The 72,089-nt window shown below is 35.1% G+C and overlaps 1 protein-coding gene across 1 annotated transcript; it reads right to left on the bottom strand.

Annotated features, from left to right (window-relative positions):
• Positions 1 to 32,267: 32,267 nt before the first annotated feature.
• LOC149549524 ((S)-canadine synthase CYP719A21-like) lies at positions 32,268 to 58,473 on the bottom strand. The gene is made up of 3 exons (XM_089794331.1): positions 58,159 to 58,473; positions 33,611 to 33,670; positions 32,268 to 33,464 (listed from the first exon to the last, which is right to left on the bottom strand). The coding sequence occupies exons 1-3, from the start codon at positions 58,471 to 58,473 to the stop codon at positions 32,268 to 32,270; spliced, it is 1,572 nt and encodes a 523-aa protein (XP_089650457.1).
• Between the last annotated feature and the right edge of the window lie 13,616 nt (positions 58,474 to 72,089).

Genomic DNA, 72,089 nt, shown 5'->3' with positions numbered 1-72,089 from the left:
ATATGGCAATAACTGAAGAGCAGTAATAGGAATAGAGCGTGCAAGACACACAACTACCACCACCTAGCCCTCCACATGCAACACCTACATCTATAGAGATAATTATTGTGAAGGAAGTTCCTGACACCTCTGGTCAGAAAATTAATGCATTGATTAGAGAGGAACTCAAAAGGATCCTTCACCAGACCACTTTACATGCACAATTGTGCATTAATCCAGCCCTGGTGAGTGTAGAAGAACTTTAGAAGGTAGTAGCTAAGATAACCGAGGAGAAGGTGAATCCACAAGAATAACATTCACAAACTCTAATAGCTACAAGTGGACAAGCACAACAGCAACAAGCACAAGATGCATTTGCTAAGGTTGACTCCACAATTATAGTAACTTCAATTACCGAGGAGCAAGAAAAGGAGAAAATAGGATAGAAGGATATCTCTACTCCTACAACACAAAGTCAAGGTGTACCTCCTTTGATCACTATCATTGATCAAGGAAAAATTCAAGAAGACAATGAGGAGAGCCCTAAGGAGAAGGAACAAGAGGCAATCCAAACATTAGTCAATTTGGCTACTATAGGGACTCCTAGTGGAACAACATAGCAGGTGAGCACTAATGTAGTACCACTACAAATATCAATACTAGACTAAAGCTCTACCATGGTAGGAAGGGTACTTCACTATGAAAATCTTGCACTTGATGAGGAGATAGTCATACCGAGCTATGACTATAAAACAATGAACATAGAACAGATCAATGAAGTGCAAGAGGCACTCGAGAAGAAGAAAAGGCAAGAGATACTTAGGAATGAGTATAGGAAAAGGCAAGCATTGATAGAAATCAAAGATATCTTTCTAGATTCTTTTAGCTTGCAAGTACCTGATGTGACAAGGCCCATCATGGAGCAACTATCCAATGTAGTGGACAAGGTACAAAATGAAGACCTAGATACTAATGCTAAATTACTTGAATGGTCTAAGAAGAAGTTCCAAATGAAAGTTAATAAGAAAATATCTGGTGAGATAGCACTCTCACAAGTAGAACTAGCTAAAAAGGTTGAGAAGGTGAAAGTAGTACTTGAGAATATATTCTCAATGTACTTCGAATTGTGTGATTCTTCATACTTCACACAAGAAACACGTTGAAGGATATTGAGCTTGGAGAGGAACCTCAAGGTATCTAGCATGCAACTATCAAAGGATCTAGCTCAAAGTGAGAAGCATTTTGCTACAATGCTTCACACTCAAAAGGAATTATTTGTACTCACATTAGATGAGGCTAACACTAAGGCCAAGTTGATATAGATCTAGTTTCCCATTTAACCCCACACGTGGAAGTTTTGCATAAAGAGATGGCCTATGCAAAAAAAAATTAAAGAAAGATCCTAATCTTTATACATTAGAAGGCCTGATACACCTTGCAACGGAGACAACCATCCAACTTAAAGCACTGGAAATCACATTAGATAATTGGGATGCTGCTCTGAAGATCATTATGGAGGTAAATAAATTTTTTATGGCTAAATATTTAATTCATTCATAGAACCCTTTGACATAAGTGTCAGAAAGGTGGAGATATAAAATAAATTGAGAGGAGATTTAATAAACTAAGGGAGAAATATTGTGAGCTAGATAATAAAGGGGGAGATACCCAAAGGGGGAGACAATAAAATTTTGAATTTTGAGGAATGATAAGGAAAAGCCAAAAGGATACAAAAATTGCAAGGGGAGCTATATGAAAGGGGGAGCAGACATAGATTTTGGATACGAAAATGACACATCAGCTCAGGGGGAGTTACAAATTTTTGAGGTATATAGTCTTCTACAAAATTTTGAATAGGTTTTTTTGAAGTTTTGTACATATTCCAAACAAGTTGTGTATTATACTCATAGAGATTAGATTCATAAAATTTAGTTAAGTGTTTTTGTCACTCATGTCAAAGGGGGAGATTGTTTGTCTTAGATTGGTTTAGATAATTGAGTGTTAACACACTTAAGAAAATTCTAAGGTTGATGCTGAGTATAATATAGGTTCCAAGCTATACTATATGTTGAGCCAGAAGTTCAATAGGTGCTGAGTGAACTTCAAGTGCCAAGCAAGTTATAAGCACCAAGTGACAAGTCATGCCAAGTTACTATGGATGCCAAGTGAGACAAAGTTACTATAGATGCTGAGCAAGACAATGTTACTATAGGAGCCAAGTAAGACATAATCCTATATGTGTTGAGAATCAACAATTAGTAAGTGTCAAGTAACACAAAATCAACATATGATTTTGTGCCTTTACAAACTTAGATGCAAACCATTTTTGAGCCAACTCAAGATGAATCTCAAAGGATCTTAAAGATAAGATCGAATCTTTTACATTCCCTATGTAATCAGCATGCAACCAATCAAAAAAATGGAGAAAGCATATACAACCAATACAAAAAGTGTAAAGATTTGAGTAGGAAAATATGGATGAATATCAATCGTAGATTCATAGCTAACCCTAAGTCTTGAAGCCTTTAAAAGTAGGTTGAAACCCCATAATTCATGTACAAGAGGGAGAGAATAGAGTGGAAGAGAAAGAAGTCATGTCAGAATGCATGAAATAATGCTAGTGAAGTTTTGAAGGAAGCAAAAGGGGTGTAAGGACTTAGAGGAAGAGAAGCATTGCAGGATCAAGTTGATCAAAACAGAGCATCAAAAATAAAAATAGAGATATATTAGATCAGGAAGGATCAAATCAGACTAGATAGAACATGGATCTAGAATCAACAATTCACAATTGTAAGTCATTGGATCGGGTCATTCTATTATACTTTCTAACCATTGTATTAGAAGAATGAAAATCCTATGATGATAAATTGGCTTAACAACTATATTACAAATCCTTAATAGGGTTGTAAATCCGTTAATATGATAACATTCCAAGTGAGTGTTTATAAATCCTTTAACCAGGTCACTTTTAACAGGGTGAAAAGCCTTTAACAGGATAGGCCTTTCATAGGGTAGACCATTGACAGTGGTCAAACTTTGTAACCTTAAACAGTTACATAGTGCTGCAATGATAATTTGTGGGTGTCATCCCCACCCCAGTTAGATGCATGTGATTGATAGCAAGTTAAAAAAATTTATAGGTTAAAGTTTGTTACTTTTGATTCATCCACCCCCCCCGCCCACCCCTCTTAGAAGTAAATCTTCCCACTTGTAAATTCCAACATAATGCGCACTAGGATGACCCACCTTGGAAGTTGGAAAATATTTTTCTGGATCCTTGCCAAGGATACATGGGTTGCCATCTCCATTCCCGATCGCATCTCTAATCTCTAATTTTCCCTGACAAACTTTGTCTCCTTTGTGCAATCTGTGCTCCAGGCCATGTTTCCAAGCCTTACTTAGTAGAGGAATCCTTCCTAGGATAGGTTTTGAATTTTGAAAAGCCACACTTCCCCATACTCTACCCCTGCCACTCCCACTCACCATGATAAAAAATTGTAAAAAGTTGCAGAGTAAGAAAAATGTAACTTTTTAAATTTTGCAAGAAATATCGTCATATTGAAAGCTTTTAGAGATTCATAACAAGGATCTCATCTTATTACATGAAATATTTCTTAATGGAGTCATAAAAAATTTTGCCTATATTACTGCCCTATTGTCCTTGTTTGGTTATTTTCACATAATGGTATTTAAACATGCCAAAAAAGGATAAAACCAAAAAAATATAGAAGTTATTGTTAAACTACCAAAAAATAATAAATAAAAATTCCAAAATGTTCATTCTAGTCCACTATAGGAATTAGATTGCCTCATCCTCCTAATTTGTTCCAATGGGTTCTTATGCATCATACTCCTATAATGAAAAGATCTCAAATCCACTTGAGATGAGTTCTTGCGGTGATGTACCTTGTTTAGTGTTCCATTTTTCAATAATCCAAACTATATCTAATTCTAGCTTAGCCTTCATCTTTACAAGGTATTGTTCATACTTTGTCCTTCTTATATTCTTCAACTTGGTATCTAATATCTTCTCCAACTTTGTTGGTTCTGATTTTGACATATCCATGAGATCATTGTCAACTTCAAATTATTCTTGTGAAATATGCTCCTAAACTTTTCCTTTAAAAGGTGTTATTTTATCTCTATATCTTCTAGTAACTAAACTTTATATGCATTATTTCCATATTTATCAATAATTTGGCATGGCCAAATCTTTTTTGGCATTATCTTTGTGTATTTTTTTGGTAACCTTTGTCTTTTCAAGTATGCCCAAGTGAAGTCTCTTACTTCAAACTAAATTTCTCTCCTTTTCTAATATACTAACTAGTTGTACTTTCTTAATAACTTTTAAAGTTGTAATTTAACCTAGTCATGCACCTCTCTAATTACTTTTTCAAAAATTTCTTAATATATATGAATATGATATGTTTGAGGTAATTCTCTTAGATCCAAGTCTTATCGTTTTGTGCATCCCATAAATAATTTTAAAGGGTAACTTTCTTTTACTTCTGTTGATAGTTTCATTGTATGAGAATTCTGATTGGGGTAGAATGTAGTCCCAGTTTTATCCATTCTTTCTTGTAAGGAATCTTAAGAAAATTCCTACTTATATATAATTAAAAACCTTTATCTACACATATATTTGTGGGTGATGGAATGAACAAAAGGAAAAATTTCTACCTAGTTTCCTCCATAAGGTCCTCCAAATGTGACAAACAAAATCACATCCCCATGTGACTATGCTCAAAGGAAATCCACGGATCCTTGATTCCTCTTTGAAATATAGCTTTTCAATATATGAAGCATTACTAGTTGAATTAAATGGTGATAAATTATCCTTTTTACTAAATTTATCCACAACAACATAATTCTATCAAATCCTCTTTGTGTTTTTGGAAATCTAGTTACAAAATTTATGCTTAAACTTTCCATTGAGGCCTTTTGGGAATATAGAAGGATTGATTAAATCTTACATTACTAGCTCTCACATTGGATTTTTAACCCTAATTTTCATATTGGTACCTACCGATATCTTCTCCCTCAAAATCCAATTTTCCTTGAAATGGATTCAATATTGAATATAATTTGATATCTAATCATATTTATGTGATAGATATCACTAACTAAGAATCCAAAAGAAAAATATTATTACATTAAAAAGGGATTATATAAATCAAAATATTATGTGAATTATTTATATTAAAATGTTGTAATCATTCAAATTAATTTAAAATCCAAACATTTTTTACTAAGGCTAAAACAAGTCTTTTTTCTAGGAGACTTGGAACCCCAATGGTTTAACATTTTGAGGGAGTGAAAGATCCATTTATCTATAAGAAAATAAATAGAGACCATTTTAGCAGCTCATAGAACCCTATGAGGAGGATCAACAATGAAACCAATAATATTGTCCTTAGTCAGCTTATCAACAATTTGTAACTTAGGGATTCTCTCTTCTTCCTTTCTTTTTAGGCCTAGAATGCTTTATCCCCTTTCTCAAACTATTTCAGAGCAGGTGACATGCCTTTTGTCTCCTTCTCTTCCACATATTTTAAAGAGATATAATAGTCATGGTCAATCAACCCATTGCAATCAACAAGATGAATTGATTCTTTAGGATATTCCTCATCAACATTATTCTATGATGCTAGGTTCTCTTTCAAAATGGTAGCCACAGGGGTACTCATTTCTACCTCAATAGCCTATATATCTTTATCATTTTCCATAGGAAAAATAACATCATTTTGAGTTGAACAAGGATAATTAGGGGACCCCTAAACATTACCCCCATTAACCATTCTTTCCAAATATTCAAAGTTTTCCACTTTTTTCCAATCACCTATTTCCATCTCTACTTTTTCTTTCCCTTCTATCCCATATTTCTCTTCTTCATTGTTAGACATAATTTCTACATAATTAACCTTAGGCTTCTTCATTTTATTAGAGCCAAGGAGTTCCATCTCTAAATCACCTAAAATCCTTTTTCCATTAAAGACATTTTCCTAAGAACCTAGATTTTCACTATTGTGTTTCATAATTTTCTTTGGAACCAGATTGGGCACAAATTTTTTAAAATAATTATTTACCATTCTCATCAAACCCTCATGTATTATGGGTCTTTTAGGGAATTACAAAAAAGAACTAGAACTACGAGATAATGAATATAGAAAATAAAATGGAAAGCACACCCTTTTTTATACATAAAGTGGTTTAAGAACACAAAGTGGTAAGTATGGGCACTATCATATCTCCCATCTAGATAAATGTATTCCTTTACCACATTCAACACACACCTCTAGAGCAATTTAATAGAAGCAATAACATAAATTCTACCCTCCCCTTTAACTAACTAACCATCTATTTCTTTGTGGTATTTTTCAACTACAATTTCAAAATACTTGAGATCCTAGAAGAAGAGCTTACTTTTTTAGTGAGCCCTATACTTTCCAACATGACTCTAATATTGAGTTGCAATTTCCTCACTCCGATATTAATTTTTCAATTGTTCCAACATTTCAAGAACATATCTATGACTTTTTGTTTCTCCATTTTCATCCTCCCCATATATGTGGTGAGACCTCCTTATGCCAATTTTTCTGACACTTCCTTTTCATTTCTCCATTTTTCACAATTATTAAGTTCCCTTTTCCTTATTTTACCACCCATTTTAGCAAGCTGCAAAGTTGAGTTCTTCAAAATACTCTAAAAAAAAAAAACTTTTCCATGATGAAATAACTCTAAAATTACCCATAAAATGTGTGAAGTAATTATTATCACACTATTTCAACTCAAACTTTTCCGAAAATTATTACCTTTTCTTTCCCAAAATGCTTCTATTATATATAGAAATGAGTGAAATGACTCTAATTTTTCTTGATGCCTTTTCATTATTAATAAGTAGCTTATTTTTATAATTAATCTCATCCTCATGAATCTAATACAAGATGATTCCTTTAGTAACCACTACATTAGTAAATCATTCAACTACCATATTCACTTCTCTATATAAATGAGATATATACACTTTATCAAATTTGATTCAAATAACTTTTGCTTCCTTGATTATATTTTCAATAGTCCATGAAAAGGTCAAGGCTTTAGAAAGGCAATCAAGGATATTCACTGAATCGCGTTCGATCCATAATCCTTTATCTTTGATATTACTTGCAAATGTTATCACATGGAGAAACCCCATAGCTTTTGCTAAGTGATTGATTTGCAAACCAAGAGGGATCACCAAAGCTTTGAGTATTTTACCATCTTAATTCCTCAAAATTGCACCACAACCAATAGGCATTATGCTTTCATTTGTCACTTTTTTGAAGTTTATCTTAATCTAACCAGGAGTAGGGTGATCCCATTTAGCATTTTCCCTTTTATTTTTTATTAGTAAATCTTGATCCTTCATTCTACTAGAATTATCACTAGATTCAAAGTCAAAATTCTCCTTATACATAGAATATAAAATTTTAACTATACTTTTCTTTATATAGAGATAAACTAAATAGAAAGGTTGCACTTTATACTTGAAGATCCTATTGTTCATTTGCTTCCAAACTTTCTAGATACCATGAGGAAAAGCTAACATCTAGAGGCTATTTTCAATATTATCTTAGGAATCTTTGCACATCTAACATAGATCCAAGATATTCTATGGTATTTTCTAGCTTAGACTAAAGCAATTAAATATATATCCATCCAAATATTCTAAGAAAAAAGGAAAGTGATAAAAATGTGTGGCATAGATTCAACTTGGGCTACACACAAAAAATGCCTTCTAGGAAAGCATGTACCTCTTTTACTGAGATTGTCCAAAGTCATAACTTTCTCTTCTAGGGCTAGCAATTGAAAAATGGTAATTTTTTGAATGATTTTTTTATCCCTCATGAAAGTTTAGACTAGAGGATTATTATTTGAGACTTGAATGGCCTAAAAAAAAAATCAAATAGTGAATGCCCCATAAGAATCTCCATCCCAAATCAAAGAATCCTCATTACCTAGCTGAATCACAAAATCATTGAGACTAGTTTGTATAACATTCATTTCAGGAGCAATTTCCCCAATTATCACCCATTTCCCTCATCTCCAGTAGTTACCCACCTTAGACCCATACCTCTAAACACATCTCTCTATAATCAATTTTAAGGAAACTACAAAAGATAGGGGTTTATCCAAAGGTCAACAATCATTCCAAAGGTCAATAGTCTAATGATCATCCACTTTCCATCTAGCTTCAAGTTTGGCTATTTCTTTATCTTTTTGGATGTCCTTCCAAAAAATTAACCCTGACATGCTTTTTTGTTTTTTTTTTCTCTTCTAGGAAGTTAGCTAACAAAGTGAGATCTTTTAAATATTTGTCTCTCATTGTATTGTTGTATAGTCCTTCTCAACTCCGTAAATTCTCAAAATTTTCTTGGCCATAAGAGCAAGATTCATATTTTTAATAGATTTGAGTCCTAAATCCCCACCCTTTTTTGGTCTACAAATCAAATCTCATACCATAGGTTCAATTCTTTTCTTTTCCCCAACACTAGACTACAAGAAATATTTTTGGATTCTTTTAATGACATCTTGGTACTTTCCTATGATTTTAAGAGAGCTTAAAGAATACACCAGAAGATGTTGAAGGCTTGAATTAATCAAGTAAAATTTTCTATCTTGAATAAGAAGAGAACCTTTCCACCCAATAGATTTCCTTTGGAATTTTTCTACTAGAGAAGCCCAAAAGGAATCTAGAGGCTTTGAACCATAGGGTAGACCAAGGTAGGAAGTTGACAAAGACCCTATTTGATAGTCCAAGATTCTAGAAATTATTCCTTATATAATAATAGGAGTATTAATGAAGTAAAAGGAAATATTTTCCTAGTTAATGAGTTGATCCAAAGTCAAAGTGTAGGTTTGAAGAATATTTTTACACACTTTTTCCTACTTAAGTAAAGCCTCTACCATAATAACTTTATCATCAATAAATTGTTCATGGAAACACACCAAGTCCTTTAGAGAAGGTTTGAGGCCTACTCTAAATATGACCAAAAGACTCTTTCATTAAATCAAACAAGATAGGTAGGATTGAATACCTTGCCTCAATCCCCTAGAAGTTTTAAAGAAACTAGATGAAGATTCACTCACTAACACCACATCTAAAGAAATGGTAATTAGTTGATGAAAATGTTGAATAAATTGGCTACAAAAACCAAATGAATTCAATATTTGAAAAAAAAGTCACAATAAACACTCATTGACCTTAGAAAGATCAAGTTTAAGGAGGAAACCTAGAGATTTAGAGCATTCAATCAAATGGATGATTTCATAAACTTTAAAATTTAATTATTGAATCCAAAATTTGAAAACTAGGCACAAACTCATGTTTCTATGGAGTGATGAGGGAAGAAAGAAAAATCGAAAAGCATGAAGTCAACACTTTAAAGAAGTCATTGTACATAGAATTACACAAGCTAATGTATCTAAAATCATTCATAGAGTTGGCTTTGACTTTATTAGGGGTAAGAGCTATGAAAGTTGAATTAATTTCCTTGAGAAATTGTCTAGAACCAATCAATTCATTAACTACATACCCGAGGTCTAATCCTAGAGCATCATAAAATACCTATAATAAAAGCATAGGTAAGCCTCTAGACCTTGTGAACTTGTCCCCTACAAAAGAGAAGACCTCTTTTTTTATCTCCTCAATGGATGAAATAGAAACCAAGATCTTGTTCTAGTTCTCTATAAAAATATTAGGGATGAACTCCATTAAGTTTTTTTGGTCTTCAAAAGATAGAGCATTGTCTTTAGAAAGAAGGGATGGGAAAAAAATAACAAAATTTGCCAAGATCTCTTTATTTGATATTTTCACACCAAAATCAATAACAATACTAGAAGTTATACTTTTCACTCTATGTTTAGAAGATGTGATGTTAATAAACCTTGGATGTCTATCCCTTGAATTCACCCATAAGTCTTTTGATCTCTATCTCAAAAACATCTCCTCTTTGGTTATTATGTCACGATATTAAACCAAGCAATCCTTTTCTTTATTCCTTAGCCCATTATTATCTCCTCAATCTTTATTGGAATTTTGAATAAGTTCCAATTTAGATTTGATGCATGTGTTTTGATGAAAAAAATCCTCAAAAACCTCCTTACTACAAACTTTGACTTTTCTTTTAGTAAAACTCAAAATTTTAGCCAATCAAAACATCACATAACCATCAATCCATATACCCACCACGCTTCAATCTTACTTTTAAAATTTGGATGCTCCAACCACAATTTTCCAAATTTAAAAGAGGAATTCCTTTTAAATGTTGTTATTTCTACAACCAAATAAATAGGAAAGTGATTAGAGCCCACTTTAGAAATAGGAACATAACATGTTAGCCCAACCAATAGAGAAAAGATATCTATCTAGCTTGACTTAAATCAACTCATCCCAAAATCTATGGTTAGACTAGGTAAAATTCAACCCTTGAAGAGCAACATTCAGCATAGCTTGAGAATCTATCAACCTCATCCGATCCATCCTACCATAAAGATGGCTCTAAATTAAAATCCCACCAACTTTTTGATAATCTCTTAATGCAATATTAGAATCCCCCATTTCTAGTGAAGGATCCATAATAAAAGAGAGCATGGAGGAAACTTATCTTTCCTAGTAACTCATTCTACCAGCATTGGAATTCAGAGCATAAACATTAGAAGGGATTGAAGAAAATTTATTCCTATTATGAAAAAATCAAATGCATGGAAGGTTATTCTAAAAAATAGTAAATCACTTTGAGAAATTTCCTCTTTCCAAAAAATAACTACTCCTCCAGATGCTCCATGGGAGCTACAACCCAACACTTTAGCTTTTTTTGAAAAAAGAAAGCATTTCTACTTTTTCTCTTTGCATATTAGTTTCTTGCACTAGAAAAAAATTTGGCTTATAATCTTGAAAGCTATTCCTTATTATGTCCTTCTTGTGAGGAGCCTTCATGCCTCTAATGTTTCACATCATGATCTTCATCTAGAACTTTTGATGCAACTCTCCTTGATGGTGATTTGCTTTGCATCCACTATGTCAACTTTACTTCCCAACTCCCTAATATCTCTTTTGTTCTTCCTACATGGTCTAAATGTCTTACCCCCTATGCCAAGTTTAGATTTTGACTTAGTTACCATGTTAGAGAAGGAATTGGTAGTTGAAAGTTTCTTCTTCTTCTAGTTGACTTCGACCAATTGGCTTTGAGGACCATCATCTAACTCCACACTCATGTGTGCTCCTGAAGGAAAATGATTTTCTAGAACAACGAAAATAGAGGACACTGAGAAGTGTGGGACCTTAGACTTAATACCTTTTGGTCTTACCATTAAAATTAGATGTTCGATTCCTCCTTATTCCAATAGAACCAAAAATAGAAACACCATCTAAATAGAACTCTAGCCTTCCTCCAATCCAATGTGGTTGAACTCACCAACTTTAAGTTCTTGAAACAAAAAATTATCACCAATCTTGTCTAAGATAGCCGAAGTGTCAATTGGATGCATCGAGACTACTAAATCCATAGAGCCTTGTCCTCAAGGATCAAGACCTTACTGGTCAATATTACCATGAGCTAGAAGAGACATTGAGGAGACCAAATTAGCCTTAGAAAACCAAAGGAATCTTCATAGAAAACCATAAGAGGAACTGATGGCTAAAAGACCACATTACAACCCCCTACTGTTTTTATCCAACTAGATTATTTACTGCCTTTTTTGCTTTGATGTTACTTTTTTAAATAAGACTTGTTTAGAAATATGAACAAAGGGTGGATCCAAGAAGGGCTTAGGGATCCATAAGTAACCTCTTTCTTCTTCTTCTTAGGGTATATTTTATCATAGTGGCCTATTTTATTACAAAAAAAAGTAGGAAAAAGGGAGGGATTCATACTCCACTTCCTACTTGAAGACACCTTGCTTCAAATTTATTACTATAACCTAAAACAAGGTTAAGGTATCTGTTAGAAATGGAAAAAGAAATCTGTAAATAAGCAACACCAGGAAAGAATCTAAGTGAGTAAATGCATGAAAAGATATTACCATAAAATAGGAGAGAGAAAGCTTCAAGCTCCAACACCATGAGACAAGATATTTGGAAAGGGTAAAGCAAAGAAAACCCCTTGTGACATTATGAATGAGGCATGAAAAGCCTAAGAAGAAAGAGAGAGAGAGATAGAGAGCAATGCTCATAAAATAATTGAGAAGAGGAAGAAACCTCATTGTTGTAAAATGAGAGAAGAGGGTCATCTCTTAAATAGAGATGAGAGAGAGGAGTTAGAATGTAACTCCCATGTCTATGAATGCCACCATTCATATGTGTGTGAGGCCAAGTGTGAGATTCCTCTTAAGGAGGAATAATCTAAAATTAGAAATTACAATAAGTATTTGTCCTCACATATTCCACTAGATGACAAAATAAGATGTAGTGGAAAAAGGACAAAAAGAAATATATTAGGATACCTTGGCTTATATCCTAATATATTATAACAATAAATAAAGGAGGTCTAACCTTGGTTTATAAATATACCAAGGAAAGATTACAACTTCTAATAGTATCTCAAGGAGAAAACCCCAAGCTACCCTTGCTAAGAGTAATGCACATAAGCTTAATCAAATACACAACAAGGTATAGGAGGCTACATGCAATAATTTAATAGATATAGTTATTTTAATATGCATATAAAACAACAACATGCCTGACTATGAGGCCTTTTAGGTTGTGGCCTGATATAGAATAAGAATTCCACTAAAGAGTGTAAGATTTTATCTCCACCTTTCAGATAAAAAAACAATTCTATCTGGATCTCTAAATTCTCTCTTCCTATTTTTTGAATGATTTAGAATAATTCAGAGGGGGGTGAATCAATTATCCTCGGGTCTAAATGTACTAGTTAAATTTTTTAACACTTTAGATAACTTCGATCTATTCATTAGGTAGCTCGGTCTCTAGAGTAACTTATCACTAACATAAACATGCAATCACTATCCCAATAATGACTAACTTCAGGAATGTAAAACATTAAAAAGTAAAACATCTCAAATAACATTTACACAAGTATAACACCAAGGTTTAACATGGAAACCAAATTTGGGAAATATCATTAGTAACATGTCACTAATTTTTCACTCTTCTGAAGTGAGCTTAGTTAGGAGCCAACCCTATTAAAGGTTACAATAAAAATGTTAGTTTTGACCCTATTAAAGGATTTAATCACCCTATTAGGAGCAACCTTGTTAGAGGACTTAAGAGCATTGCATTAGAATGTCACATTGATTAAAGGATTTACAAATGACTATTAGGTCAACCTTGATTAAATTATTTTAACTAATACAATAGTTAGAAATTAACAATAGGTTAATCTAATAAATACAATTGACTTTCCAAATACATATCATAATGTATCTCATCTACTAATTCAATAACTAGATTCCATCCATATATACATCACTATCTCTCATCTTCTTTGAAAATCCTTCAAGAAATCACTCTTCACCTCTACTCTACTCCTTCACAGCCTTCTTCTCCAGTTCACCAGCCAAAAAAATTAGCAACTGCTAATCTCATTATAATATGGCTTGTGCCTCCTTAAATAGATAACTTTAATATTTCGCCTTTAAAAAAAAAAATTTTGTCTTAGGGATAGGTCAGATTTATTGAATCCTTCCATCATTTTGTTTCTTCCTTCTCTTTCTAGATACTTCCCAAAACTTCTTTTGGAATCCATGTATAAAAATACTCGAACACAATTTCTCTAACATCAAATAATCCATTTCATCAATACTATCCCTCACATGCTTTGATTGATTTTCAATTTCAACTATGTAAGAAAGAAATCATAATTCCTTCACAAAATAATTTTTTTTGACACTAAGTCAAAACTATGTTCCTCAACCTTGATCATGAATAGATAACATGATCAGCATTAGAATTTCTTTCCTATATTATGCTATTTTCACTCATACTTTTACTGATGCTCAATCATTATTGTTGACTCAGTCAACAAGTATAACTCAACTTCAACTATAAGTTCCTTAATTTTCTTCTTTGAAGCCTGGTTTAGTCTACTCATTTGGTCTTGGATTTATCATCTTTTCTAAGCTTCAAGAAAACTATCTTCTCCACATTGTCTTATGACTAAATAACACATTATCTTGTCAAAGCCCAATTAATCATGTTCCTATTGTAATTCCTTATAACTCAACCTTTCTACTAGATCTTCTCAATGTTATCTCTTCTTCTCAAGTTCTCTTCATCAATCAAATAATATGGAACTCTACTAAGGTAGAAGTTGTCTCACAAGTAAGGTTTTATATTAGTGAAAAAATAATAATTATTCCAATTGTAGTTTCAACTAATGTACCTACCATGCAATCCAAAACACTTGACTTTCTTCAATAAACTCTCCCCATTTTCATTAACATTTTTTTATTAATATCATTGGTTTTATTCTAATTCTCATCTTAGTATCCAATAATTTCTCTGATCTCATCCTTTTAGTTTCATTTTGATTTTGATTTCATGCAGGTATGATATGAAAAACCTCACTCTTATATGGTAACTGCTTCATGATCTCCCTCTTGTTGTATAACTTCTCTCATCTATAATGTCTCCCTCTTTAGCTACTGCTTGGTAACTACATAGATAATATCTCCCCCTTTTTAATGTTTCTATGGTAACTATAAAATCTCTCTCTCTGACAACATTGATAAAGATACTTCAACATATTTAGTTAACTCAATCTCATACATCTTCAACATGTAAATATCTCTTTTTCATTTATCTCCTTCCATCGGCTTTCTTGTGACTAATTTAACATCTTTTTTTTATCTCTTCACAACTTTAAGTAGCTGCTAAAGTGTGGCCTCCTACATCAACTTGTAAGATATTCTAATCAAAATATTTTATACAGAGATCCATTTTAGCTTAAGTAGCCTCAGTTAGGAGAATCATCCCTAATTTACCTCTGAGGTATTCATGTGCATCCTTATATATTAATATTTTGTGAATATATCACCTATTTTTTAACTTGTATTCACATGCTCCAATCTCACTTCTTTTTCCTAAACTAACTCTCTCAAGTAATGATACATGATTGAAATATGTTTGGTTTTGGTGTGCATCATAAAAATTTTAGATATATTTATAGCACTTGTGATAGAATAGAATACAAAAATAGGTTCATTGGGCTCTTCCTTCATTCCTTTCAACAAAATCTTGATCCACACTATGTTGAAATAATTTACTACTACTACTACATATTCAACTTTAGTTATTTATTGGGAAATGCAATTTTTCTTCTTGTTTTTCCAAGAAACTAGTATTCTTCTATTTCTTGTGACTTCACCTTTCTCATTTAACTTGTTTCTTAATACCCACTTTGTACCAATAAGACTAGTGTCCTTTGGTCTAGGTTAAAGTGACCAAGTTTCATTCCTCTCTATGTACTCATTCACTTCATTTATTGCTTGAATTGAGTGTTTATTATCCAAAGTATTCTTTGCTAATTCAGGCTCAAATAAACACAGTAGGCATGTTTGGTTCCTCATATTGTTCCTGTTTGTAAGTTCATAACCTTTTTCTCCAATTAGTTGATTAGGTATATGATGTCTTCTCACATGTTTTATAGTGTAGGCTTGGGTCTTCCTATTTCTTCTTCAAATTCATCTCGCTGATTAGCTTTAGGTAGCACATTTTGTATCTTAGATTGTTGTTTTGGTTGTCTGGAAATCATGTGCTAATGCTTGACTTGCTTTACCAAATTCTTGGCACCAATCACTTGATGCTCATCATGCATTTGTTGTAACTCAACATGCACTTGTTGTTACTATTCAACATCTTTTTGCTCAGATTCATACGAGGTTCTGAACTCACCTTCATCAATGTGTAAGAAAATTTTGCAATCTTCAAGGTCCTTCCTACATTCACCTTCATTATTCTTTTCTTATTCATCAATTTTTACATTTGTACTTTCCACAACTTTGTTAGTGTTAGAATTAAAACACATATAGGCTTTTCTCTTAGTGCAATATCCTAAGAATATACCTTCATTTCTCTTTGCATCAAGTTCTCCATGTCCATTATCTTTTAGTATATAGCATTTTGTTCCAAAAACTTTGAAATAATTCACATTATATGCATAAGTTATTACCATACCACAAATCAAAAGGTGTGATATTCATACCTTTCTTCACTTGTACTACGTTCAAGGTATAAACTATTATACTTACAACTCTCGTGTATTTTGGTATAATGTTCTTCTCCATCATCAATGTCCTAGCACAATCTATGATTGATTTGTTTATTCTTTCATCTATACCATTCTGTGGAGGGGTCCTTGGTGTAGAAATCTATCTTTTGAGTCCTCTCTCATTGTACAATGTGTTGAATTCCTCAAATGTAAATTCACCTCCTCTATCATATCTCAGATGCCTCAAGATTTTACTTATTTCCTTTTCAACTCTATCCAAATACCACTTAAACATTTGAAATGTTTAAGATTTTTCTTTAAGAAGCATCGTAGTCATCAATAAATAGAATAAAGTATTTTTCACCATAGTAGATTTTCACTCCAATAGGCCCACAAAGATCAGTATGAACAAAACCTAAAATAACAAAAGAAGTATAGGTCTTGCTCTTGAAACTATACTTTGTCATTTTTTCAATTGAAAATATTTACACATCACATTATTAGGTTTCTTCAGTCATGCCAAACCTCTTACTTTCTTCATCTTACTAATACTTACCAAATTGTCAAGGTTCACATTACATAACCTCTTATGACATAACCATATATCATCACATTGTGCAAACAAGCATGTATCATTAGATATGTCTAGATAGAACAAGTTACCTCTTGTTCCATCTCCACTTCAAATCAATTCAATAGAACTATTGTAGATCTTATCCTTCTTGTGCTAAAATTGAAATTTTTACCCTAAACAATTCAATTGTGCCACACTCAACAAGTTGCAGCTAATTCCTTCAAACCAATAAGCATTATCACATCAGATCTTATCAGACAATATTATTGATCCTTTACTTTCACAAGACATGGTGCATCATTAACACTACCTCCTTTATAATGTTCTAAGGTTTGAAACATATTTTTATCATGAGTGATGTGATATGAGCAACCACTATCAATTATCCATCTACCATCTTGACTTAAATATGATAAAAGTGCAATTTTCTCATCTTCATCAAAATCATCTTTCATAGAAACATAAACAATGTCGTCATCATGTTTATATCACAATCACTATCGATATCTTCTTCAGTAATGTAACAAGACTTCTTACCTTTTCCCTTGTACTCTTTGTGTCCTTTGTTATCTCTTCCATCTCTTCTTTAGCTTTAAACTTTTTGTCTTTTCTTTCCTCATTTTCATCCCTATTAGGACATCTTGCAACAATGTGAGAAACCTTATTGCATGAAAAATAGATTATAGGAAGTTTACCTTTGAATTTTTCTTTATATCTTTGTAGTGTTCTAGCCATTAATGATTCAAGATCCTCAAGACCATCATCATAAGATTCACTCTCACTAACAATATAGTTTCCTTTCTTCTTCTTAGACTTAAGTAAAACCAATTGTGACTTAAAATAAGATTCAATACTAGGGGAAGTAAAATTCTCAAAATTTCATAATTCAAAAGTAGCAAGTCTACTAACCAAACTATCCAAGGTTAAATAATTACTAGGAGTACATCAGAGTTCTTGTATTGTAGAAACTCTAATAAAATAAATAGAAATTAAAGTTCTCAATTCCTTATTGATCATAGTCTTACCACTAATCTTTCCTTCAAATCCACTGATTGCATTCACAACTTCTTTTTTCTTCCAACATATTGAGCAATGTTCCCACCTTCTACCATCTTCATGTCATCAAACTTTCCTTTCAAGCTTTTTGAAATGGCTCTTAGCATAATTTTATCTCCATGGATCTTTTTCAAGGTTCTCACATCTTCTTTTTAGTGTTGTATTCCTTTATGTCATCAAATTCTAAATAGCTTAAGGAAGATGTAATCTCCAACATTGTATGTTTGTTCTCTTGTTTCTACTTTATCTATTTGGTTGTCATAGGTGTAGATACTACAATATATTCATGAGGAAGTAGTATACCATTGGATCTGCAATTTCATCAATGCATATTTTCATCAAGCTTTTCCATGTAAGGAAATTTTCCTTGGTCAACTTGGTTACCTCTTTTAGATGTACATCTTGATCTTTAGCTTGAAGTCCCTTCAAATGTTTCTTTACAAGAACCAAATATGTTTTACCAATTATTAGAATGATTTAGAATAACTGAGGTGGTTGGTGGGGGGAGGGGGGTGGGTGGGTGGGGTGGGGGTTGGGGTTGGGGGTGAATTAGTTATCTCCATGTCTAGCTATGCCAATTAAACTCCTGAACACTTCGAACAAATTAGATTGATTCATTAAGTAACTCAGTCTCTATAGTAACTTATTAGTAACATAAACTTATAGTCCACTATCCCAAAACCCAATAGCTCGTAGAATGTCAAATATTAAATAGTAAAACATCCCAAATAACTATCACACAATTATAACACCATGATTTTACAAGCAAACCCAATTTTGGAAAAATTACCAATAACATGTCACTATATTTTCACTTTTTTGAAGTGATCTCTTTTAGGAGCCAACCTAGTTAAAAAGGTTACAATACACATTTCTAGGTGTGATCCTATTAAAGGATTTAATCACCCTATTAAGAATGGCCTTGTTAGAGCACTTAAGAACATTCCATTAGAATGTCACTTTGATTAAAGGATTTATGTACAAATAACTATTAGCTCAACCTTGATTAAAGGATTTTAACTTATACAATGGTTAGAAAGTAATAGTAGGTTGATCTAATAAATACAACTCACTTTGAAAATATAGATCACAGTGTAGCTCATATGCTAATTCAATAAATGGACTCCATTCATAACTCTATTACTATCTTTGATCTACATGGAAAATCCTTCAAGCAATCACTCTTCACCTCTAGTCTACTCCTTCACAACCTTTTGCACTAATTCACCAATGGAAAAAATGAGAAACTGCTAACCTCATTAGGTTAATCCTTATGCCTCGATAAATAGGTAACTTCGATCTTTTTCTTCTTAAATACCATCATTAGTCTAAGGGTTAGGTCAGATTCATTGACTCTTTCCATTATTTCATTTCTTCCTTCTCCTTCTAGATACTACTCAAAAATTCTCTTTGAATCCATGTCTAGAAATGCTTAAACATAGTTTCTTTGACATTAAATGCTCCATCTCATTAACACTTATCCTTTACATGCTTTTAACAATCCAAAATTTTAACTATGTTGGCTAGAAATATCAATTCCTTCCCAAAATAATTAGCAAACACTTAGTCAAAACTATATTTAATGGCCTTGATCATGACTAAATAAATCAGTCATCACTAGACTAGACTTTCTCTCTTGGCTTATACTATCTTTACTTGTACTTTTAGTGATTCTTAGTTAACAATGTATTTTGCTCAATCATTACTATTCTGTTGATCGACACAAACATCATTAGGTTTTAACTATAATTTTCTTAATCATTTGCTTTGAAGCTCAATTTAGCCTATAAATTTTTTCCTTCATTTATTATCTCTTCTAGGCTTCAAGATAACTATATTCTCCATTGAGTTTTATTATTAAACAATATATTATCTTGTCAAAGTCCAACTGATCAAGTGCCCATTGTAATTCCACATAACTCAATCTCTCCACTATGTCTTCTTGTTATTTATTCTTCTCAAATCCTCTTCATCAATAAAATGATATAGCACTCTACTCAAGTGAAAAATGTATCACCAGTATGGTTAAACATCAATGACAACATAATAATTATTCCAATTGTAGTTTCCAACAATTAGATCTAACCAAGCTTCTTATACAACTAGTTGAGTCACAATTCAACGAGACAAGAATTTAATTACATTATAGGTCTAGTCTTGGAAAAGTGAATCAAAAACTTTTAAAAGTATAGCATAAGATCACATGTAGTCAAGAATAGGTCCACATGAGTGTTAGGAGTTAGATCCTAAATTCACAAGATGCTACGTCAACATTGGAAACTATACCAATAGAAACAAGATGTCTCACTCGATGAAAACTATAGGAAATAGAGATCACAAAGAATGACATAGAACTTGAAGAATATGAAATATCAAAATACACACACATAGGGAAAGGATCTAGGATAGGTCCTTGACATGATGTCAATTGTGCACAACCTGAATAAAAAAAGAAGCAATAGCTACTTTGTGAATAGAATATTGGTACAAGAAATAAAGAATATTTTTGGTTGATTTGAGATTCCTCATTAACCAAAGCTTATTTTGAATCAGATACCTAGGGTAGGAAGAGAACTGATGTGCACATTAGGACTCAAGTTATTTCTATCCTTAATCATGAAGATCCAATTTAACCTATGATATCCATGGATGTGTTCAATTTGTTTTCTTTTTCATTGAAGAAGGTATTACATGTAATCCTTTCATTTGGTGCTTCTTCTTACTCTAGTATTCAATATTTTTTCAATTCCTAAACCTCTTTCTTCTTTGGATAATTTTGATATCAAAATTTTTGAATATGGACAAAATATTCATATCTTCTAGAAACTGAACTTCAAAAGAATTTCCACTGTCAAACTTTCTCAGAATTTTAGAAGGCCCAAACTTCTTCATCTTCAATTTGTTGTATGTTCCAACTGGAAACCTTTTCTTCAAATGAACCATTACCTAGTAACCTTCATTAAAATATATATGTCTTCTCCTTTGATCATCTCTCTATTTATATTCCTAATTACTATTCTATAAAGAATCTCTTATATCATCATGCAAATCCTTTATGAAACTTACAAAATCTTCAACATCAACACTACTCTTTTCTTACTTACTAAAGCTTCTCAATTATGTATTTCCCCTAGGACACAAACCATTTAGGATATCAAAAGGTGTCTTCTCAATACTTCTATTCATAGAGTTGTTGTATGTGAATTTAGATTGTGTCAAGACTAATCTAAATTTTTAATGACACAATTTGAATTTGTAGGCTTATTTCTAACCAAGCATCTCAACAAGTTACCCAAACTCCTATTCAAGAATTCATTTTGTCCATCAATCCAAGAGTGAAATTTAGAACTAAAATTAAGCTTAGTATTCGATCTCTTCCAAAGTGTCTTCCAAAAGAATCTAGTAAACAATCTCTATCTAAAATAATTGTCTTTAGTAATCCATGTAATCTCACTATTTCTTTCAAAAATAGTATAGCTATATGTATTGCATCAGATTTTTTCTTGCAAGGTATGGAATGTTCCATTATACAAAAAAAATTTACTACCAAAAAGATAGAATAAAAACATCACTAAGTTTTAGGTAATCCAAGTACATGCTTACATCTTCCTAAGGTGTGTTTCGAATAGGAAAAGTTAAATAGAATCCCAAATTCTTACTAGCTCCTTTAGCTACTTGAAAACTTCACAACTTCTCTCAAATTTTAGAACATCCTTATACATATAAGGCCAATAGTATCTTTAGGAAATCAACTTCAGTGTCTTATCAACTCCAAAATGTTGAGCAAGTCCACTAGTATGCTCTTATTTAGTTATGTTACTTGTCATAGATTCTCTTGGGATGAAATTTTGAATTCCTTTGTACAATATGTTATCCTGAATGAAATAGTCAGTCCACTAATCTTTTTCATATATCAAGCGATACTTACAAGCTTTCCAAGGTTTTGTAAAATGAAGATCAGTTTCATACAATGTATTCAAATTATTAAAACCAAGTACTTCAACCTTCATTTCTATTAGCATACTCCTTCTACTCAAACCATCATCAATCTTGTTTGATTTTCTAATTCTATGTTTCAACACAAAAGTGAAGTTTTGCAAATATTCTACCCACTTCATGTCTCTCATTCAATTTGTTCAAACTTCCAACATACTGTAAGGCCTTATGATCTATATAGAAGATAAACTCCTTAAGCATCAAATAATGTCTCCACTTCTTCAAAGCTTGGACAATAGCATAGAATTCCTAATCATTAACTAAGTATTTCCTTCTAGTGTCATTCAATTTCTAACTAAAGAAAGCTACAATTCTTTCTTCTTGACTCAAAACAACTCTAATTGTATTGCCACTAGCATCATTGTCTACTTGGAAAATCTTAGTGAAACCTGGTAAAGCAAGCATTGATATCTTGAAAAAACTATGTTTTAATGTTTCAAAACTCCTATTTCCTCCTTCTGCCCTCTTGAAATCTCTTTTATCCTCCCACAATCTCTATCATAACATTATATACTAAACTAAAAACTCCAATAATTTTTTTGTAAAAACTTGCCAACCCATGGAATGATCAAACTTCTCTTATAATATTAGGTGTAGGCCATTAAAATGTAGCTTTTAACTTCACAAAATTAATCTTCAATCCTTCAACTTAGATCACCAAATCAACATACACTAGTTCCTCCCTAAAATAACATTATCTAGGTTTAATCTCAAAAAAATAGACAAATCATTATTCTTGATTATATTTATGTAAATAAGGTATTATTTAAGAGATCAAGAACTTCCTTTATTCTAAATGATCAATTGAAGAAGGTATATACAAACTTACTTATACTTTTTCAACTATGTTATCCTAAGTTATAAAATTTGTTCTTTCTTATTTGTTCCAACAAAATATTTTGAGATAGATTATAATTAGAAAGATTAAAATTTTATAACTAAATGATTTCTCTTATACTAAAAAAATAAGTGTATATCATTAAAGTACATTGTTAGTATCCAATATAGCTAAATGGGTATACTCAAATTCTTTTTGAAAAAGTCAAGTAGAGAAATACACATTGTATTTTGAAAACAATTATTCTTGCATATGATTTTGAGATGGGTTAATTCTTGTACTAATAAAAGTACTTTTTTAGTTAAATATAAATTCTACCAAAGCTCTAATAATCTATTAGTAAGATCAAATTACTAATAGGAAGATGTATAAATCCATGAGAGACGAAAGTTAACCCAAATTAAAATGTTATATGTTATATTTCTAGTTAGAGGTATAACCTTGTCAAAGAGATTTGAATTTACGAGAATAGCTATTATTATGGTTGAGGAATCTTGGAAATTTTATTAAGTCTAATGTTTCAAGGAACCTTATTAATGTTTTGAGTTGGGATAATAGGCTTCCTAAGTTTTCTCATCTACACTCTATGAATGATATGACTCTAATGGAAATTATTCAACTACATGAATCTTAACCCATAATGTGAGTTTTGGATATTTATTTGGTTTCTTTGGGTTAAAAAGTGAATGGGAATAAATCATCAATCTATTTTTTCATTACTATAGAGCCTATGTAGAGGAGGACTATTAACATTTGGAGATTACAACCTGAGTCCCTTCTACTTCTTTATTTGGGAATTGCTATTTTGGTTTTTAGGCAAGGTAGGTTATTTTAGTAGAACTTTTTTGATAAGTTGTGTCAAAAGGTAAAAATTCATAACTATCAGTGTCTTTATAGTGCTATTTAAGTGATCTTTCTCAAATCAGTGGTTCCTATTTAGAGAATCCTAGTTTAGGTGACTCCTACTTATTTTCTTAATGAATCTAACAATCTCACACATTGTTCTTTGGAATTGTAGTTTGAATAATTTAAAAAAGACTAGTTTTTTTTAAGTGGGAATTTATTTACTTAGCTTTAGAATGTGGGGGAATTTTTCTTCATTTTGCAATCTTGAGTGTGTAGGCTCTTGAGACTGAATTATATTGGTGTCATTGTACTATTTAAAATTTTTTTGGGGCCAATATTCTCATGCTTAGTAATCTACATGGACTCCTCAGTTTGGATGTTTCTCACTATCCTTTGGAGGGAAGGTATTATGTGCTTTAACACACTCTAAAAGGCTAGATCTCAAGTTGTTAAGAGGGTCATTTTTTAAATCTATGAAGGGGTTGTTATGTGTCTTCATTTTTAACAAATTATTGTGATGGCAACTCACCTCTTCTTTCCATGTATCCACATTTTATCCCCTCTATAATAATTTTATCATAGCTAGCTGGGATAATTTTGTGCATTACAAGACTATTCAAAATTTTAGTGAGATTTTTCGATATAGATGGAAGAATTATTATAATTATAATCTAGGTTGTTCAAACAGGGACCAAAATGTGTTGAATTTTGTTCTAGCTTGTAGGGTATGCAACTCCATGGTGAGACTAGATGTCCTAGCATAGCACAATGATTCATTTATAAATACTTTATTTTAGTGGGGTACTTTATGATTAGTAAGAATTTTCCTATAGGTATTGAGGTTCCTTGATGGTGTTGGAAATATTATAGACTATGCTAAGTTACTAAAAGGGGAGGAGTGAATCAGTAACTTCTAAAACTTTTACAATTTCAACTCTTAATCCAATAATCCATTTGGTATTTAACCTTTCTTATATAATTTGATCTAATTTCATGCATAATAAACTAAAAACATGAAAGCATTCATAACATTGCCGCAAAAAGATTTGGTGAGCTAGAAAACTTCCAAATAGAAAGTAAAACTAGGGTGGGGATGATATCCACAAGCTTTAGTACTACAGTATAAAGTTGGCCTATTAAGGCTTACATTGATCACTTCTAATGATCTACCCTATTAGGAGAAATAAGGACTGCTAGGTCCACCTTGTGAAAGGATTTACAAATTGACAATGAAGTATGCACTCAATAAAGAGATTTACAAAAGGTTGTTAGGTCTACCTTATCAAAATATTTGACTGATCCAGCTATTAGGATGAAGCAGTAGTTTTTCTTTGATCTGCAACTTGGTTTTTTGAATGAGATTCCATTATTTACTAATCACCTTGTTGTGATAGATATGTCTTTGTTGCTTCATATATTGTTGTAGCCTTTGTAGTTCGCTCTTTCTACTCTTCTCTGAATATATTCAATTACATTGCATTCATATTCACATTCCTTACACTTGGATATGATAAAATTCACTACATATATACCAATCTAATTATAAAGATTACAAAGTTGGCCACGATACAAGTTTACACAAATATTACAAAGTTAGCTCAAGTGAAGACACTTGAGTTTTGAAGAGTGACTCGATGAGGTTCTAATACTCGACATCCACTATCAAAGCTTGACATCATCATGCACTCAGTCAAAATAGAAGCTCAGTCCATGCTAATCACTTTGAAGTAGTCTCGAACTCAGTCTACACTGATGACTTGGTAGATATTGTGAAACTTGTCATATAAACTGAGTCTCTTAGCTTACATTGTATGACTCGATAAACACTATCCCCTCAAGCTTGCTATAAACTAAGTCACTTGTTTAACACTAAGTAGCTCTGTTAACACTAGACTTGCATCACATAAACTATGAACTCAGTCATTATTGCATAGCTCAATTTGCATTGGTAAACTCAGCATACACTGAGATGCATGGTTTACTCTACTAATCATCACTGTAACTACAACTACTCAGTAACCACTAGGATTTGTTCAAAGGACTTGGTAGCAACTGTAGAACTCAATGACAATTGAAATGCTTGGAAAACATTATTAACTATACAATAAGCTTGATATCTATATACAATTTGAATAAGTGTGTTTCACTAATAAAAAACTTGACTGATGTGTTAGCAAATGGAAGTAAATTTAGTATAATTGTTTTTGTCCAAAGTTTTTTTTTTGAATTGATAATTCAAAAGTGTTGTGTTACCTGGTACAATATTTATAACAAGGAATTTTGAGCCCCCTGAATGTTTATTTTAGGTTCTAATAGAGTGAGGATTATATTTATCATATTTTATTTTAGTGCTCATATTTTAATGATTTGAGCCCTTTTCATGGGGTGTTCGGGTTATACTTGTTGGCATATTTCCTACCTGTTTAAGATTTGGGCTCATTGAGATACAATCCATGATAAAACTTATTATCACTGAGTTACTTGGGCTCTTAGCACTTTTATTATTTGGAATTTTTTTTTGGAATATAATCCATGGATTTTTTTAAATGAAAGGATGGGTTATATAAACCTATGGTTGAAAATTATTTCTACTCTTCTTGATATTTTTGGCTAGGGGTTATTTGACTAGAGGTGTGGGTTCAAGAGATATTGTTAATTTTACTTGTCTTACTTTTCCACTTCAATGAGGTACCTTAATGTTTTCTAGTCAATGCATAAGTATTAGATGTAGATGTACTTTAATATGATGGATTAATCAAGTGGGCCATCGTGAACCCCTTCCTCATGAAGTTTTGAAGGTTAACTTTCAAAGATTGTCTTGGAGGAACCCTGAGCATGCTAGAAATGGTGGATTTGGTTATGATAGTCTCAGTGATGTGAGTTTTTTTTTTCTATTCATAAGTGATTTTATTCTAATTGTTAAACATAGGCTCTCTCCATGTTATGTAGTGTTGAGAAATGTCGTATTCCTTGCTAGTGTCATGTTATTTGTGAGTCTAATTCTTAGATAGTGGTGGCTTTGTTAACTAGGCAACATGAGCTTGGGGATATTTGTTGGCACTTAGCTTTAGTTGTTAAAAAACTTATCTAGTTGTGCAACTTCTTAGATTCAATTACCTTTGCATACATTTCTATAGAGTAGAATGATATAGTTGATTGGACTCATATGCTTCGTTAGATAGTGCATAGTGATAAGGTTCTTTAGTGTTCTCTTTGTTGAGGATTTTTCTTGTATCTCTTTTGTGTTTGAATGAATTTTTACCCCTCTTCTAGTTTGAATACATAACAATATAATTATAAAATATAGTAGAAATTCTTTGTTTTATCTCTTTAAATTATGAACAATATATGTTACTTTAAATTCTTCAATTTATAAAGTTAAACCAATCTTATTTATTTTCTTTATAAAGAGGTGACATCATTCTACTTTTCTATACTTTTATTATAATATAAATTTAATTATTCAATTTATAGCTACATTCATAGATGTACTTTCTATGATTAAGACTTATCTTTAACTAAAATGTGTTGATTCAATTTAAGTTGTGTTTGATTCATCTCAAAATAGCTAACAAGGGTGGAAAACAAGTTATGAATTAAGAAATACAAATTTAACATGTCAAGGCTTAAATATATGATAGTTGAAGTGATCAACATCAAGTCTACTATTGTAATTTTAATTTCGTTATTTTAAATTGACAACCATAGATATTAAATTTATAATATTATAAAGCTCAATAATGGTGTAAATTAATCAAATTATCAACTTTCATAACAATACTATATATATATATATATATATATATATATATATATATATATATATATATATATATATATATATATATATATATATATATATATATATATATATATATATATATATATATATATATATATATATATATATATATATATATATATATATATATTGATGATATATATATATATATATATTGATGAATAGTCCTTTCCTTATATTAAAATAAATAAAATAAAGTTACATATTCACAAAAAAAGGGGCTGAGGGAAACATGATCACCTCGCAAGTTCATACGACATAATGCTAGATATCAACTATTGATAAAAACAAAAACAAAAAACTTAGAAAACAAAAAGCCTCAGGTTGCAAGCATAGTGCTAGCCAAGGGAGGAGGATCCTTTCCATCAGATCCCCACCTAGGGGTAGGGTGATCAGATGGCTCAGGGGGTGCTCATCCATCATTAGTAGCATCATCATCTTCTTCTTTTTCTCCCTTAGGGCTAGGAGGAGAAATGGGTAAATTCAGCCTAGGGAACAACCACTTGGATTATAAATGTCTAGAGGGCCAACTAGTTGTAGGAGTAGTAGGAGGATCCATTAGGGACCACCTCAAGCCAGACCTCTGTGAGGGTGAGGTGGAGTAGTGCCAACCACTAGAGCCTGTAGGAGAGAAGCAGCAACCAAAAGCACCAACGCTAGGAGGTGGTGTGGCTAAGAGCAAGGTGTTTGTGAGTGGAGAGCAGAGCTACTATGTTCTCAATCATGACCATGAGGAGGAGTATGATCACCAAAACTAGAATTCAATGGAATATAATCTACCAGACACGGGACATTTCCCCAATGTGCTAGTAGCTCCTACAGGGGAGCCACCTCCATAGCCACTTTATGTTTTTTTGCTTGAATTTGCAACACTAAATTGTTATAAATACATGCTTTAGCATACATAGCAACACTGATGTCAAGTGTGTTATTAGAAAAGATAACAGCATTGCGATCTTTCCAAATGGTAAATAAGATCTCCAATCTGAAAGCATGCCAAATTTGGGAGTACTTGAAGGGAATCTGAGTGTTGTCTCCTAGAATAACCATATGCCAAGAGAAAGGGTCTAGGCAGAAGGGGTGAAAGAAATGATGGATCTATTGCCAGTAACACTAACCTCATCGATAGAACCAAAAAATATGCAAAAATGTGTCTAGTTGACCACAAAAAGGGCAACGGGGGTCAAGAACTCCCAGGTGTCATAGTCAGGGACCCAAAGGCAAGCCTTGGAAATGAATACACTAGGCAGGTGAGGAACCAACCATCGGTAGCCCAGCATAGGCTTGTAGCTAGTTACAAGAGTGGTTAGATACCACTTCCAATCTTTCCACCAAGGGTGAGAAGACTGAATGCCAATTTTATCTAACATATGGGGAGGCACCGCAGAAACTAGAAGATCAAAAGTTTGGTGATTTGGACAAGTGAGTTAGAATGGCACTTTCATGTCCTCCCACGACTTGCTATATTTTTTTCTAATTGACACATTAAAAAATAATTGAATCAACATAAACTACACTTATATATGAAAAATAATGAAATAAATAAATTTAAACTTTACTTTATAATAATCAACAATATTGAATATAATGATTTAGAAATTAAAATTTTACCTTATACAAATGACCACTTTCAAGATATAAATTATATTCTAACACTTTTAAACTAGATAAGACTATTCAATATGGACAAGTAGATTGAATTAGAGAGCACTAGCAAAAAACAAAAGTATTTAAGTCTCTTAATAATAATTTATTCATAGTTGGTCCCTTGGTGGCAAGCCTAGAATTTCATGTCCGTATTAACCCTATTTTCCCTTTTGATCCATACCTGAAAGGCTAGAAATTTGATGGACTCTATGAATTCAAAAATTTACTAATAAAACATCAAATTTTATTATAAGAAATATAGCATGTTATTATTTAATAATGTAAATATATATATGTATATATATATATATATAATATGTATGATAAATATTCTATTTTATAATAGATATTTTAAATATCATTTATAACAACTTAGAATGTTTTTAAAATAGGATAAAGTATATGATTAATTTTATAAACTTTCTTAATTAATTTCAGAGTTGTATAATAAATATATAATTTAAATTTTTTTTCTAAATTTGTGACTCTAACAAAAATTATAATTTTTTTTATAGTATTTTAATCTCTTTAAAATATTTATTATATATTGATAACTATATGGATTTATTTTACATAATTATTTGTAAATTTAAAATTGAAAAGTGACATTCAAATTTTTTTACAAAAATTATAATGAAAGACATTAAAATAATTCCAAAAAATTCATATGATAGATAAAGGTGACAATTAAATTCTAGGTGTTTGTGTTCTTATGTTTTGGTTGTTCTAATATTCTAAAGACTATTTTTGGAAGGTTTTCTTTCGAATCCCACTACCACTTATATTCTAATGCACTTATCTAATCAAAGCATTCCCTACCAAAAATAATTATCTTGCACATATACTGCACATTTCAAACTACATTACAAACATATATAGAAAGTCAAGCATAGATATCAGAACAAAAGATGAATTTGAAAATAACAATAAGCAAGGAAATTTCAAACAATATGTATCTTGTTTGTTATTTGTAATGTATTTTCTATAAGATAGACAAGGTATTATTCAGACCGCCTATTTATGAAAGTGCTAAAGAATAAAAATATTAATTTTATTGATTCGACTTCATATGGGATACATTCAGATGCAACTAAATGATTCAAATTGATATCTAAATAGTTTCATATAACTTTATTTTTTCTTTAAAAAAACTACTTACACGAATAACTTGCCAATAACTAAATATCTAACTTATTTAATTATTTAATCTAAACTTAGAAACTAACCTTAATATGTCCAACATTCCACCCCTATTACATTAATCTAGCATGAGTGAAAGTTGTAAAGGATTTAACCCAACCCTCTTCGAAACTTTGATGAAGCTCCTTCACCAATATTCTTAGTTGGAGCCTTTGATAAAATGTTTTCACCAATCTTCTCTTATTGATGTAGATTTTATGTCCATAACTTTAGACTATGAATCATTAAGTTGTCCTCATAATATGACTATTCCCACCTCCATTACATAATGAGACATAGTTCCTCCAAAATTTCACATCTCCTTGGAGTGTGTCTAATGTCTCCTTCAATATAGTAGGAACAATGGTTAGCAATATGGTCTTGCACATGAAATATCATTCCTCCTATCTCATTGGAAGGATAATTATGATGCCAATCCCCCTCTTCTCTTTAGAGGCACAAAAAATATACTTCTAATGCAACAATCATCTCCAAGCAAGAAGGTAGCTTGAGATGATAAATGTCCTCTTGCCTCTAATGCCTCCAACCTCCTATAATTTCTTTTTTATTCTTTAAAGCACAAATCTTGTATCACTTCTAGGTGGACTATCATAATCATCATTATTTATGTACTACAAAATAACAGAAGTGTGTCTCACCTTCAATTGCAACAAAAGATTTATTTTCCTTCAACTTCTTGTTGATGAGATCTTCAACTCACTAAATAAAATTCATATGTCCATGTCCATTTTGATAATAGTAAAAGCATTTTAATTCTCTTTTGGCAAGAACACTAGATTTCTTTCTAGCAAATAAAGCACATTCCTTTACTTCCTTCATAATGACTCTTATGAACTTTACTTCCTTCATCAATTAAAGATGAAATTACAATTTCTAAGCTAGGATTTATTTTGTTCAAAGTGAAAATAATATGATCAAAGCTTGAAGGTACGATGTAAACTAAGATTGCTTTTGCATCAACTTTAGAGTTCACATGTGTAAGTTGATTAAGAAGTGAATGAAGAGTACTTATATGTTGAATGATATTATCACCTTCATTTTTCTTTAACATAAATAGCTTTTGCTTTATGAACATTTTTGCACTAGAAGCTTGTGAACCAAGCAAGATGTTAAGCCCATCCCATATTTCTTTTGAAGTATTTGACAGATCAATATGATGCAAATATGCATTTGATAGACCAATTGCAATCAATGCAAAGGCCCTATGATCTTTTGCCATCCACTTTGTAATTCATTTGCATCTTGGGATTTCTAAACATTTCCAATAACAATGTCCCATAGATCTTTTTCAATGAAAATCAATTGTATCTTAATTTTCCATGCATGAAACTCAGGTCCTTCAAATTTGGGAATCGTAGTTAATTTATCCATTGTTTAGCAAACAACACCATAGAAAAATAATTATTATTATTAATTGAGTGATGCATGCAATTTGCAAATGATCTCTATTTTATTCTTGATAAAAAATAATGACAGCATATTTATGGAATTCATACGCTGGAAAATATAACATCTTCACAATAAATTTCAAACCTCTATTCAATAAATATTTTGTAGATCTCATCTTCAAAAGTTACGATTTGGTCATCCAAAATCCATCAAAGGCACTTTGCTTCCCATCAATCAACCCACTGTGATACCAAATGAAAGTGCTAAAGTATAAAAAGATTGATCTTATCGATTCAAATTTTTACTCAAATACAACTGAATGATTCACATTGATATCTGAAAAGTTCTATATGATTTTATTTTCTCTTAAAAAATTACTTACCAGAATAACTTACCAGCAACTAAATATCCAATTTATTTATTTATTTAATCTAGAAACTAACCTTTAAACCTAGAAACTAACCTAATTAATCTAATAAGTCCATCATAACGAGGTATGATTCGAGCTTCTAATGGATACTTCATTGACATGAGCACATTCGTAATATCACGACTAAGATCAGGAAGAGTGCCTTCCTTGGCACATCCCCACTCAAATGATTTAAGTAGATTTGCGGGAGTGATGGGAACGCACACGTTGGCAACATCCATTCCTGCGCAAGCCCTCCTTCCTGCCCCAAATGGAAGATATGTCATTCTCACATTTTCCAACTCATTCTTGTCAAGAAATCACTCTGGCCTGAACTCCTCGGGCTCTTTCCACAACTCAGGATCGTTTGACACGCTGTGGAGATTGAAAAGCACGGATGACTTTGCAGGTATGGTGATACCCATCAACTTACACTCGTTCTCCGTCTGGTGAATAATCCCAAGTGGCGCAATCGATTCTTTTCTTAGAGTTTCCTTCACCACACTCTGAATGTACGGAAATTTCTTCAAATCCTCTAAAATGAACAGACCACAGTTTCCTTTACCCACCGCGCGGCTTATTTCTTCATATGCCTTCTCTTGGACTTGGGGATTTGATATGAGGTAAGCCAGAGCCCATTCTACGGCCGTAGATGTGCTGTCTACTGCGAGAACAAATAGCTCATGCATGTTGAAAGCTATTTCTTCGTCTGATAACTCTGAGTTGTCTTCAGCTGATTCTTCCTTGCCTTCCAGCAAACAATTCAAGAAACTGCTGGGAGCACTTCGCTTGAAGTATTCTCTATAAGTTTGAGCAAATCGGATGAGAGGTAACATGAGAAGCAGAACATCATCTCGCAAAAACTTCAGCTTCGTATCTGTTCTGATTGATGAAGGAATATAGAAGCGAGCAGCAGGAAACAAATCAAGAAACAAAAGGCTAATATCTTTAGCAATGCATTCTTCCAGCTTGGACAAGAACTCATCGTCGTGAAAGTCCAAGCCAAAGCATAAGGGGGCAATAAAACTCACAGCAATCATTCTCAATGCATGAAGGGGCCTCACAACACCATTCTTCTCTTCGATTTCCATTTCTAATTTGGCGATGAGTTTGCTCATACTTGCCTGGTGAGAAGAGCTCTGGAGTGCAACATGGGCGGGGCTGAGAACATTGTTGTGCAGAATTCGTCTGGGCTTAGTCCAGTGTTCGTTGTAGGGAGAACTAATCGTAGTCCTTAAATTGGTAGTAACATATTTCCTTGAGTAGATTGGTGGTCGACCAGAGAAATTGGAGGCCTGATTAACCAGGGCCTCCCAGATTGGAGTTTGGCCGGTGAGGACTATAAGTTGCAATGTGCCCATCCAAACTGTCACGACAGGGCCATATGTTTTGCCCATTTGTATCATGGTAGAAAGAAGGTTTCCACCCTTGTTCAGCAGATGTAAATTGCCAATTAATGGCAGACTTGGTGGAGATGGAGGCCATTTCTTCTCCTTAGTTGATGGCAACAGAAATGCCTAGGGCAACAAATGTGGAGATGAGTAAAGCTAGGAAAAGGGAAATTAAAGTCACTTGTAGATTGGAAGAATGAAGGAAATGCAATGCCCGAGGATAATTAACAAAAGCCAGCATTTCTTCCATCACAAATGAATGGTCTACTTACAGAGCTGTGATAGTCGTTGCTATTCTTACATATATTGCAGATATAAATAGACTGAGATGTCTGATTTGTGAGAAATATAAAATTCAATTAAAAACTCACAAACCTAAATCTAAAAATCTGTTCGGCACATGAAGGTGCTGAGTGCCATTTTTGTAAGGAAGCAAAGGTGCACAGAATCGCTTCCTACGCTAATCTTTGAGAGGACGATTATGCAAATCAAAGTAACTATTGCAAAGATCTCAAGAAATGCATAATAACATAATCAAAATAACAAAGAACACACAACACAATGATTACCGTGGGGAAACCCTTCCGGGAGAAAAACCCCACCTACCAAAACTCGCACAATGTATTATCAAACTAAGATGATTACAATACACTTGCAATGCAAGTTCTTACAGGAGCACATCACCACAACTTGAACTTGGAGAGACTCCTTCTAGCACCAGTCTTGCAAACTAAACTCAATTATACAAACACCTCCCCAAGCCCTCCTTTTATAGTGATTTTACAACCTAGAAACCACTTATGGTTTTACAAAACCATGGGAAAAACTACCATGCCACATGTTACCCATTTTTGACATTTACATTTTCAATATGGAAAAACAACCAGGTTAAAATAGTAATCCCATCCACAATTTTGTCTCTTAGTCTAGACCCCCATAAAAGTCACAAAATGAGTCATCAAAGCTCTAAAAATGACCTAGCTATATTCTACTATGGACAAGACTCATTTTAACAACTCACTAACAATTTTCCAATGCATAAACAAGTGGAAAACTTCCACAAACAAATTCTGGAATTTTTCAAGAAAGTATTGCAAGGTTGAGACACATGTTTCTCAACATTCTCCCACTTGTCGAACACCTTGCAAGAGTCAGGGGATCCAAAATATCATGGACTTAATTGCTAGGGGCCGAGAGGCCCATAGACTTTGAACACCATCTAAATTTTTCTATGCTCACGAGCTTAGTTAATGCATCAACAACATTAGCCAAAGTCTCTACCTTTTCCAGCTTCATCTTGCCATCCTCGACCATATCTCTCACAAAATGATATTGTACATCAATGTGTTTGGTCCTCGCATGAAAAGTCGGGTTCTTTGCTAGGCGAATTGCACTCTGGCTATCACTATAAATTGTCACTGCACCCTGTTTGAACTCTATATCTGAACACAATCTCTTTAGCCAGATGGCTTCTTTGTAGGCATGAGTAGCTGCCATATACTCTGCCTCAGTAGTGGACAAAGCGACCATAGCCTATCGCTTACTCATCCAACAGATTGCACCACCAAATAATGCAAACACATATGCACTGGTGGATCTTCTTCTATCAACATCACCAGCCTAGTCTGAATCCACATAGCCTCGAATATCCAAGGAATGCTCACTTCCTGTTCCATGAAAACATATTGAGTACTCTGAGGTACCCTGCAAGTATTTGAAAACTCTTTTTACTGCATCCCAATGTGCTCTTCTTGGATTAGACATATAATGGGAAAGTACTCCCATTGCTTGGGCAATGTCTGGTCTTGTACAAACCATAGCATACATCAAACTTCCAATAGCACTCTAATAAGGTACTCGACTCATCTCTTCCATCTCCAATGGGGATGTAGGACACTGTGAGCTAGAAAGCTTTGTTCGCATAGTAACTGGAACACTCAATGGTCTTGAATCCTGCATATTGAATCTTTTCAAAATAGTACCAACATACTTACTTTGGCCTAGCCAAATCTTTCTGTTCCATCTATCTCTTATAATCTCCATTCCTAGAATGTGCCTAACTGCACCAAGATCTTTCATTTCAAACTCTATTGAGAGTTGAAATTTTAACTTTGCAATCAAACCTTTTCCTTTGCCAATAAACAACATGTCATCGACATACAAGGCAATAACCAGAAAACCATCACCATCAGATTTGAAATATATACAATGATCAGATTTAGATCGCAAAAATCCCAAACTCAACACATATGTATCAAACTTCTGGTACCGCATCCTAGGACTCTGTTTTAAACCATACAAAGATTTCTTCAATTTACAAACCAAATGACTTTTACCTTTCACCACATAGTGCTCTGGTTGTGACATGTAAATTTCTTCCTCCAAATCTCCATGAAGGAAAGCTGTTTTCACATCCATTTGCTTGATTTCTAGATCATAAGCTATTGCAATAGAAAGCAAAAATCTAATGGATGTCATTTTGGCTACTGGAGAAAAAATCTCACCATAATCTACTCCCTCAACTTGAGAGTAACCTTTTGCAACCAAATGTGCTTTATACTTCTCAATGCTTCCATCTGAACCCATATTCTTTTTGAACACCCATTTACAACCAACAAGCTTCCGTCCTTCAAGCAATGGTACAAGGTCCCACGTTTGATTCCTCTTAAGAGCTGCCATTTCTTCATCCATGGCTATTTTCCAAGACTCTGAATCATTCATACCAAGAGCCTCTTCTACAGATCTCGGTTCATCAATGTTAACATTCAATGCAAATATGCACCTCCAATCATCAAGAGAATACCCATACCTTTCAGGTGGTTTCCTTTGTCTAGTAGATCTTCGAACAAGATCTGGTTCAGGTTCAGGAGGTTCAGGTTCATGATTAGGTTCTCCCTCTTCCTCTGATGATTCAGAACTTGTAGAGCTCTCTTCAACATCTCATCTTTCTAAGGGTCTTGATTCAACTTTCTCAGGTGTAGCAGGAATTTGAATTACATCTTTCTTTTCTTTAATTTGTTCTAGCTGCACTGTAATAGAAGAAGGCTTAGTTTCTCTAAAAATAACACTTCTAGAATAAAATACCTTTTGTGCAATAGGATCCCAAAGCTTGTATCCTTTCACACCATAACTATATCCGATGAAGACACATTTGACAGCTTTGTTGTCCAATTTTGTTTGCTTCTCCTTTGGCACATGAGCATATGCCTCACAACCAAACACTCTTAGATGTCTAAGTGAAGGCTTGTGGCCTGACCACACTTCTATTGGCGTCTTATCAACAAGAGCTGATGTAGGAGACCTATTTATCAAGTAGCAGGCAGTGGCTACATCTTTATCCCAGAACTTTTGTTCTAGTCCAGCACCACTCAGCATACTCCTAGCCTTCTCCATCAAGGTCTTGTTCATTAATTCTGCAACTCCATTCTGTTGTGGAGAATACGGAGTTTTCTTCTCTCTTTTAATACCACAATCTTTACAAAATGTGTCAAAAATATTGCAGAAAAATTCACCACCATTATCAGTTCTCAAGCATTTTATTTTCTTTCCAATTTGCAATTTGACCATTGCTTTAAATTCTTTGAAACGATTGAAAACTTCAGCTTTACTCCTAAGGAAATAAACCCATGTTCTTCTACTGAAATCATCAATGAAAGAAACATAATTAACTGATCTACCAATAGAAGGAACATCAACTAGACCAAATATATTCGAATTAATTAGATCCAAAATACATGAAGACTTATGAGAACTCAAGTAAAATTGAATGCGATTTTGTTTACCATAGATACAGTGCTCACAAAAATCAAACTCAAGATTGCATTCATTCAACCCATCAACAAGGTTCTTATTTTTCAAGGTCCATAGACCCTTCTCACCTATGTGGCCGAGTCTCTGGTGCCATAACATAGTCTTCTTTGTAGGCAACTTTGATTCGGTAGACAGAGCACCCTTGGGTACCCAAAAACCATGACCATCTGTTGAGAGAGAAACTCTCTCCTTCTCTAACTGAGTAGTCTTTTCCACAATCTTATCAGAAGTACTATTGCACTCAACTATGCATGCATCAAGTTGGTACAATGTACCCAATCTACTTCCTCTTGCTATTACCATAGCACCTCTCACCATTTTTACACCTGCTTTAGAAAACTATACATGCACACCCGCATCTATTAGCTTACTAACAGATAACAAATTCCTTGCTAGTCCAGGGATATGCAAGACACCATCAAATATTCTAATTCTACCATCACAAAATTTCACATGAATACTTTCATGACCAACAATATCAAGTACTAAATTATCACCCAAATACACCTTACCACCATCAAAATTTTCATACTTACTAAACTAGTTCCTATTAGGAGTCATGTGGAAAGATCTATTAACCATGCATTTTTACCTGCATGAGTGGCCAAGGCTGCAATGAAAGTATCTCCATCTTCCTTCTCGGACTCAGAATTAGAATATTGCTTCTTCTTCTTCTTCTTCTTTTTCTTCTCTTCTTTGCAGTCCTTTCGGAAGTGTCCAGGTTTGCCGCAATTCCAATAGATTGCCTTGGACTTTCTAGGGTATTTTGATCTCCCCTTATTTTTGGACTTAGAATGGCCATGTTGCTTTTTGTTCTTGCCTCTTTCTTTTGGTCTTCCGCAAACACTCAAAGCCTCTTTGGCATTTAGAGAGACCTTTCTTCTCATCTCCTTAGAAAGTAGAGAACCAACAATGTCCTCCATCTTCAAGACAACTGAAGTGCTCCCTATAGCCATCACAAGACCATCCCATGAGTCTGGCAATGAACATAACAAGATTTGACACCTTTCTTCTTCATCCATTGGCACCCCTACTGAGGTCAACTGAGTCACCAACATATTAAACCTTTTCAGATGCTTAGAAATTTGTCCACCTTCTTCCATTCTCAAGGAATATAACTTCTTCATCAAGAAAATCTTATTCACAAGTGATTTCTCTTGATAGATCTCACTAAGCTTTTTCCAAAGCTTCTTCGCAGTAGGTTCTTCATGGACATTAATCAGAATCGAGTTTGCAAGACACAATCTTATGAGACCTTTAGCTTTTCTATCATTCACATCATATTGTGTAGCTAATGTTGGATCTGTGGGCCTCGGCTTGTTCTCATCAATTGCATCCCATAGATCCCGATTAGTCAACAAATCTTCCATCTTCAGCTTCCACATCTCAAAGTTTGTGCTGGAAAATTTTTCAACATCAATTCTCCCTGACATGCTTGCCATCTTTCTAATACTACAATATAGAAATGAAATGCTCTGCATAAGCTCCCACTCAAACCTTGATTAGCTCAAAAAACCCTCTACTCAACAAATAGAACCAAAATTGGCTAGGCTCTGATACCACTTGTAAGGAAGCAAAGGTGCGCAAAATCGCTTCCTACGCTAATCTTTGAGAGGACGATCATGCAAATCAAAGTAACTATTGTAAAGATCTCAAGAAATGCATAATAACATAATCAAAATAACAAAGAACACACAACATAGTGATTACCATGGGGAAACCCTTCCAGGAGAAAAACCCCACCCTCCAAAACTCGCACAATGTATTATCAAACCAAGATGATTACAATACACTTGCAATGCAAGTTCTTATAGGAGCGCATCACCACAACTCAAACTTGGAGAGACTCCTTCTAGCACCAGTCTTGCAAACTAAACTCAATTACACAAACACCTCCCCAAGCCCTCCTTTTATAGTGATTTTACAACCTGGAAACCACTTATGGTTTTACAAAACCATGGACAAAACTACCATGCCACATGTTACCCATTTTTGAAATTTACATTTCCAATATGGAAAAACAACCAGGTTAAAATAGTAATCCCATTCACAATTTTGTCTCTTAGTCTAGACCCCCATAAAAGTCACAAAATGAGTCATCAAAGCTCTAAGAATGACCTAGCTATATTCCACTATGGACAAGACTCATTTTAACAACTCACTAACAATTTTCCAATGCATAAACAAGTGGAAAACTTCCACAAACAAATTCTGGAATTTTTCAAGAAAGGATTGCAAGGTTGAGACAAATGTTTCTCAACAAGTTTTGCTCGGCACCTTAAGGAGCCGAGTGGCAATTTTCTCGGCACTTGAAGGTGCTGAGTGAGAGGCAGGAGGTGCCGAGTTAGCTTGGCACAAGAGGAAGCTGAGTAAGCTCGGCACTCAAAGGCAATACTCGGCAATCACTAGAAAGTGATACATGATAGAAGAGGATGCCAAGTGTTCTGTTTCATATACTTAATATTTTTGCCATTTTAACCAGAGAGGCAAAATATGAAGTTTTCAAACAAACTTGTCAAATGCAATGAATAGAAGAAGAATCAATGGATTCAAGTATGCCTGCTTGCTTTCTATTCAACTGAGATTAAAAAAATTATAAAATCTGGGAGCATTCAGCTTCAACCAGAAAACCTTAAAATAACCCTAAAACTTTAAACAACTTCAATACTTCAAACTTCAATGAACTTTAAACTTGTAGCTCTAATGGTTGCATACAATGGTGCTTGGAGCAATCACTACTTCAATAGGACAAACCCAACAATAGCGAACTTACAGAATGAATAGAGGAAACATGCGCAACTGAAAACACAACACAAACTCCCTTCTATCTGTGCAACGACTGATCTACCAATCAACTTCTTTCTTCTTCCTCTGCTCTGCAACCCTTTGCTAAACTTCTGATCTACTAAATCACATATTGAATGAAAAACCATTCCTATTTGTCATACACATTTCCCCTTCTTTCCTGATTTCAAAATCTCATGTACCACGCAATAAATTCTTTTGATCATTTTGCAAGCCGTCAAAGAGGTAGGTGGTCGTTTGGCTCCAGGGGCAAATGTCCTCTTGCATTTAATATTCCAACATGATTCTGCCGGAAGTTCATTGTTGATTTTCATTTTTCATTGGTCACTAGTTGTTTTTATTTGACTTAGATTATCTATTTGGTCTATTGGTGAATGGTTTTACATGAAAATTATGTCTTGTTGACTGCAATACGAGAATATCATAAGAAATAAGGCAAGAATTGTACCTCGTGTGAATTCAAAAATCCTCTGTTATAAAGAAAAAATTATATACGAACTCGCTATCTAAACCTTCCCAAAAAAAGGAGTTTAGAAGTAAAACGGAAGTTGCCTGGTCTTATATATTATTATAGTGATTCGTGGTATCATTTCTTATTACTATAAAAGTATTCTTTGTGCGTAGGCAATGATGGTAAATGTGAGAGAGAGACAATAAGTAGTCAATGGACCAGATGCACATGTATTGCAAAAGGATATCCTGCATTACTAACATATGTCAAACTAACGTGCCCAAGGAAAGTGGGAATTCAGAAATAAGTTTGCTTTCATATTCTATTCCCACCACGACTTGTGAATTTAAGGCTACCGTTTCCAAACACGCAGCACATCATAGAAGAATGAAATTATGAGTTCGAATTCAGCAGTCATTCTTCTACAGTCAAAAGCAGAAGTTTGTTGAATGCGAGAAAGACAGCCAACGTTTGAACAGCAGTACATCATACTACCGTTACAGTTTAGAACAACAGCTTAGAAAACTGGATTTTTCAGATAATATTCTATCTATTAGATTTTTGAGGTCATAGAAAAGTCTTTGATAGACATGTATTCTTTATCTAAAGGAGTTTGAGTAATGAAGGATCGTAACTTCCTAATTTAATGTTATAGAAATGGAGTATATAGTGAAAAGCTATAGCAAATTGATTGGAGAACAAACCTCATAGTAAGACATTTATCGCCCATCTTTTCTCAGTCTAAGCCATTTGTTTTCATATATCCATCTTTTACAAAATCTTAATTGCATATCTATTCACCCTCTTAGAAAGTCTTAGATGCCTCTAGACTAGGCAACCCATCACCTCTATCATATAAAGTATTTGAAGACTTAATATGCACGTTACTCTTTATATCTTTATTCTATATTTATATTATTATTAATTTTCTCTATTCCATATTTTTCCACTTATTATTAAACTCAATCATTTTTTCATCATTAACCAAGGTCACATGCAAAAAATTCAATATCTCATTTTTAAAAATCACAACAAAACAAAATAAGAACTATAAGTCTATAGCTCTCATTTAAGGATAATGATATTAGTTTGGTATGTTCTTGCTCTCCAATGTGATTAGAAAGATTTGAGATCATTAGATTGGTATGTTTTTCCTAGGATATCATTTCCCATATATTTTTTTGATATAATTTGTTCTAGTAAAATAGGTTCAGAAGAGAAACTAAAACCATTAATAAAATGTGACTTTCATTAACATAAGAGAATAAGTAAACAAGCCCTAGTAGTAATTTTTTAATAAAATGATAGAAAAGTCAACAAGAACAATTATGAACTAATCGACTGAAATGAGTCTACTTGTGGTTGATTTTTACAACCTATATATTTTTATCTGTGAGTTGAAACCATTCATATATATTACCTAATGGATGATCTAGGAATCATCCCTGATCAACTTAGATTATCTTTGTATTCAAGTCAAACTCTCCTTCATTTTGAAAGGATTTTTTTCACCTTAATAAAATGCACAACCAATAGTGCTCACATCCTTAATATTACTGTCGATGTATTTGAGTACACACTTACTTTATTTTCCTAAATAATACTATCTTTGAAGGCTTGATCATTCTCACTAAGAATTTAGAGAACTATTATACTATCATAGACCACATGTAAGGAAACTTAGGTGTGGAAAAAACTTCCTACACTAATCTCTGAAGGAAAGTGTTGTGCAAATTCCTATTAAATCCTTACAATTTTAGATTTGATATTATGCAAACAATAATATTATAGTCAACCATGAATACAGAAAACACATAGAGAAAGAAAACACATAGACACAAAGATATGCCAATAAGGAAAAACCTTTTAGTAAAACAACCCCACCCCTCCTAAACCTGCATAGTGTATTATCTTCAATACAAAAGGTCATAGCACACTTGCAATGCAAACTCTTTTAGGACACAAAAGACCAATCCAATAGTAACATATCATACCAATAGTACGCTTTTTCTCTTTCCTATCTACAACACTAAAAATGCTTATATCATGCTCTTTCCATTTTAGGAAAACTTCCAAAGAACAACTTTATTAGGCTTTTTGTAATGTACCCATCTTTTTAGCCTCTTAGTGGATTTCTTAGTCTTTACATTCTCTAAAGGCTAAGTGGAGAAAGAAGGAGAAATTGATTAAATTAATTTCTTATGAAGTCATTAAATAAATTAAAATTAAAAGGTGACTCTATATTTAATTAATTTAATATTTTAGAAGCACAACTAATTATGTATTGGAAAAGGGGAAGCTTCTAGAAAGTGCAATTAAATAATATTTTATTTCCTTCTAGAAGGATGAAGGAAAATAATAAATAGAGGCAAGAGCTTCATTGTTAAGCATCCAATTATTGTCAATTACATTTGATATAAACTTGGGAAAAGAAACAAGGCATTTCTAATTTTAGTTAGCCATTGAAGAGCATCAATTCTTAAGTGCTACAACCATTTGAGGTGGTGAAGTATCCATTGAATTTGGCATTCAGGAGAGCCTTATTTGAGAGTTATATTTGTTCTTTAATTGGAGAATACATCTATTGTTGGCTACTACAGTACCACGCTACAATATTTATGCTTGATTTCGATTGCAACTTTCATCTCCATCTTTGCACAACACTATTATCTATTTCCTCTTACAACTACTAGTAGTTGACAATGTAATCTTAGGCATATAATTTTTCTATTGTAATTGATAACTCAAAATTAGATTTGGCATTGTTGTAGTCATTATTATAAGCCACTTGCCTTGGAAAATTCATACCAACATTGTGCATGGGAATGAATTTAATAAAGGAGATAAATGTTTCATACCATTTGTTTGATGAAAAGTCCATGTAATAGCATAAATGATCAACATAATAGTTGTATGCCAATTGTTTGCCCAAATCTCAGTTGGCTGCATTCCATATCTAGTTTCTATATATATGCATTGAAAATACTAAAAAGTATTGAACTTGCATGTTTTTTTATTGTAAGAGGTATTGTAATGTCATTTGTAAACATTTTGAATTTATTAGTATCATTCAAACTATATCAAACAATCTGAAACACAACAAATATGAAAAGAGAAAGGCAACATACAAGTGTTCAACAATATTCCTTGATCTAAAATTAGTTAGTTTGGGTGAGGGATATTACATTGGTATTAGAACATGTTTGAAAAGTGTTTGAAGAAATTTCAAATAATTGAATCTGAGAAGGATTTGGTGTTTCACAAAGTTATAACAAGTTGGGGTTATGATAGTGGTATTAGAGCTTTGATTCTGCCATCCTGGAGGGTTGAAGTTTCATATGCAGCCATAAAAGTGAGGTCACCTTAGGGTTTTCACTCGTAGGAGATCAGAACAAGAGAAAAATTAGTTTGAGAATATACCCATAGAAGAAATAGGTGACAAGGAAGGAGAAGAGATGGCATGAAATAAAGGAAAAGATGGTGGAGACAATGAAGAAAGAGAAGTGTGGGAGTTCTTTAGACATTTGGAAGCAAAGTAGCAATAGATAGTTGAAGCTTTACAAAAACTTACTACAACAATATAGAAGATGAGTCCACATATCAGAAAACACCAAGTCCAAGATGCTGATAGGAGTATTGTACAAAGAGCTTCCTCCCAAACCATTAATAGGGCCTACATGCCCTACCTTTCTTAGAAATAAGTAGGAATATGATAATGCTAAAGGAGAGGCAACATTTGTAGAACATCTTTTTGTAGCGAATGCTAAATGGGAATCATTGACACTAGAGGTTTGGGAACACCTAAGCTTTGATAGATTTATAGGTCAAAGGAGAGAGCATTACAAGACACGGCAAGATCAAAGTCCAAGAGACCAAAACAAAGATCTGAAGCATATAGCCAACAGTATCACATTACCTATGCTTGATGGAAGAGGGAAAGTTAGAGCTCAGTCTTGGATTCATAAGAAGCTTTGAACCATTATAAAGGAGAATGACTTTATGTTTGCTTGTTCCAATAAGGTATGTAAAAATTTGTATGATGAATTTGATAGAAATGTAAATTTGAATTAGGAAAATAGTATAATAACCTTGGGTGATAATTTGTCTACATTGTCCTTACAAGATGTTTCACAAGAGATTATGGAAGTGACCATGGGTGTTGACACTCAAGATACTAGTACAATGAATGGAGATTTCATAAACACTTCTAATTTTTATGACATCAATTATGAAACCTTGCATCAACAAGGGCAAAATGCTATCCTTGAGATGTCACCTGGTAGCACTCAAGAAATGGGTAATAATGACACAATGTATGATGCAAATTCATGCACTAATAAGTCTAATTCTTCAAATCAAACCTTAGAGAATGAGTTTGAAAATTTAGTTGTTGGTATGGAGATCCAAGATTGTGAGCTAGAGGAACATGTAGTTGAGTTATCTATTGAAGGGCATAGTAGTAGTGCATTGGATGTTGATGTGCACATGGATGATAGAACACAACATAATGCATCTAGTTCAGATTCATTTCAGTCAACTAGCTTGCTTTGGAATGGCTAGTTACAAAGACCTTGTTGTTTGATTGAGCCACTTAAGGTGGATATGAAAGTTGATCCTCTATATAGTGGTGCAGCCTCTAGTATTTTGATTACACATGCTAAAGGTAAAACTTTACAATGACATGATATCATTACTAATTTGTTTGAGAATAATTGTGTTATGCACCACCATTCTCCATATAATGAAAATGTTGACACTATGATAACATCCATTGATAAACTAAAAGATATCAATTATACAAGAGCTATTTTAACATACTTTACCATCAAAGAGGTAAAGAAGTTTAAAGAAATGAATGATGAATGGTTGCAAAAAGTGAAAAATGCTAAATTGTTGGCTGCCAATGCAAGACAACATCTTCAAGAAGTCAAAGAAAAGGTCAATCTCCTCAACACAACAAGGAAAAAAAGGATGAATAACATAAGAAGACTCTTATTTCAAATAGAGAATGAATCTAAAAAGGTACCTAGATCTAATGATAACAATGAAGTTGATGAGTCTAGTCAATTAAATGATTTAGTAAAGATTCAAAACAGGAAGGAACAAGAATAGTTTGACGGTTCTTCATGTGCAAATGAACTTTCTCATAGCACAGAGAATCATTTGAAGGTGAATAAGGATGATATTATTGCAGCATTATGTTATCATGACATGATGCACAAAAAAATTGAGGATTATATTTGGGTAGTTTAGAAAAACTTAGATCCAAAGGCAGAATCAAGAATGCCTCTAGATAGAGAAACACTTAATGATTTGAGTAGAAAGAAGTTTAGTTTTTATTGCAAATAGGTGCATGATTAAAACCATGATTGGCCTTTAAGGTGTGAGGGGAATATTGGCTGTGTTATGTGGACATATAATGAGAATTCTAAATTTGAAATTTAGATCAAAAATTTTATCAAGAAGGGTTTGAGCTAGCAGGATCATAACATGAGGAAGAAAGGGCTAAACGAGAAGAGTCTGTTCAACTACAGGAAGCATATCTCACTAAAATACAACATGAGGGATCCTTTAGGATAGGTTACTTTTTATTTGGGAAGAAGATCATTACCTTGCTTTATATAGGAGCCACACATAACTTCATTGATGGTTGGTTGGTTGAAAGGCACAACATACAAACATAGATCTTTAAGGGTATAAGAGTAAAGGTTACAAATGGATACACTCTTAGTTGTGAGAGGAAGATTTTAGATCTTCCCATGCATTCAAATAACTTTGAGTTAAATGCAAATTGTTATGTTTTAAACATGGGAGATGCTGACATAGTATTGTGGATGGCATGGCTCCATGAGATAGATTGTGTTTTGATGCCAATACATGAGGAGTGAAAAAAAAATATTCATCATCTTGACATACAATAGTTGAGGCAATTTGTGTTAGTTTTTTGTGTACAACAAATTATGGAGGGATTATATTCTACATCTTGATATAGGTTTGGGTATTCTTGGCAAAGAGACCTTGCTTGTCAAGGAATTCAAGTGTGAGTTAGGCTCTAGAGAGTTGTTGTACTTAGGACACATCATTAGTACACAGGGTATATGCATGGATCTAGACAAGGGCAAGACAAGCATTGAGTGGCCTACACTTGAGAGTCTCATACAACTTAGAGAAATTTTGGGCTCAAGTGGTTTTTAATGCAGATTTGTTAATGGATATTTATGACATGCGACACCACTTTCTGATCTAACCAAGAAGGGATATATCAGGAACTATATTGTAGGGTAGCAAAAGGGATGGGTTAAGTGGATATGTATTCGTGAATACTACTATAATACTACCTACCATCTTTCTATTTAGATAACACCATTTATGGTCTTGTATGGTTATGAGGCACCCAACTTTCTTGATTTATTGTTGAGTGATAGTAGAGTAATTTTTTGCAGGGAAATCAAGACATCATGAGGGCTCTCAAGGAAAATATTCAGAGAGCACAAATCCAACAAAAGTAATATGTAGATCAGGAAAGAGTTGAATATTCATTCTATGTAGGATATATGGTTTACTTGATACTATAGCTGGACATTCTACACTAAAGAAGAATGGTATAGGGAAGCTCAAGTCACGATAATATGGACCCTTCAGAATCATTAGGTGTGTGAGTGAGGTAGCTTATGAATTGATGTTACCAACTAATAGTAAGTTCCATAATGTTCTTCATGTGTCACATCTCAAGAAGGCATTAGGACATTGTGTGGTCCCTTTTACAATTCTACTACCCTTAGTTGATGAGGTTAAGTTGATTTTGGTACCTAAGGCTATATTGGATGTTAGGGAGAAACAATTGAGCAGACAAGTTATGAGGTTATATTTGATCAACTGGAAGGACTTGTCAATTGATAAGTGATCTTAGGAGGGGCGGACTATAATGGCCCCATATTTTTAGCTTCTTAATGGAGTTCTTAGCCTTTACATTCTCTGAAGGCTAAGTGGAGAAATAAGGAGAAATTGATCAAATTAATTTCTTATAATGTCATTAAATAAATTAAAATTAAAAGGTGACTTTACATTTAATTAATTTAATTTTCTAGAAACACAACTAATTATTGTATTAGAAAGGGGGAAGCTTCTAAAGAGTGCATTTTCTAGAAGTACAACTAATTATTGCCTTGGAAAGGAGGAAACTTCTAGAGAGTTCAATTAAATAATATGTTATTTCCTTCTAGAAAGGTGAAGGAAAAAAATAAAGAGGTAAGAGCTTCATTGTTAAGCATCCAATTATTGGCAATTGCATTTGATATAAACTTGGGAGAAGAAACAAAGTGTTTCTCATTTCAGTTAGCCATTGGAGAGCATAAATTCTTTAGTGTTGTAAAAATTTGAGGTGGTGAAATATTCACTAAATTTGGAAATTAGGAGAGATTTATTCTAGAGTTCTATTTGTACTTAAATTAGATAATAAAATTATTTTTGGTGCTATAGTGTCGTGCTACAATATTTATGATTGATTCTAATAACAACTTTCATCTCCATCCTTGTACAACACTATTATCATATTCCTCTTGCAACTATTAGTAGTTAACATTGTAATCTTAGGCGTATAATTTTTCTATCATAAGTGATAACTCAAAATCAGATTTGGCATTAGTTTTGATAAGAAAAACAATTTTTACAGGGATCTTGAAACCCAAAATTGTTATATATCATAGGGTTGTAAATAAAACAACAAAAGCCCAGAAATAGTACTACAGCCAACCAAAAGACAGATTGTAAGACTGAAAAAAAGCCAAGCAAAAAAACTACATAAACCAAAATGCCCAAAGATAGATATTGATAGTCCTCAACTTACTCCTCCACTTTCCTTTCAAGGTCATGCATTGTTTTTGCTACTTCAAATTCTCTCTAACACTCCTCAACTATTTGCTCCTATTTCTTCAAGTAGGTCCTATCCAAATGGCTATGGGATATGTTTGTGATGGTTTCATCATCCTTCCTATCTTTATCTTTTTCCTTTTCCTCATTATCCTCTAGAAAACCCACAGCTTTCAACTTTCTAGCAAGAGTAACAATGTTTTCATTGAGAGAGTTCAGAATAGATATCATTTGGTTAGCCATATTATGGTTGTAAGTCCCCAAAAATTTCATCCTTTTTTCAACCAACATGATAGCTTTCCACTAATCTATCATGTTCCCTCACTCAAATTTCTTCCCCTAGCTTTCCAGGTATCCCATTCTTTCTTTTACCTCTTCTAGTTCATGAAACAACTATTTGATTGATATGATATTATCTATCATGCTATTTCTTCCATTTTTAAGTAGGTTCATTCCCACTTCCCTCCCATCATCAGTTATAACCACTAGTACCAAATCAATAAGATCCTCCATTTGGACCTTTCCCTCTTTTTCTTCTAGGACTTGTGGATTCATGGCTTCTCTCACAATCCCCATATTTGAAGTTCTGACATTGAAATTTTTCCAAGCTAGATGCTTATCTTTTATAACCACCTCACCACTTCCTTACTCCATTTTCTCCTTTTCATGCTCCTGAGGTAGACTTAGAGAGGGTGGAAGCACCAAAATCTCTAGACTAGAAATAGTTTTCCCCTCTACACGTATGTCCTCCTCTTTCATCCTCCTCTATTTCTTTCTAGGGTTTTCAACTAGCTCCTCCCTATCTTCATCATCCTCTCACTTATTCTCCTCATCTCTATCCATGTCTTCACCTTCTTCATTATATTCCTCTTCCCCTTGATAAAAAATTTTGGGCCCAAGGCCCTTGGGACTTTTCATACACAATGCCTTTGATGGAGTAGGTGTATCCTTACCTTTACCCCTTCCCTTCTTTCGGGATGAATACAAAACTTCCTCCTCCTTTGAACTTATACTTTGAACTTCTTCCAAGTTCGAGGAGAATTTAAAACTCCCCATGCCCTCAAAGATTGACCCAACATGAGCCAAGGTTTTACTCCTAGATTGAGCCTTAAAATGCTCATAAATCAAGAGCAGTAAACCCTCATGCAAGGCTGAGTTAGAAGTAGGATTTTTTTTGTGTCCAAAAGTGCTCTTGTGCATAGAAGAATACAAATAAAATGGAAAGGAAACCTTAAACCCATTATGAAAGTGATCAAGTAAAACAAAGTGATGAGTTCTAACCCTATCGAATCTAGTGTATATATATATATATATATATATATATATATATATATATATATATATATATATATATATATATGTATATGTATATATTCAATAATAGCCATGAGCACATACCTCCAGAGTTTTTAAATTGAATCTATCTCATAGTAGGTCTCAGTCTTCACCAGTTGCTTTTTCTCTTCTGTATTCTTGGTGAAGTCCTTAACTACATTCACAAACACCTTTTTGTCTCTGTAGAATTTTAACCCCTCATCTGGAGAAATAACTTCCATAGTAACGTGATACAACACCCCATCCACTTTTACCCCACCATCCTTCCATGAATTTACCATAATATTGGTTATCGTTGGGTTGTATCCATGAATCTTTGTGATATAATTTGCATTTCCACCCTTTTTGAAAGCTTCTCCCAAAGTTTTGTTGTTTTCTTCCATTTGTCTGCCTCACCTCCTAGTTCTTTCCTATGCCTTTCACCCACCATCTCTATAGCTTGAACATTTATAATTCTCATAAATTCTATCATCTATTTCCCTTTCACAATCCAATCGATGCTCTATTCAAAACTTCTTTATTTTTTATTGGTTTTTGTCTTGATACCATAAAAGTGGTAAAGGAAATAGACAACTCACAAAGCATGTCAATTTGACACAATTAACATCACCCACTTGTTCCATTTGTATTTACCATAATTGTAAGGGCTTTCACCCAAACTAATATTTATTTCCATAATTAACTTAGGATAACACCCTAATCTCCTTGGATCCTCTCTTGATCAACTTCACTTTTTGCATCTATCAAAATATTCCTTCCAGTATTCCATTTCTTTCTTTATTTCTTCATAGGCAAACCAATCAGCCACTGAGTATAATCAGCAACTTTCAAAAAAAACCTTTTAATTTATCCTAGACTACAAAGGCCAACAAATCTATGAAGAAATCATGGCTTTTGGACATAATTAGAGGGATCAAATTGAAAAATGAAGGCATACCCATTTTCATCACATAAGTACTCAGGACAAGATTTGAGTGGTTAAATGTTTGATACATTTTGAGTTCATTATGTACGTATTTTTTGACATGATAAAAATATAGTTTTAACATCCCAAATAAACACTTGAATTGGACATTCATGGAAAAGTAGTTAAAAAGAGAATAACAATTCTTAAAATATCTTAAAATCTCCATATTAGCATCTTCTTTCTATAAAAATAAATAAAATTTTAAATCAAACAAATTCAAAACAAGTTACATGCTTCAAAAAGAAGGTATGTTAACATTAGAGTTAGGTCAAATTAAAACATTCATAAAATACAAAATATTAATGATAAAAACATTAAAAAAATCCCATTATCTAGATATGGATCTTATAAAACAAAATCAAAAGATATGCATTGATATATATTTTAGAAAAATAAGTTATGCATATAAAAAATACTGTCAGTCTTTAAGCATTAATTTTTCAGCAACATACCAATTTTTGTGGGAGAAATAAAAATTGAATTATATCAAATCAAAATATAAAATATATTTAAAATCTATTGAAGAAAAGAAAAAGGGCTCTAATTTACTTCATCTAAAATTTGTAACATTTAAATAGTAATATGCACTCCAAACTAAAATTTCTTTTGAAATGCATAGTTTAGTGTCCATTTAGCCAACAATAAGTAACCCATTATTATGGGTCTACCCTTGGGTAAATTTGAACAATGATGTTTTCAAAGATATTGTACAAGTAGGGACTCGACAGAAACACTACTGAAATTGTTCAATCCTAGAATGAAAGATTTGATCTAGCATGATATCATTTGACTCAGGCTTTGGATTAGATGAAGAAGTTTGCAGAAAAACATTGAAGAATAGTTGAGTTCAATGTGTGAGACAAGGCATTATTAAGGATAGACTAGAATCATTTTATGAGACCTAAATGATTGAGTGCTTTGTTGGTGTGGTGCTAAGATGTTTCTTTTGAAGTGGTTCAAAAGATAGGAAATGTGATATACCAAGTCAACTTGCCACTACACATGAAGGCTCATCCTATGTTTGATGTCTCTTACCTAAGATGACATCATCCTAATGAAGAAAAATTGTGAGAAACATTCCCAATAGGGGCCCAAAAAATGTAGTGGACAATACTGATCACCAAGTAAGTCAAGTGTTAGCCATGAGAACTCATGAGGGAGGAGAATGGGGCATTTAAGAACTCTTATTTGTGTTTCATGGGAAAGGTCATGAATTAGCTACTTAGCAATGTGGTCAAACTTTGTAGCATCATCAATGATTAATCATGGAGTTTCTCTCAAGAGAGAACTTAGGTAGACCAAACTAAATAATACATGTTTGGACCTCCTAATATATTTCTAGTTCTACAAGCGTTAAGGATGTAGCCACTAGTTTAGTGGGCGAGGATGTAAGGGGTCTTCACTTTGGGCCAACTTGGAGGCTTAGTTTACCATATTGTAGTAACCGAATTGGTGAAATATTATTTTTCTAATGTAATTTAGGACCGTACATTGAGCACAGAGCCTGAGTATGATATTGCTAAGGCTAGTGATGGAATCAAGTACAACTATAGATTCAAGTGGGGTTTTATTTATCCTTGAAGATTATTCCCTTGGAGACTAACCTAGGTGATTGAGGGCCTAGCATTAATGTAACATGGAGTGTTGCATTGGGTGCCATTATAGGTCCTACCCTATATCCATAATGACTAGTTGGAGGTGAGCCACTATAAAAGAAAGCACAGTGCATCATTCATTCATTATATGGAATTCATGATCAAATAGAGATTAGTGAATTTAGGAACGCAATTTGGCTATAGAGTATTGGAGTGATGGAGGAGCAATGAGTGAAAAAATTGGTCTTACTCAATCAATTACCTAAGTCATATACTAAAATTTTGGTTACTTGTATTGATGAGCATGGAGCTCTTTTCTAATAAGGACAACTAAGTAAATCTAGCACAATCCACTCTTGGAGGTGATCTGTGTCTTTAGACATTGAATCTTATCCACTTGTTCATTGTAAACTAAATCCAAGAATGGATAGTGCTAAATCCAATTACTCATCATTATTATAAAAGAGCTCCATGCTCATGAATATAAATAACCAATAGTTTAGTATATGACTTAGGAAACAAAGTGACTAAAACAAATTCTCGCACTCATTGCTCCTCTATCTCTCTACTAATCTATAGTTGAACTACTTTCCTAAATTTGTTGATCTCTGATTGATCCCAAATTCCATCTGATAAATGAATGATGCACCATGCCTTTGTTTATAGAGGCTCACCTCCAACTAGCCATTATGGATATACGATTGGACCTATAACAATGTCCAATGCATTTGGATTTTAATTTTGTGTTTATTTCAGATCTATTATGGGTTATGTGGAAATGGATAGATTCTTTGTTGAAAGTTTCCTTGCAAGTGGTATCAGAGATATGGTTTTGGTGTTGTAACCCTAGATTGAATCCATGGGAATGCATGAGAGGTTAAAAGGGAAGGGCAAGTTATATGAGTTATTTATTGTAGATCTGAGAGTTTTTGATGTGCTATTATGATGGGATATTGGTAGATTTTTCGCATGTGAAATTGTTGGACAAAAGGGTTTTTTGGATGTTTTATTTAAATGAGGATTTTAGGGGATAGCTTGCAGAAATGACCTCCTCAGTAAAAACAAACCTCACCATTGGATCTGGGTTTACATTTCCATATATTTCAATATATAATATGTACTAGTTTGGCCATGTTCAGAGGAAATAAAAGAGTTTTTTAGTTTTAGCCCATAATGGTTGTCAAATTTAATCCCTTCAGAATTTTCATCACAAAAAAAATTGTAGTGAAAATGGTAAAAAATTGTCTTAGTAAAATAGCCATGACTTTCTCTTAGGATATTAGATTTCAGACTTTTTATAGGCATTAGAAGGCTAATTCAGAGAACTACAACTTGGCCTACATTTGGTTCTATGATTTTGATATTTTGTTAGGTTTTAAGAGCCCAAAATTCAGATGTTGTTTATTTTGAGCATAGATTAGGGCATAGCTTGGGCATACAAAGTCAGATTTTGGACTTAAAGTATTCAACAGAAAGCTCTTGAAGAGCTCTACACATTCATTTAGATTTTATGTAAGTTTGACATGATTTATTTGATGATATATTGATCAAAACAATTTATAGTATATAGTGACTATGGTAACATTATAATTTGATGACATTCTATACTTAAAGGTTGCATTTATAGCTTGGTTATGGGTTGTCTTCCATTGATCTTTCATTATTGATGCATATTTAGATTGGTGGCTTGGATTTGGGTTGTCTATGTGCTAAGTCACATGATTTACTAATTTTTTCTTCATATAGAAGGGGTGAGATATTGTTACCAGGTATAGTCATGCTAGAGGATTGTGCTTGACTATTTTATGCTAACAGGTCAGACACTTTGAGAGTTAGATGCTCAATTCAGGGATGTCATCACAGTAACATGGATTTTGGCATCACATGATTGGATATACAACTACATCCTTGATGGTCATTGGTTTAGATTCTTGATTTGGTTATGGTTTTATATCTTCTTGCTTTAGGATCATGGTTATGTGGTTTATTTTGAGGGGTTCATAATGCATGCACTTTGAGTTCTTTGATGGTTTGATGCTTTAGTTGATTCTCATCTTAGATTATGATTTTTCATCATGATCTCATGGATAGCTTTGATACACAATTTAGTGGTAGCTTGTGACAATGATGAAATGATAGTGTAGGATTAGTTCCTAGTTTGGCTCGTACCTTCTTGGGTTTGGAGATCTTAGTTTGACTTGGTACTGACACTTTGGTTGTGTGAGTGTAGACCTAGATGATCTTCATATAGGAGATCAATTTTATGATGCCATAGGTGACTTGCTACCGTGGTTGAGTGGGAGTTATTTATATTGATATATATATTTATTTAGTGTTTGTAGATGTTGGAGATTTGTCTTAGGCCCTATTGTTGCAGAAGCACCTTTGACATTTGCATGGTGCACTTGGTATCTTCATAGTATGTGAATATGGTTAGATATTGAGTCCACTCATAGAGTTCTTGGTGTTGGAATTATGATATATTTGTCATTAGTGCAAACACTTATTTGATTCTGAATGCTTACCAAGCTCATCACTTAGTCTATAGTGTATACCAAGCATTCAGTGGTTACCTTATAAGTTTAGCAGGTAAATAGTGTTCACCGAGCAAAGCAAGGTAAATGAAGAACTCAGTGTTCATCGAGAAAAGAAAGGTAAATGAAGAACTCAGTGTTCACTGACCAAAGCAAGGTAAATGAAGAATTCAGTGTTCACTAAGCAAAGCAAGCTAAATAAAGAACTCAGTGTTCACCGAGCAAAGCAAGGTAAATGAAGAACTCAGTGTTCACCGAGAAAAGCAAGGTAAATGAAGAACTCAGTGTTCACCGAGCAAATCAAGGTAAATGAAGGACTCATTTTTAACCAAGAACAATAAGGTAAATAAAGAAGTTAGCTTCTATTGAGTGACACTATATCTACTGAGTCATCAATGGTTACCGAGTTCCAAGTAGTATTGTGTGGCTAGTATGAATCGATCCTCTACTTCTACCGAGTGCATGATGATGTCGAGTAATTTAGTAGATGCCGAGTATCAGAAGGTCATCGAGTCAGCTTGAGGAACCTGAGTTTTCTACTATCTGGCCAAATTAGTAATGTTTGGTTCACTTATGTTTTGGCTGACCTTGTAGTTGTAAGTATTGGAATGGTATATATGTAATGTATGATATCATTTGTAGTATGGTATGGTGTGTATAAAAGAGAGTGATGTTCTCATATGAAGAAGGTATTGATATATTTTGAGAAAAGTGAAAGCGAATCAGAAGCAGAATAAAAGGGAATACAACAAGGTCAACATAGGAGCAAAAAAGTTATATCTATCACATCAGGTGATCAATGCGACAAGGATCTTATAAGCAAATAGTTGTAAGTAGATCCACTGCTTCATCCTAATAGGTGAATCAGTTCATAAATCCTTTAATGGGGTGGACCTAACAGTCTTTTTTTAAATCTCCTAACAGAGTGCATACTCACTATATGTTTGTAATTCTTCTAACAAGGTGGATCTAGCAGTCCTACTTACTCCTAACAGGGTTGATCACCAGAAGTGATCATTGTGAGCCTTAACAGGCCAACTTTATACTGCAGTATTGAAATTTTGTGGGCATCATCCCCACCCCAGTTTTACTTTCTATTTGGAAGGTTTCTGGGTCACCAAATCTCTGTGTACATGTGCAATGAATGTTTGTTCTTTTAGTTATGCAATAGATTAGAAGAATGAATGGTGAATGGTTAAAATGTTGAATTGGTTAAAAGTTTTATAAGTTACTGATTCACCCCTCCCCTCTTAGTAACATATCTTGTCCTGAATATTTCCAACAATTGGTATCAGGGCTTTGTGGTTCTCAGGATAAAGTTTGATAGCTTGAGCAAAGATCAAAGACAATGGAGATATTTAGACTTGACAAATCTATTGAAAATGAAAAGCTAGATCTGGAAATGGCCATGGATCAACTCAAGGAAGCAAAGTAGTATCTTTCTCAATCTCTAAAAGGAAGGAAGGAACTTGCAAGACAAATGAATGATCATCAGTATGTTGAAGAAAAGATTGAAGACCTTTTACCATCAAGCAGTTCAAATGAAGCTAATGAAGCAAAGTAGTATCTTTCTCAATCTCTAAAAGGAAGGAAGGAACTTGCAAGACAAATGAATGATCATCAGTATGTTGAAGAAAAGATTGAAGACCTTTTACCATCAAGCAGTTCAAATGAAGCTAATGAAGCAATCAACAAACTCCTAGCAAAGAATGGTTCTCTGCAGGAAGAAGTAAGGAAGCTTAAAAGAGAACAAGAAATCCAATCAATCAAGCTATGTGATGTTTTGGAACAGAGAAACAAGGCAAATGAAGACCTAGAGGTAAGAAATAATCAATTCCTTCAGCATGAAAATCTTGTAGGTCAACTATCTAATTGAAATGAAGAAGTTATGAATCTAAGATCTGAGAATGAAAGTTTAATAAATGATTTAATCACTGAAAGACAAATCAATGCAAGATTATAGAGTGATTTGAGATCTGAGAGACAAATCAATGAAAGTTTTGAAAATGATTTGATCACTAAAAGGAAAGTCAATGAAACAATGATGAAATCTCAAACAGACATGAATCAGTTGAATCAACAACATGAGCAAAATCTTCATAGAAAAAAGGTAAAGCCAATCTTGGATACAAGGAAGAAGGTGAATCCTCCAAACAAGATGCTCAAGGGAATCAAAGACTCACTTGCAATCACTGTGGCAAGATAGGTCATACATAAAAAAAATGTTGGAGTAATTGTTACCTTTGGTTTTACCACCAAGAATTTAAATTTGAAAGCGTGGCTCGTGCAACGGTTAGTCTCGAATTAGTATTTTAATGTTTCGACCTGCAAGTTTCTGGCCATCAAATCTAAGCGATACCGATGGTTGGTGCCATCGCACTATAAGGGAAATGCACGATATTTATTATAGCACGATGATGCCCTGACGACACGTTACAGGGGTGGGTCCGGCGTTCAGCGGGTTGGAAAAGGTTCTTGACACCCTTGGCGCTATGTCGCTATCGCATATCGGCTGGAAAATCTTTATAGCGACATAGCGCCTTGCGGAAATAGTCACGGCGGCAAGTTTCAACGACCAACAAAATCAGGTGTTGTGGCAACAAATCAGAAGGAACCACATGTGCTAGGTCAGAGTTCCTGTCGGCACGACTAACACAGTCAGGGCTTACAATCACCACCGTCGGATCAGCTCGGATCAACGGTAAGCACCATTGCGCTATGGAGGAGTTGTGCGAGGGTTATCACAGCGACATCGTGCCCTGGTGACGCATGTCAGGTGGGGCCATGTCTCAAGGTGATGCCAGGTGTATTGACATGGAGGGCGGAAGCATGAGGTACGATGAGTCCTCACGATTGTCGGATTGGGTCGCATCAATGGATGGCGCCATCTCATTATGGCGGAGATGCACAGATTTTATTATGATAACTTAGCGACCATCCACCACATGGATCGACAGGACCAAATTTCACCAAGGATTGCTAGGTGTCATCTAGAGTGTGGTGCAGTTGCAGACATGGGGCCGAGTGGGATGGGTTCGGTCGCAGATCGTAGAGTACGGCAGGTCAAAACTTTCACGGCCTGGAGGTTTCAAAAAATGGCAAGGAGCCATGGTGCCAATAGAAAACCAATGCATTTTTTGATGGCGACATAGCGCCCAAGTGGAAGGTTCATCGTGGCGAAGAATGATCAGGCAGATGGGTCCCGTCGGTACTCTGTAGCGCAATTTGTCAACCCGACATCAGGATAGCGAATTGGATGGGGACATGTGTAAATCTCAGGGCACGCTGTCAGTGGGTGCTATGGCACTATGGGAATTTGGTCTTGATTTCTGCATAGCGACATGGCACCTAGCTGACACGTGGTTGCTCTGCGGATCAGGTCTTGAGTTTCTAGCTAGTGTTTCATCGAACCAAGCAGGGAGGTGCCATGTGTATGGGTCAGTGCACAATGTACCAGTGGGCCCAGTAGTCTCAGAATGAATGGCGAGTCTTCACGATCATAAGATCCGCAAGGATCTACGACTGGTTCTGTCTCACTATCGAGAACTGCCCGGGAGTTAACGTCAACGACATAGCGCCCGTGTGCCATGTGTCCTGGCGGGCCACATTTCATGCCGCCAGTGTAGGCAGATTTAAGTAACCAACAAACCAATAAGGAGACACAATGTATTAGCAAGCTCGGTGAATAAATAGAGAAGGAGGGTCGCGAGAGGTCAAGTTTTGTGACCGTTAGATCTACGGAGATCAGCGATGGGCGCTTTCTCGCCATGATAGCAAGTTAGCGCCCGTGCGCTACATGTCCTCGTGGGCCTAGATTTGGAAGCACAGTGAGTAAGATGGTTGGCGGTTTGTGGTCATTGCAATCATCACAGTCAACGTGGCGGTTAACGTAAAGTTACAGCAAGATAATGAAAGGTGGCGCAGTCAGGATGAAACCCTTAGGCACTATGGCGCTATCGAGATCTTCAAAGTCTTTTTCGATTGCGACATAGCGCCCAGTCGCACGAAAAGGGTGGTAAGCGCACAGTCAAACGTAAGAGACTGCCAGGGTGGCGAGATCGAAGGTGTGATTGGCCTGCATGGCCCAGTTGGCTCGTCGAGCCTGTTTGACTGATCAATTCTGATGGGCGCACAAATCATGAATGATGAGAAATCTAGGTTTTGCCACAATCTGATAGTGGGATTATTGCTACCAACTCGAAATGAATGCCAAGCGCAGGAAGACACTCCAACCATTCGGTCGATCCATCTACCATGTCAGGGAATGTTGTGGCGCTGTTCCTATCTTCTCCAGGCTGTTTCTCAAAGGGATATCATATTTCTTGGTATGCAAGCCATGTTCAATCAGATCTTTGATTGGATTCTCAGGATGGAAAGTTAATGCCAATAGGTGAGAAGTGAATGTAATGTAGAAAGCTTCAGTTATGCCTAATCTATAAAGGCAATTTGGTGATCTGTTCTTAGCGTCGACTCTTCCTAATTTTCTCTGCTGCTCTTTGGAGACTTGCAATGTAAAAATCCCTTTGTCTCTGAGCTAGATAAAACATCCTGTATCATCTCTTTCAGCCATCAACATGTATGTGTAGCTTTTTTCCTCTCATTGATGTATTGTTGAAATTAGTGGTCTGCATACTGTATCTATCTTTGGCCTATGGAATAATATACAAGTGTAATTTTCTATTCTTGGTGTTATTCAATTGGTCTCCTGATCTGTATGTGGCTGTTGGTCGATATAAGTCTGAATGAATATATGACCTTGAATGTTACCCTAGTTTCGTAGTGCATATATGGGCAGAAATGAGCCTGAACACTCTGTTTTGGTGCATCACCGCCTTAGATTAGACTAGGTAGATTTGCTTTAATGCTCTCTTTCTCCCTTTCCCTTCTGAGAATAGATAGGTGTGCCCTGACAGTAAGAGGAAGTCAGCCTTCTCCGGAGACTCAACCTCACAGTTCAAGTCCCATAGCTTGGAGGTTGTTTCCATGTTTCACTAGGTTGTCCCCGCACATAGGCCCTGGACAAGGGTGCAAACCTATGTGACAACAGTTTTTGGCATACCTGGTGGGACTCATATCAGAAGATTTCAGGTCTACTGGTGTCAAGAAGAAAGAATTCTAGAGATAAATGCTGAAGAAGTAGTGTTGGCTTCAGTTTTTGAGCCTTCAAGAGGCTGATTCTTCAAGTACTTGGCAACTCTGAACATCAAAAAAGTCTGGTTCCAGACCAAGTTTGCAGTAATTCATGCCCAGGACTGAAACAAGGGCATCTTCTAGAGGTAAATTTCAATATCAAGAGCTTTCTCTTTCAAATCCTAGGAGAAGAAGGACTAGAACTTCATTATCACCAGTTAGGGGTAGAATAACAGTTGATATACCTGTAAGATCTGTCTCTACTCCCCCTACTGTTCGAACTCAGCCTAAATTGCCATCAACACTCATCAATAGAACACTTTTTTATATGGCACAGCCAAAAGTTCATGCTTTTTCCACCTTTAATGGTGGAAGTCCTCTATTGTTAGCCCAAAGACATGATATACTAGTATCTGCACTAAAAAGTATACCTGATTTTACTGGTGAAACTTCTATTTCCCCTTTAGAGCATATCCAAGAGGTAGCAAATGTCTGCACTATTCATGGTATTATAGAAGATGATGTTGCCGTCAGACTTCTAGCCTCATCCTTAAAAGGAAAAGCATTATAGTGGTATAGAGGCTTAGCTCATGGTTCCATAACTGATTGGGATGGACTAGGAGCAGGATTATGCAAACATTATTAGGATAAGAGTGACCATTTGTCACTACTAGAGCATCTGACTACAATAAAAAGAGCCCCCCATGAATGTATGACTGATTTTAATTACAGATTCCAAAAGACATGGGATATAATACCTACTATAGTGAAACCTACCCTTGGTAATGCCTTCTTGCATTACCTTAGAGCTTTCAATAGTGGCATTGCCACTACAATCCAAACTATGGGAGGGGATACATTACCAAATACTTATGAGACAGCTATAAAAGCTGAGAACATCCTAATACAAGGAGGAAATTTGGATCCAAGGCCTCCTATGCCTTTCTTTCCTAATGTTCCCAACCACCAACCAACAATAGCCCCCCTTCCTACGATTTCTACGTCACAAGCCCTTACTCCAGTTCCCCAAGCTTCCACATCCTCAAACGGAATAGATGAACTCAAGGAAATGCTCCAAGGTCTAGTGCTGAATACAGATAAAAGAGAGAGGACTCTGGATAAAAAATTGCAAGAGCAAGGGAAGGAGTTGAAGGACCAAGGGAAGAGATTAGAGGATAGTTTTTCTCTAATACAAAAAATGAGTAACAAGGTGGTGGCCTTAGAAAGGCAGCAAGCCCAAAGTGGCAAGCCCCCCCAATTACAACATTAGGCCCCAAGTGGTGGTAGGCCTCCTAATAATTGGAATAGCTCTTTTGATCCGAATAGGCAAAATAGTCATGTTGCTACTTCAAGCTCAAATCAGAATAGAGCTTTAGTTCCTCAAAATAACTTAGCCCAAGATCAAGACTTCTGTCCTTCATGTAACTATTCTTATGCCTACTGCCTATGTCAGAAGGCAGAATCTTATTTGGCCCTAATTGTCCAGGAGTCCGCAGTAAAGATATCATACAAGGAAGATCATACCAAGGAGGCCTCGTATGTTCAGAGGCAGGGTGATTGCTCTTTTATGAATCACCAGATGGAGGAGCATTGTAATGTAAACCAAGATTCTGTTGCTCATAACACAAGAAGCAAGAAGAGAGCTATGGAACATACTTCCCCCCTTTCTCCTGAGCAGGCCTCAACTTCGAGTGTTATACCTCATACACAAAAAGCAAATGAGAAGACAAACACTTCACAACAGCAAAGGCAAGGTCCAAGAAAGGAGGATGCAAGTGATCCCTATGTTGCTCCATCTCAGCCTCTCATGGGTACAGATCCCAAAGTTTCTGCCAAAATTTCTAATGCACCCTTGAATGTGGTAGAGAAAATGAAGAAAACCAATGTAAGCATCTCCATGTGGGATGCAGTTGCCACCATACCAATGCAAAAAAGGATGCTGCAGCAAGAATTGGAAAAGATCGAACCCAAAGATCAGTCACCCACCATGGAGAGTGACACTAGTTTAGTACAACCATCAGGTGACATGGAGACAAATAAATAGGTTAGACCTCCTCCATTCTATGTTTCTCTAATTATAGGGGGCAAGTTAGTCCATAATTGCATGATAGATTCGGGGGCTAGTAGCTCAGTAATGCCTAGGTGTGTTGCTGATGCTTTAGGAATTAAATATGAGCCCATTATTAGGGATGTGTTACAACTAGATGGGAGTACTGTCAAAATTGTAGGCATCCTTAGGAATGTGGAAATGGCCCTACATGCATGCCCTGGTTGTACTGTGATTCAAGACATATCTGTTGCTGAAGTCAAGCCCTATTTTGCCATCTGTCTTTCAAGAGACTTCACTGCCCAAATAGGTGGATTCATATCTGCTGATTGGTCTTATATGTCATTTAAGACAAGATATAGGGCCAATGCTTCAATTAGAGCAAAACCTCAAGCCCTTCATCACACTGAACCCTACACCCCCAACTTCATTAATATGAATTGCCCTATTTTGGAGATGGATGAAAATGACATAGTAAATGAGCCTGCCACCTCCATAGTAGAGATTCCTAATTTCTTCTTAGATGAGTGGGCAAATACATGTCAGTTTGAACCTATGTCAGAAACTCTTGAGATAGGCCTTAGTACATATTGCATAATAGAGAAGGAGGCTCAAGTTCCTAATCTTGTTGGAGCTAATGATGACATAAGTGGAATATGGAGTATGTACTTTGATGGCTCAAGGAATAGAAATGGATCAGGGGCTGGTGTTATGTTGATCTCTCCTACACAAATAAGATACTACTTCTATTTTAGGCTCCAATTCAGTTGTACCAATAATGTGGCCAAGTATGAATCTTTGATCCAAGGTCTCCTACTTGCCCAAAAGAGGGGAATTCAAGCCTTGAAAGTATATGGAGACAGTGAGTTGGTAGTAAACCAAGTGAGAAATCAGAATATCACTAAAAATGGCCTGCTCAAGTCCTACAAACATAGAGTCTGGGATTTGCTTGAGGGCTTCCAAGCATTTAATATCCAGAGCATTCCTAGGAAAGAAAACAAATATGCTGATAGACTTGCAGCAGTGGGTGCATCTTATGATGTGCCAGGGAATCTTGAGGAAGAGAAGAAGCAACAAATAAAGGTGGTAGTAAGGCCTGTTGTTCCTGATAATAATACTCATTGGAAAGTGTTTGAGTCTGATGAGCAGATTGTGAGTTTCTTGCAGAATGAAGCAAAATTTTCAGAAAGAAATCAGTCAAGACTACAAGATCAGTATGGTGATCAGATCATTCACCTCAGTTCCAACAAGTTTCCCAAGGGTCTCATTACCTTGGAGAGTGTCTTTAATCCTGATGATCAGTCAAGAGGCAAAGGAATAAATCTAGCTACAGAAAAGGATGATCATGCCCCAGTTACTATTGCGGATGGAAAATCTCTTAACATGGGGAAGGTATGTTCTGAAGTGGAGCAAGAAAATTTCATTCATCTATGTCAAGAATTTAATGATGTGTTTGCTTGGACATATGATGACTTAAGGGGGTTTGACCCCAGTTTGTTTCAGCATACCATAGATTTAGTTGATAGGGTCAAACCAGTAAGGCAAAAATAGAGGCCAGTGAATCCCAAGATTGAACCCTTAATGAGGAAGGAACTATCCAAGTTGATTGAAGCTAACATAATTTTTCCTATTAAACACTCATCATGGGTGGCTAACCTTGTCCCTGTAAGGAAGAAGAATGGAGAAATCAGATTGTGTGTGGACTTTAGGGATCTTAATCAGGCTTCCCTTAAGGATCACCATCCTCTCCCTTCTATGGAGCAAATTCTGTCCAAGGTCAGTGGGTCAAGGAGGTTCTCTTTTCTTGATGGATTTTTTGGTTATAACCAAGTGTTGGTTAAAGAATCTGACAGATATAAGACAACATTTACTACTAAATGGGGCACCTATGCTTATTGCAAGATTCCATTTGGACTAACAAATGCAGGTGCCACATTCCAAAAGGCAATGGAGGTGGCTTTCAAAAGATTAATTGACAAGTTTGTCTTAGTATACCTTGATGATATAACTGTATATTCCAAGAATGTAGAAGATCATCTTGTTCATTTGAGACAGGTATTTCTAAGATGTAGAGAGTTTGGGGTTTCCCTCAACCCATCCAAGTGTGTCTTTGCTACAAGCCAAGGAAAATTACTGGGACACATTGTATCTAAGGATGGATTGACCATTGATCCAGAAAGAACAAAAGTGATACTTGCCCTTCCTCTCCCTAAACACAAGAAGGGGCTGCAAAGTTTCCTTGGTAGGATAAATTTTGTAAGAAGGTTTATTCCTAATCTTGCCATCATGGTGAAACCCCTTACAGCCATGCTTAGGAAAGATACATTCTTCTCATGGACCAAGGAGGGGAAGGAGAGTTTTGAAGAAATCAAGGCAGCCATAGCCTCATCCCCCACCATCATGAACCCAAATTTTGAGAAAGATTTCATCCTCTACACTTTAGGTGGTGAGTCAAGCGTTTCTACTGTCTTGACTCAAACAAATGACAAGAATGAGGAGCAGCCCATAGCCTTCTTTAGTGAAGGACTCAAGGAATATGAAAATAAGTATAGGTTTGTTGAGAAGCAAGCCCTTGCAGTAATTAGAGCCTTGAAGAAATTTAGACACCTCTTATCCCACAATAGGATCCATTTGTTGGTGCCCCATGCGAGTGTAAAAGACTTCTTGTTAAGCAAGGACATCAGTGAAAAGAGAGCTAGATGGATCACTAGGGTAATGGAATATGATGTTGATATTCAAATTACCAAATTGGTAAGAGGGAGAGGATTAAGAAAAGAAATGTTATCAGGTCAGGATTCAGATGAAGGGACTGCTATCGTAATTGCAGAACAGCAGGAGGAAAGAAATGTTAATGCCCCAAGGAGCTGGATGGATGACATGAGGAAATTTTTATCAGGGAATGGATACCCTCAAGGATTGGACAGAGCTAAAAGAAGACAATATAGACTATAGTCCATTCCCTATGTTGTGATTGATGATATCCTATTCAGGAGGGATTTTAATGGGACCCTGTTGAGATGTATTGAAGAGGATCAGGTTGAGAGGATGATTAAAGAACTTCATGATGGCCCTGATGGTGGCCACTTCTCTGCAAGAACAACCGCCATGAAGACCATGAGGGTTGGATATTATTGGCCATCTCTGTTCCATGATTGTTATAGGTATGTGATAAAATGTGAGAAATGTGCTTTTTTCTCAAGCAAATAGAGACTTGTAGCTCTTCCTCTTCATCCTATTCAGGTGGATCAGCCCTTCACTCAGTGGGGGTTGGATTTTATAAGCCCCATTAATCCTCCATCTAGTGCTGGTCATAAATGGATCTTGGCTACTACCGATTATTTCACTAGGTGGACAGAGGCAGTTGCCTTGAAGGATACTACAGAGCCATTAGTTGTTGAATTCCTTGATGGAATTGTATCTAGGTATGGAGCTCCTTCTACTATCATCTCAGATAATGCCAAATCTTTTGTTGGAACCCAGATTTTTGCATGGGCAATGAGGCACAATATCTATCTGTGCACATCATCAAATTACTACCCCTAGGGTAATGGTTTAGCTGAATCTTCCAACAAAAATCTGATCAGAATCATAAGGAGAATGATAGAAGACAATCAGAGGGTCTGGCATAAAAAATTAAGGACTGCTCTGTGGGCTGATAGGATAAAACCCAAGAGATCTGTTGGGAATTCACCTTTTGTGCTGGTATATGGTAGGGAGGCCAGACTTCCAATCTCGTTGGAATTCCCATCCTTGGAGTTGGCTCATCAGCTGGAATTGGTTGAAAATAGTTCCATGTCAGTAAGAATGGAAGAGTTGATTGAACTGGAAGAAAAGAGAAACAAAGCTATGCAAACCCTGGAGATACACCAGCAGCAGATGAAGAAGAGTTTTAATAAAAAGGCAACGACCAAAATCTTCAGAGAGGGAGATTTAGTTCTCAAGTGGGACTCAGACAGAGCAAAACCAGGAAGGCACTCCAAATTTGATCCACTATGGAGTGGCCCTTATCTGATCTCTAGTTGAAAACAGGCCAATGCATTCCAGCTAAGCAGGCCAAATGGTGAAATTCTGCCCATTCCAGTCAATGGGATCCATCTGAAACCCTATTTTTGAAAAAGTTGTGAATCCATGTACATAGTTAGTTTAGTTGCTTCCTGTTTGTTCCTGTTTTGCAATAAGTGCGCGTGCATATGGCTCACTTCTTGAGTCCCTAATTCCCAAAGTTTTGACAAGTCTCAGGTTGCTGAGGAGGTCCTGTTTTGCTTCCAAGTTGCAGAGACAGAGCTAGAGTTCAAGGGTCTTTTAATGTTTTTATTTCCTCATTAAGGGTTAGGGTTTCTTGCAACTCTCGATTCTGTACCTTCCAGGCCCTCTTTTTTGACTCCATGGCCCAATGGATCATTCTCAGGCACTGGTCATGCATTGAGCAGGCTCATGACCCCTGCGAGTTGCCAGAAGTGTTACCTCTAGTTTTACTGCCAAGAATTTAAATTTGAAAGTGTGGCTTGTGCAATGGTTAGTCTTGAATTAGTATTTTAATGTTTTGACCTGCAAGTTTCTGGCCGTCAGATCTAAGCGATACCGACGGTTGGTGCCATCGCGCTATAAGGGAAATGCACGATATTTATTATAGCATGATGACGCCTTGACGACACGTTGCAGGGATGGGTTCGGCGTTCCACAGGTCAAAAAAGGTTCTTGATGCCCTTGGCGCTATGTTGCTATCACATATCGGTTGAAAAATCTCCATAGCGACATAGTGCCCGGCGAAAATAGTCACGGCAGCGAGTTTCAATGACCGGCAAAATTAGGTGTTGCGGTGACAAATTAGAAGGAACCATGTGTGCCAAGTCAGAGTTCCTGTCAGCACGGCTAACACGGTCGGGGCTTATGATCACCACCGTTGGATCAGCTCGGATCAATGGTAAGCGCCATCGTGCTATGGAGGAGTTGCGCAAGGGTTATGATAGCGACATCGTGCCTTGGTGATGCGTGTTAGGTGGGGCCATGTCTCAAGGCAAAGCTAGGTGTATTGACATGGAGGGCGGAAGCACGAGGTATGATGAGTCCTCACGATCGTCGGATTGGGTCGCATCAAGGAATGGCACCATCTCGCTATGGCGGAGATGCATAGATTTTATTATGATGACTTAGCAACCATCTACCATGTGGATCGATAGGACCAAGTCTCACCAAGGATTGCCAGGTGTCATCTAGAGTGCGGTGCAGTTGCAGACATGGCGTCGAGTGGGATGGGTCCAGTCGTAGATTGTAGAGTACGGAAGGTCAAAAGTTTCACGGCTCAAAGGTTTCAAAAAATAGCGAGGCACCATGGCGCCAAAGGAAAACTAATGCATTTTTTGATGGCGACATAGCGCCCAAACGGAAGGTTCATCGTGGCGAGGAATGATCAGGCAGATGGGTCTCGTCGGTACTCTGCAGTGCAATTTGTCTGCCCGACGTCAGGATAGTGAATCGGATGGGGACACATGTAAATCTTAGGGCACGCTGTCAGTGGGCACTATGGCGCTGTGGGAATTTGGTCTCGATTTCTGCATAGCAACATGGCGCCTAGCTGACACGTGGTCGCTCTACGGATCAAGTCTTGAGTTGCTAGGTAGTGTTTTATCGAACCAAGTAGGGAGGTGCCATGTGTATGAGTTAGTGCATAGCGTACCAGTGGGCCTAGTAGTCTCAGAAAAAATGGCGAGTCTTCACGATCATCGAATCCGTGGGGATCTACGACTGGCACTGTCTCGCTATCGAGAACTGCTCGGGAGTTAACGTTGGTGACATAGTGCCTGTGCACCACATCTCCTGGTAGGCCACATTTCATGCTGCTAGTGCAGTTAGATTTAAGTAACCAACAGACCAACAAGGAGATGCCATGTATTAGCAGGCCTGACGAATCAATAGAGGAGGGTCACGGGAGGTCAACTTTTTTGATCGTCAGGTCTACAAAGATCAGCGGCAGGCGTTATCTCGCCATGAAGAAGCCGGGCAAGTTTTATGATAGCGAGTTAGCGCCTGTGCGCCGCATGTCCTCATGGGCCTAGATTTGGAAGCGCAGTGAGTAAGACGGTTGGCGGTCATTGCAATCGTCGCCGTCAACGTAAGGTTACGGCAAGATAATGAAAGGTGGTGTAGTCAGGATGAAACCCTTAGGCACTATGGCACTATCAAGATCTTCAAAGACTTTTTCGATTGCGACATAGTGCCCAGTCGCATGGAAAGGGTGGTAAGCGCCCAGTCAAACGTAAGAGACTTCCAGGGTGGCGAGATTGATGGTGTGATTGGCCTACATGGCCCAGTTGGCTCGTCGAGCCTGTTTGACTAATTGATTCTGATGGGCGCACAAATCATGAATGATGAGAAATCCGAGTTTTTCCACAATCTGATAGTGGGATTAATTGCTACCAACTCAGAATGAATGCCAAGCGCAGGAAGACACTCCAGCCATTGGGTCAATCCATCTACCATGTCAGAGAATGTTGTGGCATCGTTCCTGTCTTCTCCAAGCTCTTTCTCAGAGGGATATCAGATTTCTTGGTATGCAGGCCATGTTCAATCAGATCTTTGATTGGATTCTCAGGATGGAAAGTTAATGCTAGTAGGTGAGAAGTGAATGTAATGCAGAAACCTTCAGTTATGCCTAATCTATAAAGACAATTTGGTGATCTGTTCTTAGCATCGACTCTTCCTGATTTTCCTTGCTGCTACTTGCAGACTTGCAGTGTAAAAATCCCTTTGTCTCTGAGCTAGATAAAACATCATGTATCATCTCTTTCAGCCATCAACATGTATGTGTAGCGTTTTGCCTCTCATTGATGTATTGTTGAGATCAGTGGTCTGCATATTGTATCTATCTTTGGCCTATGGAATAATATACAAGTGAAAGTTCCTGGTGTTATTCAATTGGTCTCCTAATCTATATGTAGCTGTTGGTTGATATAAGTCTGAATGAATGTATGACCTTGAATGTTACCCTAGTTTCGTAGTGCATATATGGGCAGAAATGAGCCTGAACACTCTGTTTTGGTGCATCACCGCCTTAGATTAGACTAGGTAGATTTGCTTTAATGCTCTCTTTCTCCCTTTCCCTTCTGAGAATAGATACATGCGCCCTGACAGTAAGAGGAAGCCGACCTTCTTCGGAGAATCAACCTCGCAGTTCAAGTCCCACAGCTTGGAGGTTGTTTCCATGTTTCACTAGGTTGTCCTCATACATAGGCCTTGGACAAGGGTGCAAACCTATGTGACAACAGTAATGAAAAAGGAAAATTCAATGGAAAATGCTTCAACTGCAATCAGCATGGTCACAAAGCTAATGAATGCAAAGAAAAACAAAAATTTGAAGGCAAATGTCACAAATGCAAGAAACATGGTCACAAGGAATTCCAATGCAGATCCAAATCATTCAATCTAGCTGAACAACTTGTCAAAGCAATCTTTGGATGGGACTACAATACTTGGTGTAGATGTCATTATTGTGGAGAATATGGACATGTTGGCAAAGATTGTTTAAGGCATCACTTGAGGAAAAGAGACATAACAGTAAGATGTTATACATGTATAGAACTTGGTCATATAGCCAAGAATTGCATGAATACTGAAAGAATTGAAGATGAAAAGAAAGCTAAAGCTAATAACATCCAGAAGCAGATCAGACAACAATGGATTCCTAAATCTACTGAGCAAGACAATTCAAATGATGGTAATGTCACTCAAGAAATGGGTGACTCCACCATTTCCAATTAGATTTAAGAAGAATCAAGAACTGCATCATCAAGCCATATCTTAGGCAGTTCCAGAGTGAAAGAGTGCAAATGATCAAATCAGTATTTCAGGTTCAAGGACCAAAGAAAAGTTATCATTCACCATGTTGCATCTACCAAGCAAGGTTGGTTAAATACCTTACTGAGCTAGGTTAGGAGTATCAAAGATTTTGTTTGATCACCAAGTTGCAAAGCTTTTACTGAGTAGATCGATGATAGACTTTGCAAGCACTATGTCATCTCATCTACCTCCGAGCATTAATGATAGTATTTCCATCAAAAGGCCAAAATTTGATTTCATTTTTCATCGTGACTTAAGAATACTCAGAGCTAAAATATTTCCAATGAATCCGGAGAAAATCCCAAGCAATTCCAAGCGAATTTCAAGTGGAGAATTTGTTCAAGATTTTCCTATACTTACTGAGAAGCAATGGCATCCACAAGTACCAACAGCACCAAGGTGAAAAGAGGTTCAAAAATGTTGGTAAAGGGTACATAATGGAAAGCGCCCAACTTCAAGATTGTTCCGGCCATTGTTGAATCACTCGACCCAACTGGAGCTCAATCACAAATACCTCCTAAGGTACTTCTTATGAATGATATTTGTACTCATTTCAAATGTTCTATTCAAGAAATTGAAAACCTAGAAATGGACAGTGCCCTAGGTGAAATGAGTGTAGATGGCTCTTTGAAACTTGAGTTCAATCATCTTGAAACCAAAGGATTGACTCATATCTCACATATACCTAGAAACTTCCAAACCAAATGGATTAGGTATATCTTGAGTCAGGTGCATAATGGACAATTATGGTTAGAGCAGCTAGTGCTAATCACAAAGAAGATGATTCACAAAATCATCAGTCTACCTATGATCAACAAAGCCAAAACCACCAAAACCCTAAGTCGAGAGGAGTTATAGAAGCAAACCCTAGCCAAATGGGATGGTAGAGGTTTAAAGGTCAACATTGTATCTAATGTCAAACTAAGATTTGGCATACATGTAATTGCATATAAATTATACAATTCCAGTTGATTGAATAGTGTACCTTGTGAAGCTATGGATTTGGCCCTCAAGGTTGTAAAGAAAAACCTTGTTCACTTGATATGTTTGAAGTATTGCTCAAACAATCAAATAAAAATATGGATAGTATAAGGACTTCCAAGAATAACCCTTGTAAATTCGGTTCTCTGTTGATCTATTTATTCTTCTACATTCAAAAATTATTTCCATCTAAAGGAACTATCGTATGGAGAAAAGACATTCCAATTTTGTATCAAATAAATGAGTTTATAGCAGAGATGGGTGAAAATTTTGATAGCATCATGGACAATTACTTTGAAGATTTCAAGGAGAGAATGAATAACAGGTTCTAGATTCCACCAAAGTTAGTTGAAGATTAAAAAGATGATGTATGCTTCATTGTTGACTATGACAAGGTGTACATCCAGGTAGTCAGACCCTGAGTTGCATGGGTAAAACCTCTTCCCTATGAGGTAAATATTGATGAAGGTAGAGACATCATAAAAGCATTGGTAAATGAGCCAGTAGACCCAAGGCAAAATTTTTTTGGAACCTATGATGAAGCAAAGGCCAGAATTGAGCTTGAAATCAAGCTACTATAGGCCATAAACAAAGGCAAGAGGAAGATAGCAAAATTGAAAACTGCATCTGGCCCTCTTATGCTAACTGAAGGAAAAGGTGAGGATGAAGGAGAAGATGATGAAGAAGAAGGAGAAGAAGATAAAGAAGACAAGAAACTGGAGAAGATGCTCCAAAGAAGAAAGGTAAGGTAATAATTACAAAACCTAAGAAGAAGCCTACTGCAGTATTCACAAGAAGAACCAGAAAAGGTAAGTAGGAACCCATACTAGTCAGGCTTGCACCAAAATTTGAGGAAAGGCTTAAAAAATTGGAAGAAGGAGCAGGCATCACAAATTTCAAGGCATTGAAATTTGAAACTAGAACAGATGCCGAGAAAATGAAAAAACACATTGCATATTCCAAAACACTGATCCATGACAACAACTTTTTAGTTGCAGATCATGTGATTGAACTTTCAGCTGAAGTTCAAATAGCACTCTCTACCTGCAAAATTTTGCAAGAAAATTGGGATATGACTTTGGCCCTTATTCTCAAGGTACATTCTAAGTTTATCTCTCATTTTGGTGTTTCTGTATAAATACATATTGTTTACTTTGGCATTATTGTCAAAAAGGGGGAGATAGAGTACCAAAGAAGAGATAGAGACATATGTAAATAAGGAAGCCATGTGTAAAGATAGAGATATTTGTAAATACTATGTTCATATTGTATGGAGGAGAAATATGTAAATCAGGACGTCAAATTTTGCACATAAGCTTTGGCTCATAAGTGTTTTTTTCACTAATGCCAAAGGGGGAGATTGTTGGAATTATGATATATTTGTCATTAGT

This window comes from Cupressus sempervirens, chromosome 7 (assembly GCF_028749045.1).
Source record: "Cupressus sempervirens isolate cs-2001-9-10 chromosome 7, ASM2874904v1, whole genome shotgun sequence".
NCBI lineage: Eukaryota > Viridiplantae > Streptophyta > Pinopsida > Cupressales > Cupressaceae > Cupressus > Cupressus sempervirens.
This window is presented reverse-complemented; position numbering and strand designations above follow the sequence as displayed.

Coding starts and splice junctions, on each gene's coding strand:
- LOC149549524 (XM_089794331.1), bottom strand. CDS start 58,473: ATGGCGAGAAAGCGCCCATCGCTGATCTCCGTAGATCTAACGGTCACA. Junction 33,671..58,158: donor TGAGACTACTGGGCCCACTG/GTACATTGTGCA, acceptor CTCACAAATCAG/ACATCTCAGTCTATTTATAT. Junction 33,465..33,610: donor GCAACGACTATCACAGCTCT/GTAAGTAGACCA, acceptor TTGTTGCCCTAG/GCATTTCTGTTGCCATCAAC.